The sequence below is a fragment of the Mercenaria mercenaria genome, chromosome 6 (assembly GCF_021730395.1).
Source record: "Mercenaria mercenaria strain notata chromosome 6, MADL_Memer_1, whole genome shotgun sequence".
In the NCBI taxonomy this organism is placed as follows: Eukaryota; Metazoa; Mollusca; class Bivalvia; order Venerida; family Veneridae; genus Mercenaria; species Mercenaria mercenaria.
Window position 1 is genome coordinate 24,720,355 of NC_069366.1, and position 72,089 is coordinate 24,792,443.

Consider the following 72,089-nt stretch of genomic DNA (forward strand, 5'->3'; position numbering starts at 1 on the left):
TTTCTATATGACTTGTCTTAAGTCAAAGTTTTCTTAAAGAACATTGTAAATACTAAAAGAAAAATTTAAAGAAAATAAAAACAATTGTTAAGAAAATTCATGTACAATTCTAGCCAACGTTCATCTCGCTGTCAAATATAGGTAAATTTTATGAAGAAATTAATCTCTTAAACACGCCGTTGAGGATGACTAAAGTTGCATACGTGAGCAGAGTTTGAGAAAAAACATGCAGTTTTACAACGTGAAAATTAAACGTTGCGAGCTAATAGTGTAAACTGTCATTGAAATGAAATATTATCTTTGTTTATAGAACGTGTTGTCACTTAACTCATTACTATATATACTGACGTAATTTCTCATTGACATGGACAATGATTTATATATATGAATATAAATAGGTAATATGTTTTTCAAGTTCAGCCCGTAGTGAGAACGCAGATCTATGGATCATAGGGTCGTAAAGCCGATCAGTGGGCGAGGCGTATGTTCTGTGTGATGATTTCCTCTGAAATTAATTTTCTCCATCTCCAAATGGCAGCTCAGAACACGGAATCCCCTAACACTGATGGGGTTAACTGCCCGTTGTACACAAATGAAATAATTTGGATAAACAAAAAGAAAAAAAAGAAATAAACAATATTTTTAAGTTGTAATTTTCCGGACATTAGCATTCAGACTGCATTTGTCTCTAACGTAACACTGCACGATTATTGTCCTCGGGCGATTTACTAGTTTATTTCAATGTCGTAAGAGTGAAACAACAAACATGTTGTCATAGGATTCAATGTTTTTTGACTAGTGTTACAGCGAAACCGTTGTGATCTTCAACACCAGTCGCCATGACAGTTTAACACCTTAGCAAAGCGGGAAGACAATTGACAGATCAGGTAAATTATTCTTTTATTTCTGCATTCGTTTTTCGTGTTAAAACAAAACATAAATAGAACAGACACTGTTTTTGTGTTTATTGTTCGATTTCATTGTTATAGCGATTGGATAAGATGTTATGAAAACTGTGTGATTTTTTTTTCTAAATCTTTGTGAGGAATATAATTATTCTAAATCCATCAGGTAATATAAATTAATCTTTTCTCTTCTAAGAAGCTGGAGCTTTAACAGTTATCTATGCTTACTAAGTTACAATAATCTGAAATTGTTCATGTTTATAACAGCGCTGTTCACATGCGCAAGATTTGGCCCGGGTACAAAAGTTGTGCCTGCGCACTAGGAAATCCCATGTGAACCAAAATGCATTTGCGTAGGGTGTATTTTTGCGCCAAGTGCAATCCCTTTTTTGCTCTTACATTTAATTTGTACATGGTGTTCTGTCATAATCTGAACCAAAGCCGCGTAAAATTGTTGATTTTTTTAATGACTGAATTAGATAGGTAAAAAATAAAATTTAAACTTTTGCGACCATACAAGCTTATCGTGTTGGTTGTTTTAGTTTCATTTACTGAAAAGGAAATGTTATGTAATATTTCTGAAGTCTAGTTTCATTGAAATCAATATTATGTTTAATTGAAGAAAGATATTTAATTGATCCATCACTGCTGGTGAGAGTTAATTTATTTGCACCTAGAACCCATTTACTGCGACTAAGTTTTGATGTATTCCTAACATGCATGTCTATGCGTGTAGGCAAAACATTGAGCGATGGCCATGGGTTGGAATAAATCATCACGGTAATACAAATATGATTAATTTTGTTCTGACGAGGAAATTTCAATTCGAAAACAAGAAAAAGAAAAAGAAACAGGAGAGAGAAAGAGAGAGAGAGAGAACACTGCAGAAATATTTCACTGATAATTCATTGAGAATCGTACCTTTCTAAAAATATTTTACACAAAAATGTAAATATTTCTTATTGAAAATGTACATTCACTTGACATGTCCCTCATGACAACCGCATGGTCTTTGTCGTTTTGATGGCGCGTAAACAGATAATAATTGTATATAACTCGGTCATGACAGCTGTATGTCTTTTTTTCGACACTAGTGACACTAAATGTGTTAACACGGCGTTAATGTCCGTAAGTATTGAACTGGCAATCATGATAATTCTTTTCCTACAGGCAGAATTTCTTTAAACTTTGTTTACTGACTGAGAATCAAGTTTAAAACGGAAAAATGTATAAATAGTTATAGGTACCCAGGCTTGATCTTGAATTATCTGCCCTTGAAAGTAGGTTTCTTTTCAATATTTTCCGACTTTCAAGGGCAGACAATTCATGAATAAGGCTGTGTTCCTATGGTTTGTTTTATTTCATATTTCTGTTTTTGATTTGATTCTCTGTCAGTAAAAAAGTTAAAAAGAAGAAATTCTTTCTGTAAGAAATTTTTGCCTCTTTGAACATGAATAATGAACATGACAAAATGATACCGCAAAGTCCTAGTCTTTCCCATGGACCGAAATTCTTTAAACTTTGTATACTGACTCCAAATGAAGTCTGAAAGAGAAATGAAATTAAAATACATAGTTTTCTTGCCTTGATCTTGAATTATCTGCCCTTGAAAATTGGATTTTTAGTATTTTCTGATTTTCAAGGGCAGATAATTCAAGATCAAGCGTGGGTATCTGTGATTTTTAAAACATATTTCCGTTTAAACTTCATTCTCAGTCAGTACACAAAGTTTAAAGAAATTCTGCGCAACTGTGGCACTAATCTAACGAAACCAATACAAAATATACGTTTCTTAATTGACACCGAGTCGTGTTTGCAGTTAGCTGTCCAGACACAAAGTTCAGCTGCCAACCTCGATGACGTGGGTTGGAGACATATGTCTGGTAATATCCCATCTTTTTAAAATTTATCTGTCAACTTAGCAGCGGGATTATTGTCATACTTAACGTGACATGCTTTTTATGGTTCATTTATTGACAGAAATACGTTGGTTTTCAATATTCTTCTAAACCGGTGTAGAATATGTCGATAACGTTTTAAAGAGCTTTCTGGGAAATCCAACACCGGACAAGTGTTCGTTCATATGTAATTTTTGTTATATAATGGTAGATATACTCGGATTTTTATGTATTTATATTTATACGTGTTGACGGAACATTCTAGATAATATTAATATGTTCGCTCATTTATATCAAGTTATAGGCGTTGTTTTATGCTGATTAACAAAACATAAAGGGAATGGATAAATGAGCCGCGCCATAAGAAAACCAACACAGTGGCTTTGCGACCAGCATGGATCCAGACCAGGATCCATGCTGTTCGCTTTCAAAGCCTATTGCAATTAGAGGAACCGTTAGCGAAAAGCATGGATCCTGACCAGACTGCGCGGATGCGCAGGCTGGTCTGGATCCATGCTGGTCGCAAATGCACTATGCTGGTTTTCTCATGGCGCGGCTCATTAATGATTATCTCTTTATTATGCTGCTTGATAGTTTCAAATGATTTCTGATTTATAATTTTATATTTTGCAGTTGTTTTAGAAAATGTATGCTACAACAGACGACAAAACATCTATTAATGTTGATAAATCATTGTGGTTTTATGAATAATTATGTTTTTTTGTGTGAAAGCTATTATACAATTAATTGATCAAAATTGCTTAGGCCTAAAAAAAATCTTTGTTTCCGGTAACATGCTCAAAAAAATTAGGGTAGGTAGGTCGGAATTTTTTTTTTGGTTTTTTTTTTATTAAGGGAGACCTTTTGGAAATTATTTTTGTGTCAAAAAATGAATGTAAATAAGAGGGTAATGCCTTCAGAGCATCAGTAAGTTGATTTCTAACATCACTGGACATGTTTAAAGCATAAATAGTGCAGTTTTGCAACTTTTTATTAAAAAGTTGAAAAAAATATTCTCCAAGGCCATAAAAACATTTAGGGTCGGGCCAAAAAATTAGGGTAGGTCGGGATACCGGAAACTAACAATGTTTTTACGCCTTATTGTTATATCAGTCTTTCAAAGTTAATTATCGTTTTATGTGTCTAAGTTGAGCATAACATTATATAATGTGTAACCATTAAAAAAAAACTGAATTAAATATATTTAAAATTTTGAAATGCTTTGCTGTCAAAGACAGTACGATTCGGACCTTAATTATACCTCATAAGCTGTATGCGATTTCATGAATGTCATTTGCACAAATTCAGTTTCTAACTTATCTTGCAGGTCTTATGCTTAATGTTTTATGCTCTTGGCTTCTTATCAATAACTGGAGAGCACATTGGCCTACTGTAGACTGACACATACACTTGTTAAACTTGATCATCACCAGATGACCCCTAGGATTTTAGGAGTAAATAGGTCAAAGGTCACGGCCACATCATTTGGTTTTTGATAATAAAATATCTGACTTTGCAATGAGTTTGGCTTCTCAGGGGTGATGTTAACAGAGGTTTTACAGCTGTCACTGAAGTGGATAAAATAGGTTATTCATAAATTCCATATGTAACTGTATTACTTTAAATTCCATCAGACTGGCAAGATTATTTGACATTTAGCAATAGATTGTCACAATTTTAAAGATTACAATCTCGAATATCACCGGTCTCGTTGTTACGATAAATACATAATGCTAACTTCATTTTATTTCATTGTAATACGATATTAAGGTTTTTCTATGTAATATCAAAAGACCGACTAACCTTATATGAACAAACTTGAGAGCAGTTCACCATTTTTATCGCCAATAACTTTTTTCCTGCGGTATAATTATACTTTTTGAACACAGACAAAAATCACGGGAGAAGGTAATATTATTTTATATCATTAAATGCTCGTCATTATTTAAGAATAAAAACGTGCTTGCTATTAAATAATTATGTGTTGTTTTTTTTAAAGGAAATTCTGACAAACACTGTCTACAATAGGCACTGTGACATGCTGGTCCGAACGTTAAGTATGGTCGTTTCGTAATTGAAAAAAAAAATACACACACATCTACATTTCAAGAAATCATAATAAAAAAAAAAAGAATTATTTCTATGTCTATTTTAGGTCACCGAAAGACATAGAAGCTATCATTAATAATTTATTATATATTCACCTAACAATATAAATGATATAAATATATCATAGAGACGGTGAAACATAAATGGAGAGAGCGAGAGAGCTCGAGCAGTTTTCCGTACTAGCGCATAATAATAAGATAAATTGGTTGAAATATTTTTTTGTTCGTTGTACTGTCTTTATATTTTTTGACGTATCAGTGTGCGTGTAGTTGCTGGTTTTAAGATTCGGTACAAAGTTATCAATCTCACATTGTTTGGTTGTATAAATGCGTGTAAAGGTCATGTAATTAAAAATATTTGCCTTCCTTTGAAATGTTTGAAAATAATGTGATCAGATAATCATGTTTTGCTGACACTTGCTTTACCAGCATAAGTACAGGTGGATAGACCATTATCCCGCGTCAACCTTTCTTACTAAAACGTCTTTTCTGAAATATGTTGGTGAAAGTTTATGAAACTTGGCCTGGATATTCACTTGATGTCCTCAACCAAAGTAATTAAAAATGCATTTCATGCAGAAAACTGGTTGCCATGGCAACAAAAGGGATTTTTTATCTGCAAACCCGCAAGGCTAGAGATAAGATATTTGGTATGTAGCACTGTCTAGTGGTCCTCTACACAGTTTACTCAAATCAAGTCCCAACGGTTAAAGGTGGCAGCGCCACGGGGTTCGCTTATTTTACAAATCCTTTATAGAAGAAAACCTTTAAAAATCTACTTGTCTGAAACCAAAAAGGCCAGAGCTTAAATATTTGATATGTAGAATTGTGTAGTGGTTTCAATCAAATGCATTCAAATTATGCCCTGGGGTCAAAACTGGTCCCGCCCAGTGGTTCTTTTTTATATAAGCTTACGCAAGAAAAACCTTCTTGTCTAAAACAGTTACGCCCTGAGCTAAGATAATTGGCATGTAGCATGGTGTGGTAGTCCTCTGCCGAGCTTGTTCAAAACATGCCCATGTGGTCAGAGTTGCCCCTGCCCGGGGATCACTTGTTTATATATAAAACCTTTTACACTGCCCATAATCTGAAGCACTCGCACTAGATATTGTGCTTGTAAAAATGAGTAGTATATCTTGTTATAACCATGCCTCTGGGATTGAAGTTGTTCCCGACCAGGATTCACTTGTTTTACATAGACTCGTATAGGAAAAGGTTGACAATCTTCGCGGCCAGTAGTTAAAACATTTGATGCGAGGGAATCGTCTAGTGATCCTGTAGCAATTTCATTCAGATCTAGCGTCTGGGGTTAAAACTGGCCCTTGGGGGTCACTTGTTTTACAAAGTCTCATATAGAAAAATCTTTCTGTCTAAAACATCAATGCTTAGAGCTTAAATAGTTTGCATATAGCATATTATTAAGGTCCTCCATGTAGCCATTTGAGTCAGATGAGCAATATAGGGCCACAATAGCTCTCTTTCTTAAAAAGACCACAACTCATTTTCCAAAAAAAAATATTTCACACGAAAGATTATGTTCATGATTTGCCTTTTTGTTTTCGTTAGAAAACTTTAGAAAATTATTTGTATTATAAAGGCTACTATTTTAATTAGGTTGGCCGTGATGATTGGTGTCAGCCAGGATGGTCCCAGATGTAAGGCATCTAAAGTTTTTGGTCAGTCTGCGTCAGCATTTAAGATATTAAAAATAGGTTTCATCATTCAATAAATACAAATGCGTACTTTTAATTTTCTGACCGGTTTTTTATGGCAGAAGAAATATGAAATCTGCTGCATATAAATGCATCTATTAATGCATATATAAAAAGCAAACAACCAAACAAGAAGACATATTGTTAGTTAATTTCTTTTTGTCAATTTTATAGCCATGATAATGGTTTTCTAAGATGGATAAAAATATCATGTAGGATAATTGTTGGTATGAATTCAGACTTGTCTTGTATCTATGATAACCCATACTAGTCAGTGGCTATTGGAATTTCACCCTGATATATATTTCAGACTTTTTTTTATAAAGGTAGCTTTTACTTGAAGTGTTTGACATGGACTTTGAACAACATCTGTTGCGTGGTGAAAAATGATTGGAAAATAACATTATCAAGCGTTTTCATTCATCATCGTTTATATAAGGCTATACAGGACAATTTAAAGGTCCATTACTAAGGGAAAGTGAGTTGGCATTTTTTTTCATAGCCAGTGCATATACTTCTGCAAGACACTAAATAATGAAGATTGGCAGGTCAAAATTTATAGAAGGTCTTTGGAACTCAAAGAAATGTATGTGTATTATGTTGAAATTTCAATGAATCGGCAGAATGACCCCAAGGTCTTTTTAACTTTCTTCATACTTCATAGAAAAATAATTGTACATATACTGCAATTTATTTCGAATTTCTACATACCAACTTTCATTTTCCAATAAAATGAAATAGTTTCTGTGCTTTTTAAAAGAAATTAAAATGTTCACTTTCCTTAGTATTGGACCTTTAAGGAACACAGTTATCAATAAGCAAATTCATTTCTTTTTCATTATTGCAGGTAACATGCTGCTACAGTTATATGCTTGGGGACTGGTGGCTTCATTCGCTCATTCACAAGGTTAGTTTAAATCATTTATTTTGTTGCTCATATATATGATAATGATCAGTTTGTGTTTTATACGCCTGGAGTGACTTATCATGTGATGGCGCTGGACATTGTTCGTCTGTCTTATACGCCTATATGATCAGGAATCTTTATCATGACGTAATCACAACAATGTATCACTATACAAAGGCTTGTGACCAGTAAATAATTTAAATTTTAGATTTTCATCCAATCTATATTATAGTTCGTGTTTGAATTTTTGTTATATTATGACCTCTTAATATATCAGTTAAAGTCCCATTGTTTAAATGAGCCGCACCATGAGAAAACCAACATAGTGGCTTTGCGCATAGTGGCATCCGCGCAGTCTGGTCAGGATCCGTGCTGTTCGCTGACGGTTTCTCTAATTGCAATAGGCTTTGAAAGCGAACAGCATGGAGTCTGGCCAGATTGCACGGATGCACAGGCTGGTCTGGATCCATGCTGGTCGCAAACCCACTATGTTGATTTTCTCATGGCATGGCTCAAACAGCGTTTTGACGTTAACTGATCAGCTCCGTTATCTGACATGACGTCTGTTTAATTATGTCCATCAGACGCAATATACTGGCGGAACTTGGCAAAAGACAACATAAACCGATACCTGAACCGCAAACCTAATACAGAGAAGGCCAGAAACATTGTGTTAATGATAGGAGATGGTATGGGAATTAGCACTATCTCTGCGGCAAGACTGCTCAAAGGTCAAATGCAAGGGAAGCCAGGAGAAGAAACGGAACTCAATTTCGAACAATTCCCTAACACCGCTTTGTCGAAGGTAATTTGCAGTGCTTACGTCATAGAGGATATTTGTTTGTTAAAGACTAGTACTTAACTGTTGTGCATCTTCTCGTATCAGAGAAATCTGAACCCTTACCCTGCTAATTTTCTATAATGAACTTGTCCATCTTCCAATTTGGACAGTACCATTAAAATGCATGAATATACAGGCTGATCTACACTGGTCGCAAAGGCGAAAATGAAATTAAAACAAAAAATACTTAAACAGAATGCGCTTTTAAAAGAATGACTAAGTTTCATTCAAAGATATATAGGATACACGTACAAAACAATGATGCGACCAGCTTTTTAAAAATAATGTAGCAGGAGTGGTAACTGTAATGCTGCAAGCTAAGCTGAAAATATATGAGCCGTGCCATGAGAAAACCAACATAGTGGGTATGCGACCAGCATGGATCCAGCGCGGATGCGCAGGCTGGTCTGGATCCATGCTGGTCGCAAACCCACTATGTTGGTTTTCTCATGGCACGGCTCATATACAAGTCGCAGTAGTCCCTTTTACAACAAATGATAAAGTCCTTTTTAAAAGTGGCATCTGACTTTTGTTTATTACTTCCATTACCTTTGCATATTCTGAGTTTGATAGACATATCACCAAAGATTTCTCATGACTTTTAAATGTCCAGATTTTGCATTACACGGTATAACCTTATCAAATATAATAGGGTTATTATAACAATAGCTCGATCTGGGATGCTGCATTCGGCTCGAGTGGATTTTTGCCAGATCGGATCTCATGAGGCGCGAAAGCGCCAAGTGTAATCCGACCTTGCAAAATCCTCGAGAAGTTTTTAAGTGCGCTTTCTTAAGAACTGTGTCAGATCATGCATATTAACAGCATACAATATGGAAGGTACAATACGGAATTTAAAACGTACAATACGGATTTTTTTTCTGTTCACTTTTAATAGTGAAATACAAGCCGATATTTTTACAGAATTTATATAGGTATATAATAAATAGCTTGATCTCTACACTTTGAGTCTTTAAACCTGTATGTGTCATTTCTAAATATTTCTTGATCTGAATACTGTTGAGTGTCTATATTTTTGTTTAATACAAGGTTTACACGACCGACTACCAAGTTCCAGACTCGGCTGCCACAATGACGGCTATGGTGACAGGCGTGAAGTCAAAGAGTCGCACAATCGGTGTTGATAGTTCAGCCGTCTATGACGAGTGCCATGATTTGACCAATCATACATTATCAACTATTCTGCATTGGTCGCAAGAAGCTGGTTTGTATCCTGTTAACTAATAGGTGCTTAAACCTTACCCTGCTATATTTCTGTAATGAACTTGTCCATCTTTCGATTTGGACTGTACCTTAACTGTTAAAAGGGGTGCTTACCAAAAAGATACTGATTAAATGGCGAACAGTGCAGACCATGATCAGACTGCACGGATTTGCAGGCTGATCATGATCTACATTGGTCGCAAATACAGAATCAGTCGTGTCCAGCATGATAAGGGTTAATCAGAAATGGATGAAATATATGTATTTATACTAAATATATAAAGTGATTTTCTACTCGAGTCAGGTTAGGTATCGACTGGAAGTTTTTTTTGTAACCTGCTAGTGTTATAAATGGGATAAACATATTTCATCTAAAAATATTTCAGAGAATAACTGATGTTTTTTTTTTTTGTTTTGTTAAGAGCATGTCTTACCTGTTAAATTCATAAAATATTCTAGAATAGGTTTAGAAAAAGTTCTCATACGTCGGGAGTCGGACGCCCTACCCGTGCATCACTGATTTGTTACAGGAATACAACAGCATGCTACCGATCATTTTGATTGTTAAATAGATTCCTGGCCTAATATCTCAAACCACAAAATGTACAGAATTGTTGCCTAATCGCCATTGTTTCTGGCAAAAATATACAAACACTGGGAAGTTAAAACAGTAAAGTTATTTGTTCTTATTTGTTCTCTCCCTATGTTTGAAATGAAAATTGGAACGTTAATTCATTCACAGGATATGTGTATTTCAACTTGTTTTAGAAAATAAATGTACATCTTCATTTCATTTTAAAATTTCAGGAAAATCAACTGGTTTTGTCACCACATCACGTGTGACGCACGCGACACCCGCCGCGTTGTACGCCGCGACCACTAATCGTGACTGGGAAAATGACCACGAAATTCCAAATTCACCTGAAGGGCACTGTACTGATATAGCCAGCCAACTTATTTACAACGCTAGTGATATACAGGTCTTACATTTTGTAATATTATACAGTTATTGTTTTTATGATATATTGTTATATATCTCAAATTGTAATAAAATTCTCAGAATTTGTGATATATGAAAGCAGTTCACAAAATGTGTTTCACGACATGAGTTATGAGCTTTGTATTATTTTCGCTCGTCTTTTTATTTTTTTTTCTTTGTGTTAGTCTGGAATTATTTCTCTCTATTTGCATTGAAGTGGAATCTAATCTATCTGCCGAAATATAACTCAGCTTTTGTGGTGGAATACTTTTTAACTAATTGTTGTTTTTTTTTTATAACGGATGTGCCCGTCTAGTTCTGTTGAAAGTTGTTTCATGTCAGAGTCTTAAAAATAATATTAGTTGAAGAAAAACAGTATTAATACCTGTTGAAAGGGATCGGCAACACATGCCTAAGCTAACCACGCGGCAACATTTAAAGAATGTCCATGTATATGCTCTGTTTTGATAATTTATTAATTAACTTCAATTGAAGGTTATGATGGGAGGAGGAGCTCGTAATTTCATTCCAAACAGCATTCCAGATCCTACCACAGGCAAGATCGATTTTAAGGGCCAAAGATATGACCGTCAGAATCTTATAAAGGTACTGTATACCTTTCTTACAAGGAAACCCTATGCATAACAATGTAAGTGTTAACGTTCAATGTCAGGGCCAATGGAGCATGATATCATATTTCCCAACTGGTACTTATTAGATGCACATTCTGGTTTTATCGTTTGCAACCTAAAAAAATCGTTATATGACAGTCCGGTGAACATGTATGAAATCGATATAATTACTTCTGTAGCCTAAATATGGAATGCTTCCAATTTAGGACTCCAACCATTTACTTGTCAATTATTATAATACCGAAAAGACGTTTTTTCCTGTTTTAGGCCTGGAAAGAAGATAAAGAAAAGAGAAACCTTACGTACAAGGTTGTTCATAATACAGAACATCTCCAAGGAGTTGACCCTGAGAACACCGATTACCTCTTCGGTAAAAAGTCACAGACAATTTAGTGTTCAACAGTTCAGTCACATATAAGAAAATGTTGTTAAAAATGTCTACTTAAGACATATAAACATATTTTTATTACAAAACAAACATAATTATGTTTGCACTCAGAAATATAATAACGTTGGGGTGCGAAATTTTACATGCAATTGTTGATACAGTTTATAAGTTGGATATTACGAATTTACGTCTCTTGTCATATTCATGTATATAGTATCCACTTGTTCAGAAATGAGAACACTTGAATTCCACAGCCTGAAATTGTCGTGAAAATGACTTAGTTTGATGAACTTTTGTGAAACCATGCTTGTGATACATTAAGACAAAATACAGTCGTAGAATACAATACTTAAAAGTGGATAATTTATTACATTAGTTTTGATATTTTAGGATTGTTTCACAAAAGTCATATGTCGTACGAATTGGACCGAGATACAAGTATGGCAGGAGAGCCAAGTTTGGCAGAAATGACCCGCAAAGCTATACAAATTCTTGATAAGAATGAAAATGGCTTCTTTCTTATGGTAGAAGGTAAGACTTAAAATGCATGTATCAGTATAAACAATTGAATTAGTAGCTTTCTTAAATAACACTGGCTTAAGTACAATAGGACAGTTCTATTGATAGAATATAATAGGGTTATTAACAGTACCTTGATTTGCAATGTTGTAATTGACTCAGGTGGATTTTGCCAGGCCAATATTGTAAACGTTTTGAAATATTCTGAAAAGATAAAGGTTGGATTGGTTGTTACTAGTAATACACAGGGAAAATGTTTTGTAAACGTAATGATATCAGACAATAAATACTGTCTCACTCACAAGGTGCAAGGATCGACCATGGTCACCACGCCATCAAAGCAAAACGAGCTCTTACAGAGACCATATCGTTCGAGAGAGCTGTGCAAACTGTTTTAGACATGACAAATGAAACGGAAACATTGGTAATTGTCACGGCTGACCATTCTCACACTATGACAATCGCCGGATATTCGGAGAGAGGAAATGACATTTTAGGTATTTTAAACATTGTTTTTCTTATTTCCCAATGTCATGCCACCAGAGTTCTTTATTATACACCAGTTAAAAGTAACTGTAGCAAGAACGTGTTATGATCTCTGAGATTTAAAAAAAAAAACGGACACTAAGTAGAAAAATGTTACCAGCAGCTCCCTTGCTTGACGCTCAGCATTAAAAGGGAAACTGGCTTTTCTTCTCTCATGCCCTCATGGCGATGGATTCCATCAAGAATGACGTGTCGAGAGTGATAATACAAGTTGTAGAACTTACTTTACAATCGACCTAAAATAAATTATGTATAAACGAAGTAGAAAAAAGTTCCTTCTGTAAACACGTTTTCACACTAGTTAAAGGTAAAACCTTTCTAACAAAACAAGGGCAAAGATCCCATGAAAAAAGCACACTTCCAAATGACACATTCAACTCTCGTTGTCGCCATATACACATGTATGGATGTGCACATCATAATATATATATATATATATATATATATAAAGTATTTCAGATGTTTCTTTTGATAGACGAAAGCATACATGCATTATATTTCAGAACTTTTGATTACCGTTTGTTTTACACTGGTAGTGTTAATAAATGCGATTTTTGACAGAATTAAGGCGCATACTTCATACACTGACAGTAACAGCATGATTTCTGAAGAGGATTGCTTGTAACTTAATTTATGTTTTCTGTTATATTTAGATGTTGTTAAAGCCTCAAATGGATCCGTTGAACTTGCTGAGGACGACATGCCGTACACAACTCTTTCATATGCCAATGGTCCAAACAACAATTTCTATTCCAGACGGCGCAACCTTTCCTATTTTGATACAAGTAAGTTTCTACAAAGCAAAGAGAGAGATATCTCGATGATATTGCTGTTTATTCCATTTTTCCTCAGTTGCTGAACTGACACATACCGGTATTTATTGGTGCGGAGTATTGATTAAACAGTGAAAACCACGAGAAAACCATGCATGATATGTCCGAATCACTTATTGAAAACACTGTATATGTAAACGGTTAACATCCACAAAACAATTTAGTGTATAAAGACACGTTTGTCATAATAAGGGTTCGGTTGGACACCCCACCCCACTCCCCCGAGAAAATTGGCTTGATTCGCGCATGGCTTTTCCGTCCGTCCGTCCGTCATTCCATCATTCGGTCCGTCCGTCCGCAATTTCTTGTCCGGTTCATAACTTTGTCATTCATCAAGGGATTTTAATATTACTTGGTATAAATGTTCCTCATGATAAGACGATGTGTCTTGTGCAAAACCTGGACCCCTAGCTCAAAGGTCAATGTCACAATTGGAGGGCAAAGGTCAAAAGTGCTTATTTTCCTGTCCGGTCTATTGTAGCGTGTACCGAGCTTGAACTTATATGATTATAAAATAATAGAAGTTGTAACTTAATAATATAGGCCTATATAATTTTCCTATGGGCTTCTTTGCCTCCTTGATTGGTAACCAATGATTCGTAAATGATTAGAAGTTTAAACAATAATCAGATAAAATAAATGTAAAATATGGTGTTATAACTCTGAGCTATATCTAAAGGAGTTCTGTCTTTATTCCTTAATTAGTCCTACATTTATCTAAATTCTAATTTATATTATTTTCTTACGCCAATGTTATAGATTCTAACTCAACAAATCCATTAAAGGAGTTGTAACTCTTAATAGCTCTGCCTCTTAACTCGATGATGGCTGTTCATGTTCAACTGTGACTCGGTTTTTCATCTACTTAATACTAGTCTATCCTCTCTTGGTAGTTAGACTCCCTTAGAAAGAACGTCTAGTTAGTAGTAGGTTCAATTTAAAAGTCACAGTATATATTAGCAGTCGATGTTAACTCTTTGAGACCTTTCAGCAATCTGAAATTCCCCCGTCATTTCAGTATATTTATACCTACTGAATATGGCGCCCTCTACTGGTTACAAGTGGCTCCCTCTATCAAGTGTCTTTGACCTCTAAACCTTTATTTCCATTGGCTAATAAAACCATTCTTACTGACGTCTATATGTCAAACGTTCTGCCTACGTTTACATCATTATATATTATCAATGAGCGTCTATCAGTGCAATGCCTGGTTCGATAAATGACGTTTGATTACTGAAGGGAGGTAACCGGACAATTTTGCTACATCATAACTCTGCAATCTATAAATGGATTTTAATATTACTTGGCACACATGTACCCCATAATAAGACGATGTGTCACGCAAAACTTTTCAGATCCCTAGTTAAAAGTTCAAGGTCGCATTTTGCAGTCAAATGTTAACATTGCATGAACAGTAGAGATTATAATAAGGTGCTCTCCAGTATGGCAATACTTCATTCACTTGTTAGTGTTAGATCTATTATTACACTATGTAAAAAGGCACATGTAATTCGTGTTTTCAACGTTTCAACGTTATTTTAATGTATTTTTATAATTTCTTGTCCATTTTGCAGCCGACAAAGATTTCAAACAGGACGTTGTTGTTGAACTTCCTTGGGAAACACACAGTGGCGAAGACGTTGCCGTGTATTCGCGTGGACCAATGGCACACCTTCTGACCGGTGTAAAAGAACAAAACGTCATTGCTTACGTCATGGCGCATGCGGCATGTGTCGGTGACATAGGCATCCCTTGTGAAACCGGACGCGAACGTCCATTTAGTCATTATAACAACTGTGATATAAATCTAGATGCTAGTAACCAAAATTCAAATGTTGCTTCTTTACATGTCCCTAAAAATATTTTAATAGCTTTTGCTGTTCTTGGTTATCACATACTTCATATTTTTGTTATACCAGTATAATTGTTGTTGTATTCTCATAATTATATTTACTTTTTTTCTATTTTTTCGCGGAAAATTTCCAAATAAATACATCAAAATGAGTGCTTCGTCTTCTCTGATTTACTAACCAGGATACAAAAAATAACTTGTATCAACTGCTTGGTTAAATTGCCTTCCTAATACTCTCCAAATAGCAAATAATTGTTTCAAATGACCATAAAACTAAACTAGTAGATCTAGTTATAAAATGTGATTTGTATTATATAAAATAAAGTGACACATCAAAGGTTGAGTTAAAAAAATATGCACATTCTGAGTTTGGCACATTATTTGGACGCTACACAAGGTGCCTTGGTGACCCAGGAGACTTTGCATTACTTGCCCCTCACCGCTTTGGGTTCAAAACCTTGCTTTGAGTGGCGAGGAAGTCATTCATCTGGCTTACAGGAAGTTGATGGTTCTACTCAGTTGTTCACATTTGATGAAATTATGCCTGGGAGGCACCTTGGGTCCTCCTCCACCACAAAAAGCGGGAAAGTCGCCGTATGACATATAATTGTGCCGGTGTGACGTTAAATCCAACAAAATATAAAGGCATATACAAAATGAAAGATAATAAGACCTGTTGAAACCACTAATTAATGTAAAATAAAAACATTTAGATCGATGGATTGCAAAGTTAGAACGAAACTCATATTTATCAGAGACTATTGTACGAATGCAAATCAAGTCCACTCAGCTACGAATAAAAGTCTCGATATGTATAACATATTAAATAGCTAAAGCGGACCATGTTTTTATACTTTAGAATTCTTATATTTCCTATTTAAATAAATGTTGGATATTGTCAGAGGCATTTACATTCATGCTATTTGACATTCCAATTCAACTAGGTTATAAAACAACAGTAACTGTTGATATTAGCTTTAAGTGTTCGTCAGAATTACGAATAGCACTTTGTTAAGAAAGTAAAGATGTTTGTTTGTATATAAGTTTATTCATAGTCGCCTCCGGTAACCCATATGGCCGACTCCTCCAGAAGACTGTATGTAATCTTAGTGGAAGGATAGTGCAGATACAGAACACGCTACAATTCCAGAAGCTTTCCTGGTTCTTTAGCGTGCCAGATGTAAAACACCCATACCCGGGACTCTTATCCCACTGTTGTAATGTTTAGTTTAAACATTTTTGAAATTATAGTAAACAAGTTTTGCCAACATTAAAGTTGTAATGTCATCAGTGAGCCAAAGACGGCGAAACACGACAATGCGAAGTGAAATCGTGAGTTGTAATGTGATGCGACAGCAATTCGAAGGCATAATGTCGCGACACCATATTGTATTGTCGCGTGTCAATAGGTCGCTATGTCTTTTCTATGTCGCGGACAATGCGATACGATATATTGCATACATGTGACTTCGCATTTTACAAAATTGTAACCTATATATCTTACAATTACGTACACTTAGATTTTTAAGTGTTGTCACACTATACCTGTAAAAGCTGGTTAAGGAGAGAATGCTACTGTACAACATGAAACATTTAACCAAACTTATGTTGTTTAGTACTTTTTTATCCGTGTGGCAGGCAAATACGAGATAAGCGTTACTTCGATATTTAACTATGACGACTGCATGTTTACCTAAGGTCAATCCTATCAGGTTTATAGATAACAGGTTTAGGTCATACATTGAACGATATTTTGAGTTTAAATGGCGATCTTTATTGTGAAATCTAAAACAGACTGGTATTGGCAGAAATTCATTGTTGTTGGAATATTGTTGTTGGCTTTAAATGGAGGAAGTGACGGGTGTAAGTAACGTATATCCTCTATTAATAATCCGATATAATTAGAATTGTTTCTAATGAAAAATACACCTGACAGGAAAACAAGTATGTGTCGGCTTAATAAATAAACTTTGATTTTTGTATTAACGGTAACCTACGTCACAGGCACCTTCGAATCATTTGGACCTGCTTCAAGGTATGTCCATAGTATGGAACACAGTAGTGGAATGACTATAGATTCTACGTGATATTATTAGTTACACTGCTTGTTGGTGACAGGATACGGGATATACGCTGTCGAGGAAATCCATATCAGGCGAGAGCGAAGCTCGAGCCTGATATGGATTTTCGAGACAGCGTATATCCCGTATCCTGTCACCAACAAGCTGTGTAACGATTTTATCTTGCCGACTACCCTTTACTTATATGCTATAATCTAATGTTTTGTAAATTAACAAAGCGGCAGCCATTTTTCTAAATCAAAATTCATATCTGAAATGTACTAGCAGGATATGGAATATATCCTGTCTCCACGTGACGTCTATTGACCAATAGAAATGCAAGAAACTTGTAGGAGGCAAGATAAAAAAGGTTATTATATGTCCTAAAATAAACCAAATTTAATTGGCCAAAACCGCTTATCATCTTTCAAAATATAATTTTTATGTTTAATGGTTAGTGGTAAACTAGTCCAAATAATTCTATTTAAGAGCTGAATATACGGTTATACTTTTTGAATGGTCGATATCCCCCTCCGGATACCTCTAAGGTAGACAACGTGAATTATCATAATTTATTACATGAGTACCTATAAATAGTAACAAATTTGTGCTGAAAATTCTCCCATTATTGCATTGCGTCATGCATTATCACATTTTATTACATGAGTACCTATAAATAGTAACAAATTTGTGTTGAAAATTCTCCCATTATCGCATTGCGTCATGCATTATCACATTATCATAATAAGCCCGGGGCCATTATCGATAATGGCCCTGGCGTTAGCACGGGAAATTAACGTCTGTAAACAGAAATGACGTCATGGCGTTTCGTGGAGGTAAAACAGCGAATATTTCCGTTTTATTTTATCATCTTGAGCGTAACATCGTGTATTCTTCGTGAAATATCGTATTTTATCCCTAAATTATGCAATAAGCAAGAAAGTACAACTATCCAGGTATTTGATTTTATACAGTAAATAGGCTCTTATACAAATAATATAGAAACTGAAAAGCTGAAATTTATTGTGCCAGAAGATGCAAGTATCTACCCATAAAAATGACACAAAAAAAACAAACATTTCTTACTATATTATAGGTAAACATGTAATAAACAGGTAAATACATGGGAGAGCGGTGCCTTTGAGTGATAATGGCCCTGGAAGAAGATAATAGCCCTCGGGCTAAAGCCCTCGGGCTATTATCACCTTGCCAGGGCCATTATCACTCAAAGGCACCGCTCTCCCATTTATTAACCTATACATCATAATAAGCCCCGGGGCCATTATCGATAATGGCCCTGGCGTTAGCGCGGGAAATTAACGTCCGTAAACAGAAATGACGTCATGGAGGTAAAACAGCGAATATTTCCGTTATAGTTTTATCATCTTGAGCGTAACATCGTGTATTCTTCGTGAAATAATGTATTTTTATCCCTAAATTTTGCAATAAGCAAGAATGTACAATTTATCCAGGTATTTGATTTTATACAGTAAATAGACTCTTATACAAATAATATAGAAACTGAAAAGCTGAAATTTATTGTGCAAGAAAATGCAAGTACCCATAAAAATGACACAAAAACCCATTTCTTACTATATTATAGGTAAACATGTAATAAACAGGTAAATACGTGGGAGAGCGGTGCCTTTGAGTGATAATGGCCCTGGAAGAAGATAATAGCCCTCGGGCTAAAGCCCTCGGGCTATTATCACCTTGCCAGGGCCATTATCACTCAAAGGCACTGCTCTCCTATTTATTAACCTATACTTAAGGAAGTAGCTCTGCAAGGTATATTAAACCTTTTTTTCACAATACCACCGTATTTTGTATATCAGTATTTATAGGGGATTTACTGTACATGCAACTGAAAAAACACTTTTAAAACAGTAAGGAAGTGTAAAGGCCGCCAAGTTTCTACGTGAAGTGCAAACAAACAAACAAAAAATCCTAATGCCAGTGCGAGAACGCGGTGAATGACGTCACCGTCACGGCTTCCCATAAATTTTGCAAAGTATGATATTCGCTGTAAAAGGTACTAAATGTAAACTTCACTGTTTTAGAGCGAAGTTTCACTTTCTTTTGAGTGTTGATTATTTCTTCGTAAGTAGATATATAAAAGATAAATCCCCATGCTAGGCAGTACCTTAATTCATATTATTTCTGTGTTTGTATTGTAATTACTGGTGAATGTCACGGCAAATCTTGGTTGTTTTTCGCACGTGCATCCGTTTGTAAGGAATAGACCATACCCTTAGAAAAAATTGCGTAGGACAGTCGGACGGTTCATAGACCATAACCTTTCAGCCTGGTAACTATAGAACCATTTAACCAATAGTCTTCAAACTTCATAGGATAATTGGTCTCATTGAGTAGAGAACCCATATTGTTTTAGCGGTCACTGGGTCGAAGTCACAGGGGCCTAGTAAAGGAAATTGGTTTCCGCCCAATAACTAGAACGCTTTGGGCTAGAGTCCTAGAGTCTTAAAATTTTATATGGAGGTTGGACACCAGTAGTTCAAAACCCAAAACGCCAAGAATTGTTCAATACCCTTGCCTCTAAAGTTAAGACTGGCGTTCCCATGGGAACAGCAGTAGAAAATCGCAGTCATGTTTTGCATAGAATCTTATGTAATGACCCCTACCCCCCACTTGTCCAGTTATGTAGACTATGCCAAAACCAGCCAAGCCTTTCCTTTTTAAAAGGAAACTTTATTCTGTATTTCCCATGTTAAACATAGGATAAAGCCCGAAACACGTGGAAATGTTCCGAATGTGAACCGGGTGAAGTAGGCGCTCTATGTACAAAGTTTGGTTATGCGTCTGTAAAATATATATTTGCACTCAGGCCAATACAATATTCAGTGAATCATTTTTAATTTAAACTAAAATAAAAAAGGCATAGAATAAAAAGATTATTTAACATTGTTCAAAAGAAAGTTCGGTATAGATTAACATCTGCACCAAGATAAAGAAAAAAACGTACTTGAATAATTTCTGTTATTCTTATTACAACGTTCTGCATCAACGATTTTACATAACTTATTATCATACTGGAAACCAGTCACAAAATGATAACTGCTTCAAACTGAAAAGCTTGAACTTTGAAAATTTCAAACCTAACAGAATCTCTTTACGCCAATAGCCAAAGGAATTCTGTGTCTTTGCATGTGAATGTTGGGCAATGAGGACTTAATGTAAAAAGTTAATGTTCCAATTCCAAAGTTAAGAGAAATTAGAATTTACGTAATCCTGGAAATGACTATTGTAATTCTTTTAAATGTCATTATTGTCAAATTTTGGTTCTTTTTGGAAGGAAGAATGTGTCCAACTTTCAGTCAAAAATACTGCTATAACAGACGCCTGGTATGAGAAAATTACAATCATTTCCATGACTGTACAAAGCTTGTTTTAAACCCAAAAGTGGTGGAGTTTTCACATGTCGAGGATTAATCTTGATGCAGTCTAAAACATGCATTCAGAATTCACGAATTATCATTAATAATTTTAATAGATCTAAAGAACATAAACTTCCTAAACGAATCCATAATTCCTGATAATTCCAGCACCACTCCTTTAATTTTTAACGGGCACTGGTGATTTTTCATGCCGGGCGCTCTGCTTTTTAGGTAGCACCTAATTTCATATTAACATTTTTACATACGCATCTACACGTATAAATATTACGTAAATATCATAAATATGTTCAATAGCCTGAATATGATTGACAACACTGAACTAAACAGAAAAAATAGTGCAACAACACACATTGAATTACGTCACGCACCCGATATGAAATTCAGGCGTCAGTGTATGGAAAACTATTGACGTTTCCGGTACCAGTGTAACTTAACGGGGAATAGAAACGAGTATGTAATAAATCCCCGTATTGTACAGAACAACGTTAAGGTTTAGGACTATACGGTATATCACCAAAACACAGAAATTTTTGATAAACGAACAACATCGTTACCAATATTTTACCTGACCATTACATCTTCTGCCGTACTGTCTCGTACTTAAAATATTCTGAAAAAGTTGTCCCCCTTTGAAAATGAATGCCATTTGTAAAGATATAAAAATAAACAATTGCTAAAAACTGTGTAACACCTAGTTATGTGAAATTTCAGAACTCGCATGATATTACCAGGCACGTGTCCAGGTGGGGGGCCAGGGGGCCCGGGCCCCCCCCCAGCTGGCTGCCTAGTTACGATTTTTATTACTATGGGCCCCTCAATTAACAAATTTATACACCAGCGCAACTGGCTTGATTTGACAGCAATACACAGGCTAAAGAGCCATAAAACCGTGTCCGGTAGTGGAAATTAGCCCCAGGCATGTCACAGGTAAAAGTTTATCTGTGCATGCTTCATTGATTGCTTCATCGGTACATGTACTTGATTGGGTAGTGGAGAAACTATTATGTTTTTTACTCTTTGGAAGTGTTATAAAATGATCAGAACATTGTTGGTTTTGTTAAGTAAATCTTAAAATGAATCTGAAAATTGAAACATTATGATGGTTGAATTTTGTTTCTACATTAAGGCACATTCCCCAAATTTATTAAATTGATAGATATTTATCCTATCTTTTTATTTTACACCAATTATGAATTTGAAACTACTGTATCAATTTTACTCTTTTGGGTCTAATAACCTTACTTAAAAACTCTCATAGTTTTAAAAGAAGTTTCTCAGTAAATCTCACAAAACGCATCTAAAACTCGTTACTTATGAGGGGGTTTATACATAAAAATATCATTTAATATGTGCTGTGATGTTATAGTTTGTACAGTCAAAGAAGTATAAAATACACATCTATTTATTTTTATAGATCTTTGGTACAGTTAAGAGTTCATTGTCATTTGAAATCTATGATGTAAATAGTAATTGTCATAATACTTCGTTTGTTTTGTTGGAAATCTAAAAACATTTGGCCATTTTGCAAATAGGATACCCTTAATAATTAGACTAGCCACTAGTTTCTATGATTTTTTTCTCTTTTTTATGTTCATAGAGACAAAAGCCAGTCTATTCTAGAGATTTTCTAAGAGGACTGATGTTAAAATTGTAATATTGGACATAGTATATAGACTGGCTCTGTTCACTACATGAAATCATAAAAATGTGGAAAAAAATATCATAGTCTAGGAGCTAGTCTTCTTAATAATCATCTTAAAACTTCAACATTTTTTTCAACTGGGTATCATACAGAAAAATAAGTCCATACACTGTGACTGTACAGTCATACATATATTGAAAAAGGCTTGATGAAATGATTAAAAAGTAGACTTTTCCTTAAATATATGATACATTCATGCATCCTTAAAGGTGTTTCAGGTAGCAGGAAAATGCATCTATTCATGTGCCATATTAAAAAAATTTCGCAATCGGGAGGGGATACCCCTCCCGAACCCACCCCAGGTTGGGCCCCCCCAGCAAACAAATCCTGCACACGGGCCTGATTACAAATGCATCAAAACAAACATGTGTAACAGTTCTTTGAAAATGGTGAGTTTTTAAAGGCGTTTAACTGTCCGGAAGGTGGGCCACTTTAGGCAGTCCTTTTCCGGAATTCAATGTTTATATCAGTATACTGACACTTGTTTTGTAGTTTTTGTAATGATAGCGTGTATATTACTCTACAAAACAAGTATCAGTATACTGATATAAGCATTGAATTCCGGAAAAGGAAGGCTGTGACTAAATACAGAGTTGGTGCGCCCGTGATATATTACAGACTCCGGTATATACCGGATTAACTAAATCAGAACAAAAATACCTTAAATGTATATATTTTGTAACCATGGTGATTCTAACCCTAACCTTTAGTCAGTATATTATGTACATTAGACACTAAATGCGTGCGGACATGCAAAAAAATGAGTATTTTTGCCGTGCGTTCCATTTGATAATAATTCCGCGCATGCGCAAAACGGCTGCACCAACTCTGCAATGAGAAACATTCGAAAAGGAATGCCTAAAGGGGCCCCACTTCCGGACAGTCGAACGCCTTTAAAAACTCACCATTTTCAAGGACATGTTACACATGTTCGTTTTGATGAATTTGCAATATCGTGCGAGTGTTGAAATTTCACATAACTAGGTGGAACACAGTTTTCAGCAATTGTTTATTTTTATTTCTTTACAAATGACATTCATTTTCAAAGGGGGACAACTTCTTCAGAATATTTTAAGTCACGGGAAAGTACGGAAGAACATGTAATGGTCAGGTAAAATATTGGTAACGATGTTCTTCGTTTATAAAATATTTCTGTGTTTTGGTGATAATCCTAAACCTTAAACAACCTAAACATATCCAATGGCTCGAGAGGCAATAATTGTATAGTATTTGGCTGATACGCCTAGTGATCTTTGAGATCACTTTGTCCCAATGTTTATTTTGTTCTTGTTTATTTATCTGTATCAAGTTAAACTTTAGGAATTTACTACAAGTTTGATTATTATCTTTCAATGCTGTAAATTCTCGTTGTGTTACAAGGTACAGTGACTTAAAAATGTCATATCTTCAGCACTAATAAACCGCGGTCGGTCACTACGCTTCCGATGACCATTCAGATATCATTTAGAAAACTAAATTATGTAATTACAACTTTGTATTTTTTCATAATGAAGCTTAACGTTATTACAAATTTTATTATTATTATAATTCAGTATTGTTATTATTATCATTATTAATATTTTTTATTATTAGATTCTATAATTATTAATATTATCATTATTATTATTCATTGCACAAAATAGTACCATTGTATATTGAGTTAGAAAGTTGATCATAAATGTTCAATATCATAATTAAGAAATCTCTCCTATTTCTTGCTGGTCTGTTTAAGTAATTACCCTACAATTAACATTACTATTACATAATCACTTATAAGCTGTAGGTAAGGGATGCACTTGTATATTTGAGTGTTGGGTGGAGTGCATTTGTATAGCTTTGAATCTAGGCCTTTAACATATAAATTTGCTAATTCCAACTGAACACGGCTATCATTTATTTTAGTGAATATCTAATAAGAATGCATACATCCCCATTTAACCTCGTGAATATTAAAAGCGAATTATTTAAAACAATCACAGGGTATCCTATACATAAATTAAATAAGGGCAAAGCTGTCGAGCTGGAGACATGTAAATTAAAATTAACCAAGGTTTCGTAGCAAGTGTAAACATAACGCATTAACAATTCGATTACTAGGTCATACGTATTTACACGTTTTTGAAAATAAAATTTCACTACTTGCAAAATGATCTCTCTACTTTTTGATTATGTTTTGTTTTAGCTTGAGCTCTCATTTTTGGTTGCGGGTTTATCCCGCTACCAAAGTTACAAGTGTATTTCTGACAATCATATAGCATCTTTATTTGATTCCAAATCACATCCAAAGGATGTTCATGTGCTACACAAAATAGTCCCATTCATGAACAATGCGGATGAATTATCAATGATCAAGCAGTTCTTATTCAACTGTATTCATTCACACTGACCATTAAGATTATACAAGATCTATCAATGATAAGGTATTCCTGCCCATGGTTACATCACTGACTTTTAGCTGGCATTTTAGATAAGTTCATGTAAGGTCAGGCAGAGTTAAACTTAGATATGAGGCACATTTGTATTTGTTTCTCATACATGTATATTTATAGATTGGCATTTAAATAGAAAATAAATCTACCAAAACCCGCAACCACCAGACATCATTGATTCTTATACAAAACACACTAAAATATGGAACCCTGAGTTAAGGTTCAAAAATGCAATCTTTAATGTTTACAATATTAAGTTTACAAAAACGAACTGTAGTACAAATTCATGAAAATTTGTTTACAGATAGCATGCAGTACTACTGCGACGAGGAATTTAGTTTTATTACAAAGGGTGTACACCAGATCCAGCTTAAACTTGACGACAACTTTATACGCCAAAAAGGCTCCTTCTTTTTCGGCAGAGGGGAAGACTGCGAAACCAGATTTGAAGCTTGGTACACCGTCTATCCTAAATTCATGTTCTATTTTGAGCATATAGACCTCGACTGTGATGACGGCCATCTCGAGTTTTTCATCGGCAAGAGTGGTAAAACAAGAGTGTCAGGTAAGTTAAATTTAACTGTTTTTATTAGAATAATTTTATTAAGATCATGGTTTATGGTTTATTTATCCAGTGACATTCTAAATTTTCTTTTTAGCTCACCTAAGCACGAAATGTTCACGGGTAACTTTTAAGGGCGACCGATATTCTTCAGTCGTCCGTTTTTCCATACGTCGTCCACATTTCCATAAAACAAAACTTTTACCAAATTTCGATTGCCGAATTCTTTCAAGTTATTTTTATTTACAACCATGTTGCGGGCGATTTTCCACTATATTGCTATATGGACAATTTAACTGTTGTGCGACGCGGATTTTCTGATAAGCAGCTGTATAATGAAAACTTTGAGAAACTGATGGCTTGATTTTAAAAATTATTTCATACAAATGTTCGTTTATTGAACCTCTACAAAGTGTTCAAGCTAGCTATGAAACTTTCAGCTGAATGATCCAGGACTATTCATTATCCATGACTTATTTTGCTACTTACTTACTTGTTTCATTTTAGGCCTACCTGCACTATGACTATTTGAGCCGCACCATAAAAAAACAGCGCATTTGTGACCAGCATGGATCCAGACTAGACTGCGCGTCCGCGCAGTCTGGTCAGGATCACGGTTTCTCTAATTACAATAGGGTTTGAAAGCGAACAGCATGGATCCTGACCAGGCTGCGCGGAGGTACAGGCTGGTCTGGATCCATGCTAGTCGCAAATGCATTATGTTGGTTTTCTCATGGTGCACCTCATTTATTTTCAGATTTTATAACGGGTGCTATGTATGATTAGCTCACATTGGAATGATATTTGATTTCTAATTTCATCTTTTTAATTTTCAAAATAGTTCCTAAGTTTTTAAACATTACTACAGTGTTAAAATATACCCTACTTTCTGCGACAAAAGTAAAAATGTTTTCAAAAACTGTTTCAGGATTGTTGGGTAATATTTGTGGAAACAACAAACCACATGGTGTATTTACAGTGGACAAAAGGTATTTCCGAATAAAATACGTTCCTAATAGAAGCCGGTACATCAGTGACATATTTTCTATCATAATTACTGCGTATGGTGACGGCAAGTACTTATTTCATTTTAGGATGTACAGTAGTAGATTTCTAAATGAATTTGCTGTATGTTCTGTAAAATTAGCAAACTTTTGAGAGCTGTATCCCAGAGAGGTCCATTTAAAAGGAAAACTAGCATTATGTTCTATAAATAACCTATAAATCACAAAAAAAAAACCACCAAGTATGGGTCATGTATCTTCTGAGAGGGATTTTTGTCCGTCGGACAGGTTAACACCAAAATGTTAAGTATATGTCCACAATGAAATAAAACTGGCTTACATAAAACATGAAAAAAGCCACTTTAATTTGGAAAAAAATGAGGATTTTTTCTGTCCGATGTGCTGCATGATTACATTTTTATACCTTTACACTGCTGAGAGTTTGAATTTTCACATCGATCTTAACTTATATTTATTTGACTCGATGTCTTTAAAATCAGTCGAACAAACATTTTACGTTTATTTGCTTTAGGAGAAACATACCTCGGACCCTCTGAGTAAACCCGACCCATCTAACCTGATTTCGCCTTTGGCCCATATTAATTTTGGTATCTAATGTGAAACATTATCCATACATATATCCCTACAAAACATTAACTGATTACCTGTATTTTCGTTGACTATGTACATATTTGGTTTATGCATTGTTCTATTTGTTTTGGCGACCCATATGAGTGCCATTTTTTAACAAAGATATGGTATAAAAATGCAATGCAATGCAACATTTTTAAAATGATTAAATTTAAAGCTTTTCCCCACAAGGGAAAACGTATGAGTAATCCTAATTGATTCAAAGCAATATAGTTATATACAACTGCGTCAGACAGATTCATTTTCTTTCTTCTTTTAAAGGTATGTAGAAAAATCGTCCGGTTTCTTGTAATAAAAATGTATGGTCCTTGCTGAACTCCCTACAAACGCATGATTTGCAGTCAGTATGATTGTGAATTGCTTAATATAATTGTTTGCTTTATGTAAAGCATTCTTTTCAGGTTATTGTCCAACCTATGCGCACAAGTGTGAGAACTCAAGATGTATAGATGAAGATCTCGCATGCAATGGCTTTAACTCGTGCGGCGATGATTCCGGTTGTAACATTAGCACAGCTGCAATTGTTGGTATAGTTGTGGGAAGTCTCGCTGGGCTAGGTTTAGTTATCGGCATAATATTTTGTTGTATCTATTGCATAAGGAAGAGCGGAGCCAAACCAGGGACTGTACAGGTAATATATTCAAGGCTAAATAATTTACCAAATATACCAGATATTTTACAAATTTTAATACGTTTAAGGCAAATACAACAAGTGCAATTTTAAAATGACGTACTAGTACATGTATACACAGACTGAAGCGTGCAGTCAGATCAAAATGTGCATCATATTATGTTTAGTCTTGTTATTTTTTCTTGTCCTTTGGGATCGTGGGGTTCATTCATTTTACTTTATTAGAATTCCACTTAAGCTGGTGCTAAGGGTTTGGGGGCGTGGGGTTCATTCATTTTACTTTATTAGAATTCCGCTAAAGCTGGTGCTAAGGGGTTGGGGGCGTGGGGTGTTGCACATTTCATTACCTCTCATGAAGAGAATCATACCGAGTCTGCTATCTTATTGCGTGGTTGTGCTCTAAATGCTTCTAAAGAATTTCACAGATTTCATTGTGCAATGTACAGATACCGTTTTATTTTGACACAACAATTACATTGCTATTCAAAATATACATTACCATACAAATAAAATACGGTTGTAAACAGTCTGATGAAGGGTATTGCATGTTTCATTACCTATCATGGACAGTATGCATTTATTAAATACTAGCAGTTTCGGAAAGATCTGGACAGACAGAACAAAACCTAACATTTTCACTCCATAACAAGACTACTGGTTATACATCCCAAACCCAACCTGGTGTATTGACATTTCATTTTCGCCTAATCTATCTATATAGTGGTAGGGTTTTTAAGTTTTTGTGCTTCATAAACCAACCAATTGAAAGTGGTTTCAGTAAAACCGCTATATTTAGGAGTGGTAGCCATTTTGAACTTTCTAAATAAATGATAACGGAGGGCCTATAGTACACTTTTAATACACTAATTACAAAATAAAAAGTTCAAACCAGAAAATACTTGCATTTATTTTTTGACGAATGTCAATGTTTTTTTTTTTCACCTGTAAATGCAAGCTTTTTTGTGTGCCTGTCTTTTGAATATTGATCAGATACTGTATGCAAGTGCTTTCTTTTCCGATAGTTCATGAAAGTCAGATACTGTACATAAATAATATATATCTTGTTCACACACTGTAATTTAAACAACTGTAGCACTTGAAATTTACGAATTCACCATTCTGTGATTGTTTTGTTACTTTTACAGAGCACAGCCTCACACACAGTGACATACACTGCCCGCGACCAGACTAGATATAGTCAACCAATATATGGAGTCAGTCAAGGAACAGCTTACAACGCCAGCTTGTCCCCTGGCGTTGTTTCCATGCCAACAAACGTGGCGACTACTGTTTCGAGCCAACAAAGCTACAGCCACCCGATGTATGGGGTCAACCAGGGGTTACAATATCCCAGAAATTCCGACAGTCCACCACCTTATTCGTCCGTGTCATCAGGTACAGAAAACAGCAAACAACAAACAAGAAGTATAACTCCTCCTCCACAATACAGCGAAATCGTCGAGAACTCCGTGCAAGACATTAATCATTCCTAGCATAGTGATTGGTTACTGGGAGAATGACACTGTACAGACAACAACAAACTGCACCTATCTAACAAAGTCCAACGCAGTAGGAGTACTAGATCTGATTTGTATTACTACATCTGTCTTTTTAACCCTGCTGAATTTCTATAACGAACTTGTTCATCTTTCAAATTGGACAGTACCATTAACTGTTAAACGGGGTGCCAACCAGAAATACTGACTGAATAGCCAACTGTGCAGATCTTGATCAGACTGCACGGAAGGGAAGGCTAATCATGATCTACACTGGTCGCAAAGGCAGAATCAATCATGTTAAGCATAAGAAGGGTTAATTTCAAATCAAATTCGGTTTGTAAGAGTAGATGTTAATATACTCGCTTTGTAATCGAGCAGAAATAAATTTTTAAACTTCGTAAATAAAACCACTGCAGATGTACCGGAGGACAAAGTAGTTTGCTGATCATTTAAGTGCTGTGATATTCATAAAAGATTATTAATAACAGGCTTTGAGTTTTGAATGCATTGTTTTTATCATTCTTCAGTTATAGCAATGTCTCCGCCAATGTGTAGTAACCCATTTGTTTCGAAAAGTTACTTCTCAACGTGTAAGTGGTTCTTTTGTAAAGCGTGCTTACTGCCTTTCTATACCTATCACATTCATTTTCAGGTGGTTTGACGATTGTCTTTATTAACATTTTGTGACTTCAAAGAAATTTCCATTCTTGTATACTATAAATCAATGTTTCAATTTAGGTTATGTTTAACTCGTATTGATACAAAAAGTAACTGAGTTCCCGGAAAGATTGCACACTATATTTTGAAATCCTATGTTCCAAATTATTATTTCAGCATTTTTTGTTCCCTTTCTACTGGACAATTTACTGACTGTGTTTTCTAACAGCTTGAGCCTACTGGCTAGCGTCCTACAACCTGACACTTTTGCACTATTTTCACGATAACTTGGGAAATAAATATATCTAATGCAGGGTTCAAATTTAGACAAGCATACAAGCTAAATGCTAGTGGAATTTTGAAATATCTAGTGGTTTTGAAATGTACTAGCTAATTTCAGCTAGTTAATAATATAACAAGCAAATGTCTTCAAAGTTTTAATAAAGTTTAATTGTTTTGAAGGTACACATTTTTTTTCATGAAAGGAATGTTATCATTAATGTTTATATGTTATTGTTCGACAAAAATGGCACAAGCTATTTTAAGCTAATAGAAAATATTTTTGTTTGTGACTGGCTACTAACAGAGATCAATCAGTAAGTTTTTGCCAGTAAAATATTAATAGAGTAATTAAATATTATTAACTTTATCCGGTAGCGTTTCATTTTAGCTAGTGATCAAAAAGGGCACTAGCTACTTTCAGCTAGTACAACTACTGTTAAATTTGACCCCTGTAATGGTTGAAATTTCACGTGAACAAAGCTAGGTTCTCCTCCGAACTAAAGAGCTAATTTGTTTACTTCTAAAATTAGGTCAAGTACTTTTCAAGGCCCTATCATGTTGTTTTAAGGTCTAACACTACCATGTTTCCGGACCATATATGGACAGCGAGTTGTCACTGAATTAAACTTTATTTTCAACAAAGGGAAAGTAGTCGCATAGCATTGTACGAATTACCTATCTTGAATCGATGATATGATTGTATCTCTCCAAAATTTCACTTTTCGAAGTGGATATTTTTACATGAAAATGTACTCAAAAATCATACACTAAATTATCAAAGCTGTATTTCTCCGGTTTAAGTGTTTACTCAAAGAAGTATTAAATACACAGAATGGCAACTGGCTGTAATCTCGCGTGAGCTCGTGTCAGAGCGTGATTCGGCGTTATCTTACTAAAAACAAACATCGGCGAGCATGGAGTTACAATTTGTACCTTTAAAACTACATTTAAAATACATGTTAGCTTCTAAAACAAAATTAATTTAATTTGAAATGGTCTTAGACACGAAGTATACGTTTTTTGCCATCGAAAGAAGCGTGGTCATACGGTGATAATTATTTTACCGATGAATAATTGCTTTCGCATACAAAATGGCGCGTGGAGAAAGCGCCACTTCCGGTAAACGAGATCTCGTTTTTTTGTCACGGGAGGTTGGCGAGATTTGCTCTATATGCCTTTCAAGATGCCAATCTATTTGTTTTTATAGCTCTTTGGTTTACTAAACGTTTCTTCTGCTTACGTCAAATTTGCACGGGGCCTTTAGATTTAACGGAAATACTGCGCATGCGCAATACGCCACTTCTGACTTCCCCCGACATGTAAATATGTTTCGTGAGTGTAAACGAAATGAAATATAGCATTTATTGAAAAATACTTAAATTTAACCGTTGTAACTTCGCTGTGTTGTTGAAAATCAAGCCTCCATTTGATCGTAAACATATGAACAAGGTTAAAGACCGAAATAAAGCATTTACGGGACTGTCCGGTTTGGTGGCCGTCCGGATTTGGTGGTCGCTAGCCAGTATGTATCTCATATTTGATATATACCAAGGCGGTATGAAGATCAAAGTTCAATGAAATTTGCATTTTTGTGTTTCTTTGTTAAAATCTAGACCACTTACAAATCAAGAACAGGAATACAAAAATTGGTTTCGAAGTTTATCGCGATCAAACTTAATATAAAAGTAGCTGGAATAGACAAAATGTGCCAAAGTCTAGAACACCGTTGTATAAATAAGGAATAACTTAAGTTAGAAATGAGATTTACTGACCAAACTTGGTACATTTATAGCTTGCATAGAGACAAAGTCGGGGTTAGCTTACTGTCACCAGTTCCTTTTGCACATCCCCTTAAGGTACGCATGATAAATTGCAACCAAACATGACATTAAGGTAACTTGCACGGAGACCAGTTCATTTGTATTTTAGCTGTTTGGGTCAAGGTCACATAATTAAGAATAGGAACATTTGATTCGGTGTATTATTTTCTGCCGGCTATGAGAGATATACCAAATGTGCTACAGAAAATATAAGTCCGATGGTGTCTTTGGTTAATTAGGAATCGTTAATTTATTATGATAAAGTACTTCAATATTGCAATTAAATAACTGCAGATAGAAATTTAAATGTGGCTGTACTGTCTGTTATAAACTTTATACATGCAATGGATGCCAGTATTTTATGTTGTTCGACAACTGGCATTACATTTGATCTCTTTGCTGTTGATTATTGATGTCATTTGCAGATCATAGATAACTTTTCATGTCATCATGCCAGATAACTTAATGCTTTAATTTCTGAAATATACATTTTGAAATACGTTACTATGCCGCCTAAAGGTTGATTACATTATATTCTTATTTCTCTAATATTTTAGAATATATAGTCTCTCATATTTCTTATAGAACTGTATTACAAAATGTGAATGTGCGAATGTAGGAGGTCGTTTATTGCTAAGTGCGTGATAGATATGAGCATTAAGGGCCTCTGAGGCTGAGCGGTTAAGATCGCCAGTGTATTATTAAATACTGACACCGTTGAAAATAGACTCCATGGATCCTTTTTCAACGTTGAGAATTGACATCGTCAACATTTCTACATTAAATTTTGATCAAAAGGTCCTTTTCCAACGTTGAGAATTGACCACGCCAACATTTCAACATTAGATTTTGATCAAAAGGTCCTTTTTCAACGTTAAGAATTGATCCCCGCCAACATTTCAACATTAAATTTTGATCAATGGAGTCAATTTTCAACGGGGTCAATATTTAATGTTACACCGGCTTCGAATCACTTGCTCCAGCTTATACGCGAATTCAAAATTCACTTTCGACGTCATGTTAGAAAGCCATTCATTTAGTTTACGGAAGGTCAGTGGTTCTACCCAGGTGTATGCCCTTACCAGAAACAATGTCCGGAGGGGCATCTGCGATCTTCGTCCACCAATAAAATCTGCAAAGGTCAGCATATGACCTACACGGCATCGGTGAGACTCGTAATCCAACCAAAAGGAAAAATGTAATATTATTCATATATGGGTAAAAGTAGGCATGTAGCCTTTTTTCTACTTATTTTGCATTGATAAGTTCGTTTCTAAAAAATATTGCTCATTGTATCGAGTAGCTTCTATGTTATTTTTTTATATAAAATTGTTCAACTATCTAGAGCTCACAGCCACTAGGTAAATAATACTATCTCAAATCTTAGAGAAACATTTGAAATTTGAGTTACGAGACAAACTGACTAAATATGGGAGTCATTAAAAGTGGTATAAGTAACATTATATGACACCCCGAAAGTACGCATGTTAGTAAAATTTTGATAAGAAATCACCTCATCACATCATCAAATGAGCCCCACCATGAGAAAACCAAGATAGTGCATTTGCGACCAGCATGGATCAAGATCAGCCTGCGCATCCGCACAGTCTGGTCAGGATCCATGCTGTTCGCTAACAGTTCTGTCATTGCAATAGGCTTTAAAAGTAAACAGCATGGATCCTGACCAGACTGCGCGGAAGGGCAGGCTGGTCTGGATCCATGTTGGTCGCAAATGCACTATGTTGGTTTCTCATGGTGCGGCTCAAATATATATTACAATAGCTTTATGATGCCTGTACTGAGTAAATATTTGGTATTTTTTATATTTGATTAAAATAAAGTTTGTTTGACAGTATTTTATGAAGTTATATTACTATAATAAAATACTTTTTATTGTAGTGTTTCTCATCTTGAATGTTTCTAGTTTCCGAAATTCAACATCCATTTAGTATGGCTGTTTCTAGTGTATATAATCGCAATAGATTTTAACACAGTCCATCGTACATTACCACATTGTATAACATTTGCGTTTAGCAGTATTAGATTGAATAAATTCCATGTCATGCTCGTCAGACACAATGTACTAGTAGTTGAAGGCTTAGAATAACCTATATATAGGTGTGGCTCGCACTTGAAAATACTACATCCCTGCTCTCAACTGACATTTTGATAGTTCTTCAGTCCTCAGACTTATAACAGATTCAACATCCGCTTCTATAGTTATACATAATCTTGTAAATTAATTTGTATAGCAACCGAAGCAGATGCGCGACTAGAAATTGCTATATTTTAGCTTACTAAGAGATTCTAATATTCTTTCTAATTTCATTTTCCCTCGGTGTATTAAATTTTGTTGCTAAGGTTAATGTGGCTATCGCATTTCATCAGACTATTTTCCGGCCGACCCGTCGGACCGGTGCTACGATATGAGTTTGGTTTAAAAACAACAGAAAGTGCTGAAGCTTCCGACTACCATGGATTTTGCACCGGAAAGCTGTGAACCAGTCAATATTACTGCAATATTTTAACCCAAAGTTTTACTAAATGAAAGTTGTTTCCCTTTTGCGTAACTGATTAATGGTATACCAGTAAGTGTGCTACACATATGTTTCAGTCTCAGGTATGTTGAGCATTAGATTTTTTTTTGTTTCTTTGCTTTGGGTTTAACGCCGTTTTCCAACAGTATTTCAGTCATGTAACGGCTGCATGTAACCTAACCAGTGTTCCTGCAGTACAAACCTGTTCTCCGCAAGTAACTGCCAACTCCCCAATATGAATTATCAGAGGTGGAGGACGAAAGATTTCAGGCAGAATGTCTTTTATTAAATCGTCACGGGGAACATACACCCCGCCCGAAGATCGAACTCGCGACCCCACGATTTATAAATCGGCACTCTCCCTGTTGAGCTAATTGGGTGTGCTTACACCTTAAAAGAAAATCGCAAGTGCCCATTTTATGTAAAATACATTCCACGAGCGAAATAATGTCCATTTGGTCCCCATTGACGCGCAAATGCGCTAAAAATAGAAAAAATAGGATCTACTTATTAGGGACTTTTTTTTACACCATTGAAGCACATTTTTGACCGAATTTCTGCTGTTTAAGATAAAAAGACTCTCCGTAGTTGTAATTGAAAGTACAAAAAGTATGTCAGAGCATCAAACAAAATCGCCGGCCGTTAAAATATGTAATATGACATACCATATTTCATCAATATCTCTTATCTCACCAACCCAATTGAAGTTTGACAAAAAAGTCACATGACATGATATAAATAGTCGGTATGATTTAAAAACCCCAACTAAAATATAAAAATATAAAAAAGTATTTGTTACAAGCACGTATTTATTACTCATAGCACTTTTACTGGTTATAAAGATAAGACCTGCTCTTAAATACTCGTGATTTGTTTGTTTACACGGGACCATAAATCTATATCCTTTTAAATAACGAATACGTACGAAAGACATGTTAATATTACCATATGCCGGGTGGGGGAAAATGGAGATTTCAGTTACAAAAATATTTCTTCTAGGGATAATCTATCTCCCGATGATGTACGCGATTCAAGAATGTAAGTATTATGTTATTATCATGCACTTTTTTATAGAAACTTACATGATTGTTTACTTGATAGTATTTATTTATTCGCAAGTAAACGGGCCAAGCACAGTGCCAAACTTGTTCTAAAACAAAATGGATCTGAAGCTGCAAACCGTTAGTCTGCTTCCGGCAAGTGATTCTACCACTGCGACCTGTGAATGCACGTCGGTGCAGTCTGATCATGGTCTGCATTGTTCGCCATTATTCAGTATCTTTTGGTAAGCACCCCTTTTAACTGTTAATGGTACTGTCCAAACTGAAAGATGGACAGGTTCATTATAGAAATATAGCACGGTAAGGGTTAAAGAAGATCTGTCTTACAACCGTTATAGAGCCAAAGAACACATACAGTTTCAGTTATTTTATTTGGAGTGCGGAGCAAGGCAAAGTTCCGATTAGACGCTACGACAAAATCAAATATGTATTATCTTGTTAGCTATCCATCTATTTTTTTCCCCTTTCGTCGTCACAAGATTCTTTATTCGAAATTACGACATTACTAGAAAGAAACTTGTGTCACCATTACCAGAAAATTACTTGATTAATACAAAGATGACTGTGAGAAATATTAATAAAACAACACGTTGCAGTGTATCGGAGACAGCGAAACCTGTCACCAGTTCATGCACCCTATTTTATATTTCTTTATCAGGATCATTGTTTTGTAGATAAAGAAAATGTACAAACACAGTCACCTTATTTACTAAAGCAGAACATGGACACGAATATTCATTAATTATCCCCCGCCGATGAAATCGGGAGGTGGGTATTGAAATGGCGTTGTGTCCGTCCGCCCGCAGCCATTTCTCAGTAACTAGCAGGTAGAATTTCATGAAACTTTAAATTAACATGAACCAACATACTGCGATGATGCCCGTCAAGTTTTTTTGGATTGGTCAATTTCCCTTAGAGTTATTGCCCTTTATTTACTGAAAAATGCCCAAAAATGTCCGTCCGCAGCCATTTCTCAGTAACTAGCTAGTAGAATTTCATGAAATTTGAAATAAAGATGAACCAACATACTGCGATGATGCCCGTCAATTTTGTTTTGGATTGGTCAATTTCCCTTAGAGTTATTGCCCTTTATTTAATGAAAAATGTCCAAAAATGTCCGTCCGCAGCCATTTCTCAGTAACTATCACGTAGAATTTCATAAAACTTCAAATAAACATACATCAACATACTGTAATGATGCCCGTTAAGTTTTTTTGGATCGGTCAATTTCCCTTAGGGTTATTGCCCTTGATTTAATGAAAACTCCACTTCTGCAGCCATTTCTCAGTAACAGGCTTGTAGAATTTCATGAAACTTGAAATAAATATGAACCATCATATTTCGATGATGTCTGTCTTTTTTTTCAATTAGTCAATTTTCCATAGAATTATTGCCCTTTAATTGTTTAAAAATCTACAGATTTGTACTTAACAAACCAACCAATTGGTAGAATTTCATTAAACTTCTTTCATTCTTTTCCATGAACATTTATTATAAACATGTGAAGTTTTGTACCCACGCCTGGTCACATTGCCTTGGTCGCACCCCCTTCCCCCCACCCCCGCAATAAAGTAAAAAATCATTCCTTTTAATTATTTTTTTCAAACCTTCCATGAAAATTTATTAGCATGCAAAGTTGTACCGTTCCCCCACCGCACTCTCCACTCAGTCTTGCCCACAACCCCGATAATGCATCCCCATTCCCCACCCATTTTTTTTCATTTTATATACTCCATAAATATCTATAATCAACATGTAAAATTTTGTACCCTCACCCGTTGGCCCCAGCTGCCCCCCCCCCCCCCCCCACACACACACACTAAAAAAAGCATTCATTTTCTGTTAAAATGATTTTGACTAATGAAATTATTTGCTTCTTAGTAACACCCTTAAATTTTTGCCAGATATTTTTTTTGCCATTCCTCACCTCAAGCCCTTTCGGCGGGGGATACCAATTCATCGAATTTGCTTGTATTGACGTAAACGTGACACTTGCCGTCTAATTGGAAACTTTGGCTTAAAGATTAGGAATAACAATAGTAGCTTATTAGATGCATGTTTTTTATAGGAATCTTATCCTGAAAATGAACATCTGTTTATTTGTAAAAATTTAGAACACTTGTGAATCAAACCCGGTTACGGATAAGTTGAATGAATCCCTGTTAAGCATAAGGTGAACGACGGCATGTTATGGTTAAGTTGAAGAATAAGGTAAATGAACCCTTGTTACCATTGAGGTGAATAAAGTCCTGTTACGATTAAGGTGAATTAAGCCCTGACACAGATAAGGTGAATGGAGTCCTGTTACGATTTCTAAAAAAGGTGAATTAAGCCCTTTAACAGATAAAGTGAATGATGTTCTGTTACAATTAAGGTGAATTACGTCCTTTTACGAGTAAGGTGCATTAAGCCCTGACACAGATAAGGTGAATGTAGCCCTGTTACGATTAAGAGGAATTAAGCCTTGACACAGATAAGCTGAATGAAGTCCTGTTACGATCAAGGCGAATTTTAAGGTGAATGAAGCCATATTACAATTTAGGTAGATGTAACCATATCATGGTTATAGTGAATGAAAAACCTTCTACGGTTCAGTTAACTCTTAGCCTGCTAAATTTCTATAATGAATTTGTACATGTTTCAAACTGGACAGTACCATTAACTGTTAAAAGGGGTGTTTATCAAAACGATACTGACTGAATAGCGAACACTGCAGACCATGATCAGACTGCACGGTAGTGCAGGCTGATCTTGGTCTGCACTGGTCGCAAAGGCAAAATAGCTTGCCGCCAGCAGGCTAAAGGCTAAATGAAACTCTGTTACGGTTTAAGTGAATCAATCCCTGTTAGGATAAGATAAATGAAATAGACATTTCTCCAAACATTTTATAAACGACCACTTCTCATAATAAAGTTTAGTTAGATATTAATAACATGATTTCAGAAAGTATAACCATTTCGAGTTTGATCAAGTGAGACAAACGTTTATTTCTTTTTACGCAGATGAAATGCATGACCACTGCGGAGAAAAAGTTAGTATGAATCTCAAATCTGCGCATCAGCTTGAGCTGGAACTCACCGACAACTATATTTATAGTCCTAAAACGTCCTGGTTCTTCAAATCAGAGATGCCTTCATGTGAGATTACAGTGGCGGCATGGCAAGCAACATATACAAAACTAATGTTCTATTTTGATGAATTTGACCTTGATTGTGACGAAGGCCATCTTGAATTTTTCGATGGAGAAAATGAGAATTATCGGGTGCCGGGTAAGTTTTTTTTTTAATAATCTCAACCAGTTTGTTTTTTACAGGTCTTCAAACCGCACGGACATCACGTGCCCGTAAATGTGTACACAGTAAGTTGACGCAAAAAGTGCGACTATAAGACAAAGATAACATCAGTTGAAGCCTATACTGCTGAATGATATATTGTACCTTTTTGTAGTCAACATTTTTTAAAACTGATATTACCTTATACAAGAACACGAATCAATACGTTTTTGACGTAACGCTTTATCTTAGGCCTAAAAAAATTTCTTTGTTTCCGGTAACATGCTCAAAAAAATTAGGGTAGGTAGGTCGAAATTTTTTTTTTTTGGATTTTTTTTTATTAAGGGAGACTTTTCGGAAATTATTTTTGTGTCAAAAAATGAATACAAATAGAAGTGTTATGCCTTTATAGCATCAGTAAGTTGATTTCTAACACTGACCATGTTTAAAGCATAAAAAGTGCAGTTTTGCAACTTTTTGTCAAAAAGTTGAAAAAAAAAATTCTCCAAGGCCATAAAACATTTAGGGTCGGGCCAAAAATTTAGGGTAGGTCGGGATACCGGAAACAAACAATTTTTTACGCCTTATGTCCAATGATGTATATTTGTATTTCAGGTCTGGCGAACAATATTTGTGGGGACAGAAAACCTTCGGGTATTTTCAGTGTTAGCTCTCGATATCTTCTAATAAAATACGTTCCCGGAAAGACCCAATACATCCGTGATATATTTTCTATCATAGTCACAGCGTATCGTGACGGTAGGTACCGCGGTAATTTGTTAAAAATATTCCTTTTCTATCCTGTTTCGTTTGTTTGTTTTTGGTTTAACGCCGTTTTTCAACAGCACTTCAATTATGTAACCGCGAGCACTTAATCTAACCGGTGTTCCTGGATTCTGTATCAGTACAAATCTGTTCTCTGCAAGTAACTGCCAACTTCCCACATGAAACAGAGGTGGAGAACGAATGATGTTAGACACAATGTATTTTATCAAATCGTCACGGAGAACATGCGCCCGCCCAAAGATCGAACTCGCGACCCCGTGATTTGTAAATCGGCGCTCTCCATATTGAGCTAATTGGGCGTGTTTATATCCTGTTTTGTTGTGTTATATAAATGAAAGTGGCTTTGTGGCTTTAACTTTTCTTATTTATCTGTTGATTGTTATTCAGTTATTGTTTAACACGGACTACATCATTTGTAATAATAATTGAAGGGGTTTTGAGATGGATTCATCCAGCTTGTATCGATTGGCCTGTTCATTTCATCATCTGTACCCTTTGTTATGTCAGTGGATGGGGTCTCTGTCTCCCGGGTTGTATCATTTCGTTATTAGCAAAAGTATCGAGTCGATGGATAGTTCGTCCGCAATGTTTCATTTTGTCTGATCAGTGGAAGTGCTCCCCCTTGTAATTGTATCTCTTTCCTTATCAAAGGAAGGGTCTCTGTAATTGGTTCATCTGATTACATCTTTTGTTATATCAATGCAAGGGTCTCTGTGATTAGTTCAGCTGATTGGATCTTTTGTTATATCAATGTAAGGGGCTCTGTAGTTGATTCATCCGGACTCTTTCCATTTGTTATCAGCGTTAAATTGTATGTAATTGCCTCATTACTTTCATCTATGGAAGCTTCTCTGTGACAGATTCATTTGGACAGTTTTGTTATGTCGACTGACGTGTCTCTGTGATAAGTTATTTATTTAATTTTCAGTAGGAAGGACCTTGTAACTGGTTCATCCTGTCTGTCTGTATTTTTGTTATATCGGTGAAAGTTTTCTTGTCAAGCGCCTGCATTGTACGTCCAACGTAATTGTTTTGTCATTGAAGATTCGTTTGCATTTTGTTATCATGAAATGTTTGCCAAGAGCTATTCCATTGTAATATTTATTGAATGACGCTTTCTAAAACCACCATTGTAAACTTTTGTTTTATTAATCATTGAGAAAGTTTTCTACTGATTTTTTTTATGCTTTGATGAGGATTTTGTTATATGTATGGAAAGGTATCTATCATTGGCTGACCAAGACTGTATCTGGAAGGTCTGCTGTTAGATCATCCGAACTGAATTATTATACGTATAGCAGAGACCTTGTGATTATTTATTCGGACTATATTTTTTGTCGCATTGTTGGAAGGTGTTTGTGACTTGTTCATTCGAACGGTGCATGTATCTTTTCTATATCGGGTTCATCAGGAATGTATCATTGTATTAATACAACGGGATAGTTCTGTTCTTCTAATTGGTTTACTGACACTATACCGCTTTGTTTTATCATTAACAGGGTCTCTGTGATTAGTACATCTAGAATGTATCTTTGACTTTATCAATGGATGGGTCTCTGTGATTAATTCATCAGCACTAAATGGTGCTTAATATGGACTGAAGTGCCTCAGTGACCGGTTCATCCAGACTTTACCATTTTACCATTATATGATATTCCATGAAAAGGTCCCTGCTTCAAGACAACACAATTTTAAACTTCCGGAATAAGAATATATAATATTAAGTAATGTATGTTATAACTCTCCAAATAATGCTCACTCTACAGTCAGTTTCGTCTCAACTTTTATTTAAAGGAAAAGTATATACATGTAGCATTGACATTTCAAATGTTAGAGATATCCAATGCCAATCTTTGACTTAAATAATTTCATCTGTAGATATTTAATTCAGATGATGAAAATCTTTTTCAAATGTATTCATCTCTACTAAATATATTAACTAATTGTGTATGTAGAACTAAAATCGTAATTAAATGTCATGCAGCGTTGAGGTAGGTGCGATCTTAAAGTTGTGTGTTTGGGGGTGGGGGTGAGGGGTGTGTGTGAAGGGGCAATGAGGGACCGGCCAGCTAAACCTACCCATATTTTTCCTGAAAATTTAATGGAATCATAAAAATTCCAAGCAGTTAACAGCATGGTATAATAGGGTTATTATAATAGTAGCTCGATCTGGGATGATGTATTCGGCTCGGGTGTATTTTGCCAGATCGGATCTCACAAGGCGCGCATGCACCGAGTGTGATCCGTCCTTGCAAAACTCACGAGAGCCGAATACAAAATACGAGATCTAGCTACTGTTGTAATGACCCTTTTATTATTTACCTCCACCTTTTTGTTTGTTGTTTTGTTATCAATCGAAATTTTAAATGTTTGTCGATTTTAAATAGACATTACCAACTTTTAGTAACATCGATCTATTGGAAAATCGATAAATTTGCCTATATAAACAAAGAAAGAAAAACATACTTAAACTTAAATAGAAAAAGTTCTATATGGAAATCAAAAATTCGATACCCCACAAATTAAAGTTTAATTTATTCCGAATATTATGAATATTTTTTCAAAAAAATATTTTAATATTTGGTTGGTCCTTTTTGACTTTAAATAGACCCACCTCAGTTCATATAGACTCTGTAGGAAACGGGTAAAAAAAACTGACTTTTTCAAATATAACAGATAAAATGAGATATTTTCCGCAAAAAATCAAAAATTCGATACCCCTAAAAATGTAGAAAAATTATTCAATTTTCGTTATGTGTAATTTGTTTTAAATTTTATAATGATTTGTTTGGTCCTTTTTGCATTATAGTGAGTACGGTGAACATTTCTTAAAAAAGTCCGGCTTTTTCCGCCGTTATCCGTAAGTACTCGGAAACTGTTACGGAAAATATTGTCGTCTGCTAGTCTGACTTTGTCGGTACAAATTGTTATAGCTCAGAGCCTATAAATTGTTGTCAACTTCACATTGACAAAAAAAAGAAAAATAATATTAATAATAATTGTTGAACTCAGATACGCCGAAACCTAGATCCGCTGTCGTTTAAAATAACGCATTGGAGAATTTAGTGTTCAATTTGCATTAAATATACAAATGCTTTTAATTTTCTTCGCAAAATATACTTAAAGCAACTATTTCTCATGTGTTTCCGTAAAATATAGTCTGTCAGTAATTAAGTTTCAAAGCATTCTTAAGAAATATAACGATGATTAATTTATTAATTTTCAGGTCCGGGTCAGTTCTCCGACGCAGTCATCGTTTTTTTTTTCTATATATTATTCTGTATTCTTAAAATAATGCATGTTTTTGGTACATTCTTTAATCAAACGTTTTAAAAAATGCGATATCTATTATTTGATTTAATTGTAACAAATATCTTGAAATTACCCTTTTACTTTCATTGTGTATTACAATATTGCCTATGGGTAAACAATATCTGGTCAGTGTTGTTTCAAGGCGGGTCATAAAAGATATGTTACCCAACTTACTATAAGTGATGGGTATTTTTATGGTTTTTGCGTTGTAATATATGTCTTTCACTTTCTTCTGTCTTTATATAGTCTTTTCCCTTTCTTTCACGAAATTTGTTTTTACGATTTTTACCCTTATTTCATGAATCGTTTGACAGTAGGAAGAATCAGTACAAATTTAAAATTCACATCGTTAACAGAGTTGTTCCGTAAATATTTACTGAGTAAAGATCCTGGCCCAAATTTCACGAATAATCTATCTAAGTTATTATTTAGTTAAGTCTACTTTTCTAAAATTGAGATATTGATGAAGCTATTGTTATTTAATGTTGTTTTTTTTCCTGTAACAATATATTTATAGTTAAAGTATACTATGGTAGTAGTATTTGCAGTACTTATTCAAGTCACGTAAATATGATATTTCTATTAAGGCACGATATAAGAAACTTAATCCTTACCATGCTAAATTACAATAATGAACTTGTCTTTCTTTCAATTTGGACAGTACTTTTAATTATGAAAAGGGTGCATACCAAAACGTTACTGGCTGAATGGCAGACAGTGACGTTCATGATCAGTCTGCAAGGATGTGCAGGCTGATCATATCTACACTGATTGCACAGGAAGAACCAATCGTGTCCAGCATGGAAAGGGTTAAGCATTTCCTTTTATAAGTATAAGTCTTATTTCTATACTTTTTTTCTTTAAAGCGACCGGCCTCCAGATCGTTCGATAACAAAAATACTTTTTAGATATCTTGAAAAAAAAATGCTATATTTCTTATGAAGGCTTCAAACTTAATTACTGACAAACTTTATGTTATGGGAAATACATGAGAATTTGCTGCTTTTACTACCTTTTACGGTGAAAATCGAAAAACGTTAGTGGTTTAGAATTTTGAAAATATTTTAGAATCAAAAGCTCTTATTCTAATGTTCATAATATGTGAAAGAAAGCGCGTATAGAGGATGTATATACGCTTTCTAAATATTTTAGATAACATATTCATATTCTTGAGTATTTATTTTATTTACAGACAGTTTCTTGTGCGTAAATATTTCTTTTCTGTACATAGATATACGTTAGCATGATGTTTCATGTATTAAAAAGAAAGTAAATCTATGTGTTCGATGTATAAAATGTAACGATTTCTATATATCTTAAATAACATATATTCTTAAATGTTACTTTTATTTGACAATTAATAAAGTATTATATAAATTTTCGACTTGTTCCGATTTTCACTTTAATAATTATCAAAACCTCATTCAATTCAAATATATCGTTTAGCAAACCGCCCGCTTGTAAATGCACCAGATAATGACCAAAAGATGTTAATTATCGATTTTTCCCCTGTGTTACTACAACAACAACAATTCGTACGGAAATCAACGAATCCGTCCGGTAGCGATGATATTGGATTATTGGTTTTATTGATTTTTATGATAGGTAGATCTGTCTCGCTTTATCGGTTTCGATATGTTACTAAAAGTTGGTAATGAATGAGTGAAGCTTTTGTGTGCGCTATTCATTCTAACTGTGTCAGGTCATGCATCTAAATGAAACTAGTCCAGCAACATACAATACAAAAGGTACAATATGGATTTTTATTCTGCCTGGTCACATTTACTTGTGAAATTGACAGAATTTATATTGGCTATATAATACATACATATATCTGTGTATTTTTCCCCCTGAATCCGCGTCGATTTTGCGCACTCTTTTTGGACCTGCCAGATACATAAATCACGACTCCCTATTGTGCAACAAAGGCTGAAGAAGGCAGGTACAAATTGTATTCAGCTATTAAACTATCAAAGAGATCTGCAGAAGCATTCAATACAGTGCTTAGTGTTACTATTGTTTTCGTCTGCTTTTTCGTTTTTGGCAGTCTTGAACCATACATACTAGTAACTACCAACTAGTAACAAACATTATCGGTAATTTGAAAATAAATTGTATATTTCCAGATATATGTCCAAGTTATTCACACAAATGTGACAATTCACGCTGCATCAGTAAAGATATTGCCTGCAATGGGTACGATTCCTGCGGTGACGGATCTGGTTGTGATGATGATGATGATGATGACGCTGCTGATGACAGTGATGAAGCTAAGGAGGATGACGTCACTGGTATCATAATCGGTGCCATTGTTGGCAGTTTGGCCGTGATAGTATTTATTATATGTGTTGTCCTCTGTGTTTGTTGTAACAGAAAGACCGGAAAATCTCCTAGAGCGGATCAGGTATTTAAACTCTAATTGGGTAAATTTCTTCTTTTTTCAAAGGGTCAGTCCGATTGATAAGATTTTCTTGTGTAAATTTCAATGTTAGTTTTTATATTTCCAGAAAAAATAAAATGAACCGGCTCCTTTTGCTTTCACAATATAGGGACCCATAATTTGGAATCTCATAGTTAAGCAAATGGTCTTAGATGTAGTCATTTAACCTAAGAAGTACATGAAACATGCATGATGTTAGGCACGTTTAGCAAAGCTATTGCGGCTGGTTTGATATAGTGTCTTGCGGTCAGTGGTCCTTCCGCTTTTGGTTCGAGACAACTATCATATGGATCAGATTCTATAATGGGAGGAAGTCATCCATCTGGCTCGGGAGTTTGGTGGCTCTCTGAAGTGCATTTTCAAGTCTGAACAAATACTTTTCCGCAACAAAAAAGGATACCATACGCCTGTAGTTATCGTTGTAACTTATGAGTATGTTGGATGTTGGTAACAGTTATGTGTGGTTCTCCAAACTGACACTTTTTAATTTTCTTTTTATATACAGTTTGCTAGAGACTTTACTAGACCTTGTTTTGTTAGAACATTAATATCTTTACTCTTGTGCTATTTTTAGTATCAACAGAGCCCTGTTCCTATGACGGTATCATATACTGCTTCCGGACAACGTATAGGATATAGTCAACCAGTCTATGGTGTCAATCACGGAAGTTCGCATCCAGCCAGCCAAGTATATCCTATCGCACCCGTAGGTGTTCCACCAACGGCACCAGTGCCAGTGGGGCACCAGGTAAACTACCAAGCAATTGCAACAGTATCACCTCACGGCGGAGAATTACCTCTTTCACCGCCGCCTTATTCGGAACTCTTCGGGCAACCTGACCACACAGAGCCGCCTCGGTATCACAAAGAAGATCACGTGTATGCAGATATTGATGACGCAAGTGCTTTACATGCATACGAAAATTCTAAGCAAGCCTCTTAAAGACTCTGAATATAATGGATATAAACGCTTTGACACTATAATCATAGTTCTAAATGCTTCTGCTGCATAGCATGTCGTAGAATGTCTTACTTATAATTTTAATCATCATATCATTGTAAACTGTGTCCGCTTATCCCGTTCTGAATTTTACAAGAGTGCTGGATAAATATGGCAACGAGAGTATATCATCAAAGAACAGAGTTTGACTCATTGGAAAACCTCTGCACAAATCGTCACAATTTGCCCTATATAAAGCGCGGGTGAAGTGGTTTAGTGGTAACACTATCTGACTACGAAACCAGGAGTTGTAAGTTCGAGTCACTGCCCCTCCGTCTGTGTGCGGATGCTTCACACCTTCAAAGGAGGTTCCTAGAATTGGAGTTTCTTTATCTGGCACTATTTCCCCGCTATCATTTACTAGCGTCACCCATGTGGGTTGCCGATTGCGACAATAAATAAGCTCCACACAGACGCACACACACGCACACGCACATACACGCTCGGACGCACGCATATCGGGAATATCAAACCTAGTTAAACTTTTCCACATTCTTTAACCTTTAAAAGACGGAATATTAGTGCTCAAAGCTGTTTTCATTTGTTTCTAGACCCATGAGACCGGCCAGATGAATGCAATGGTATGATAAGATTTGGTCATGCCCTGTTTACACGATAACCGCAAACGCTTAATTAGCATTAAAATGTTGTGGTTTTTTTTTTTTTTGTGTGTGTGTGTGTGTTTTTGGCGGAAGAGTTTTATGTGGAATTAGGCACATTTTTTGCTGCAATGAAATGCCATGAAAATTACGTAATCTGCATATCAGTCAATTTGTACGACTAAGCCGTAAAAATATGTTTCTTTCCGGTATCCCGACCTAACCTACCCTAAATGTTTTTATGGCCTTGGAGAATTTTTTTTTCAACTTTTAATAAAATGTTGCAAAATGCACTTTTTATGCTTTAAACATGGTCAGTATTGTTAGAAATCAACTTACTGATGCTCTAAAGGCATAACCCCCTTATTTGTTTTGATTTTTTGACACAAAAATAATTTCCGAAAAGTCTCATTTAGGAAATAATATTAATACTATTAAACTTTATACTTTTTGTGCTTGCTTCTTTATTTTATCCTACTTTAAGAATACAAAAGTGCTTTCACATGTTTTTATGCCCCCATGCATATAGCGACTGAACTGTCCGTCCGTCCAACATTTTTCTTTTTCGCCTAAAGCTCACATAAATGACCCAATTCAACAAACCTTGTGGCAAGACCTACAAACTGACCTATATTTAAATGACCTTGACCCTCATATGACCTTCACCTACAAACTTAAAACCTTAACAAACAGCATTCAATTTTGGTTCTACAGCCATATAAATTGACCTACTAGTATATTTTGCTTTTTTAAAACGCAGCTCCTTGTTTAAGGCATATCTTCTTGGGCTAAACATTGATTCAAGAGAAAAATTGTGATTTAACTTTGTTTTCTGTTAGTCGTGTTTTTCTCAAAGATGAACAAAATGCTACTTTAAATATGCTGTGGCAATTAGAAAAACACTGCGTGTTTTGACATTGTTTTCTTTCTCTGTGTGAATGTCTCTTTTTGTATATCATAGCACCGTTACATATCTTTGTTTTGATGCATTACAATAATGCACCAGTAGGCCTACTGAAATTTCGCATAACTAGATGGAATGAAGTTTTCAACAATTGGTCGTAACGGCAGTGCGATAGAAGATACTTTGAAAACGTTGTAAATGCTATGACGTCATTGTAGACGTTATGACGTCGTTTAAACTAGGGCCGGGACGATTTCAAAGTTTTGAATCTGGTTAATCATTTGTATGAAATCAAATCGAATCGGTTAATCGGCCGCCATATTGAAAATGCTCTTTGCCTTCCTGATGACCGTAACAAGGTACTTCCTGCAGCTGACTTCGTTAGGAGCTTACGGACTTTATCGTTTGCAAGCAGTAAGTCATATTTTGGTGTATTTGATTTTAAATATATCACGACAGGCGAATCCGAGACTATTGATTATGTTGATTGATGTGTTTTAGCGGAAATATACTGCGGATCTATGTGCTGGTCAAAGAAATATATAAAGATAAAGTACGATTCGTGATGTTTATTGTTTAAAAGCGATTAGCGGTTTTGCAAAATTGAAACCGGTTTCACCTAGTAATCGAATCTGATCCGATTAACCGAGTAATCGTCCCAGTCCTAGTTTAAACGTTTTCCCGAACTTTTTTAGCTCATTAAAACTTTGAACTCTGCTGATTTTATTTTTGCTGCGAAATGCATGTTTGTATGAGAACATGCAACAAAACTATAATAAATCGAAATGGTATCAGATATTCTGAATCACCCTGTAGATTGTTGATAAAGACAGTGTTTGTTTACCAAATATTTCTGTGTTTTGATGATATAATGATAGCGCTGGCTCGCCTCTACGAGACAGTTTTACGATAGGATTTTACTATGAAAACTACCTAAAACGCCGAACTTCTCCAATTCCTGGCTCTAAGCTTTTTCCTTCAATTACTAAGAACAAGCCAGCAACCTAAAACAAAATGTCGGTTCGTTTATGAAAAGTGACAATTCGACAAAAAGTAATTGTGCCCTACTAGGCCGTGGCCATCTTAAATGAACAAAAAAGAGCTAAATGTTTATATTCATTTTTAGGCAGAATGATTCAGATTGCTTCTTTAAGGGTAATAATGAGTAATGACAAAATTTGCATCGGGAATATGTCGACGCTTCTCTAATATTGATGCTATAAACGTTCATAGACCCTTTTCGATGGCATATCACTTTGGGCTTCATCCCTGCCCTCTCATAACAAGAGTTAAGCGAGCCACTTTTATAGCTTTTTAAAAGCTGTACTTGTAATAGCTATAGGCACATCGTCATACATAGTCTATTGTTTGATATGTCACAGCCCGCATTTTACTCTTCCGCAGTTTATCCTTATATGGTGGAAACACTAAAGCTAAGACTTCAGTCAGTTTCACATGTATATCGTTACTTTCATGGCATTCATGTACGTTTCTGAATGTTCATATTGTACCTTTGTTTTGAGCACTGTTAGGACTTTTAAGTATTAGCAGTACCGTCTAATTTGTTTCAATGTACAGATTGCATGTTTGATTTGAATTTAACATTCAGTGTGCCTCCAAGACAAAATCTTGTTGAAAGGATGAAACAAATAGGTAGTTTTTTTTTATGGAATATCAGTCAAATTTCTAACTACACCTTTCAAATCGAAAAATTTAAATGAGCCGTGCCATTGGGAAACCAACATAGTGCATTTGCGACCAGCATGGATCCAGACCAGCCTGCGCATCCGCGCAGTCTGGTCAGGATCCATGTTGTCCACTAACGGTTTCTCTAATTGCAATAGGCTTAGAAAGCGAACAGCATGGATCCTGACCAGACTGCGCGGATGCGCAGGCTTGTCTGGATCCATGCTGGTCGCAAACCCATTATGTTGGTTTTCTCATGGCACGACTCAAATGACTCTTAGTTCCTCTTTACCTATTTTACCCAATACAAGCGGTTGTTAAACTTTCATTTCCTGTCGAAAATTTTGTTGACGCCCATATTGTGAAAAAAAAGAAAACACGTAAACTTTCTCCACGCTTTTCGAGTTTTCTTTTAGAGCACTACAAATTATATTGGTCCCGAAAGCCCTAGCAGGAACATATTCAGTTAAGCGATTAAAATGCCTTAAGCAGCAACCTATCTTATAATGCGTTTATGAAACGCCGCACATTCCGTAAAAATTAGACTTTTCCGTGTTCCTTTCAAAACATGATCATGTAAAGCATATTCTACGCACCAAACTGTGTTCATTTCTTGGATCTGAGGGGTTTGTTTACATTTCTACTGACTGCCTACTTGAAAAAAAAGTCTGCAAATGAGCTACCCCAGTTTTTGAACATATGTCCTTATATGAACCTCATTTTTTCTCATTGTTTCGGAATAATGTATTTTAAAGTGGAATTATGCGCATTTTTCAAGTAAATATCCAGCTGAAATAGACGTGTGTGTAAAAAGGGTGGGGGGAATTTTAGCTTTTAACCCAATATACCAAACATCAGGGCCCGCTCTGCCATAAGCCATTATAGCCAATGGCTAATAAAATGCCACTTTGACTACAAAATTTTCTGATTTCTTAATTTCTAAAGCATCAACTTCAAATACTTATGCGGCATTATCGTTAATTTAACACATTCAAATGCACATGCAACAACCGAAAATTGCTTTCATAAAACATTCACCAAAAACACACTACGTGCAGTAAGATGCGCATAATGCCCGGCTTTAATATTCCCAAAGAACTATAAAATACTATTTTATAGTTCTTTGATATTCCGTACACGGGTCACAGAACTAGTAGCATCACGAGAATCACGGGCTAACGACAGATCAATTTTACGAATGCGGGAAACACGAGAAAAGCGCAGTCGTGTATTAGGAGAAAAGCGTGAGTAAAAAATGGCGATGAGGACCTTCAAAGTATTTAACAATCATAAACGTTTTGTAATAGTTATAGTATGTGTGAGAGTGTGTTACCAGGATATATCAGAGCTAGGGGTACATCGAGGGTATTTTTCTCTGCACATATCGTCGAGGCCGGTAGGCCGAGACAGATATGTGAAGAGAAAAATAACGAGATGTACCCCTAGCTCTGATATATCCTGGTAACACACGAGCACTACATATTATAACTGTTTTATCGCATAGTTTATCATTAAAATTTATATATTATTTTCATTTAAATTTGTTTATTATTATGTTTACTATTTTAATTCCCTTTCTGCGCCTCGCTGACTGAAACACTAAAACTTCTGTTTTAGAAAATGTGTTCCCCAGATAAAAGTACCCAACAAATTTCTGCATTGGTTTTAAATCTTTACATTTCATTGGCCAGACATATTGTAAAACTTGTTGTTTTGTTGGTAAAAAAATCAAAGAAAAAGAAACATTTGAGAAATCTCAGAATTTCATATATTTCATGTATTTCTGAATTTGGCAATAACTATCAAGTTTTTGAAATATTCTAGTTTATTTATTCTTTTACTTTATAAATGTAGGTGTTTGTGACAATTCTTTCTCTGTGAACTGTAAATTGGAGCTAAAATCATCTTTTCTTTGATAGGAAAAAAATTATACTCCCTTGATAGGACCTCAATAGAGAAAAAGTGTTCCGATATATATCGGAACAGTTTTACTGTGCTGATATATATCGGAACACTTTTTTTCTTATGAAACTCCATAGAGATTTCCGTGTTGATATATATCGCAACAGTTTTGTAAGATATCAGCACAGTTTTGTAGTAATAATGTGTGTTACTGTGTATAACATGCTGCAAAGATCAAAGGAAAATTGCCTCACTATGCGATAAAAGTAAGATATAAGCCTCAAAATATCCGATATGTAAAATACTACACTGTCCAGATGGTGTGCTTCGGATAGTGTAATATTTTATAATTGAGCCTCACCATGAGAAAACCAACATAGTGCATTTGCGACCAGCATGGATCTAGACCAGCCTGCGCATCCGCGCAGTCTGGTCAAGATCCATGCTGTTCGCTTTCAAAGCCTACTGCAATTAGAGAAACCGTTAGCGAACTGCATGGATCCTGACCAGATTGCACGGATGCGCAGGCTGGTCTGGATCCATGCTGGTCGCAAATGCACTATGTTGGTTTTCTCATGGCGCGACTCAATTATATTGAATCACTTTCGTCTTATAAAGTTGTATCCTTTATATAAACTTACCAATCTGGTTTAAAGACACTTGCTGCAGTTTCTTGTATGACGGATGGGGCAAAAATTTCCCAGTAATAGAATTTGTTCAAACTTTGTATATGAACACAGTTTCATGTTAGAAACAGAAAAATGCAAAAATACAATCGTAGGTCACCGTGCTTGTTTAGGAGTTATCTGCCCTTAAAATGGATATTTCTTCAAATTTGCATATTCAAGGGCAGATAACTCCTGAACAAGCACGGTGACCTTCGTTTGTTTTCATCATGACACTGTATTCATATACAAAGTTTGAACATATGATATTATTTTGGATTTTTTTTTACCCAGAACTGCCACAACCATCGTTAAATCATTCGCGATCTTACTATCATGGTAGGTAGAGATTGCTATATCGACTTTGAGGGTCGGTAGACTGTTTTCTACCAGTTAAGATCAATGTGATTGACTTAATTACGGCTTGTCATACATAATAAATGAATTAGATCTACTCCTTCTAAACAAGATAGGAATCTGCACTAAAATTTAGGATTATTTTGTACAATTGGAATTGGGCGGTGTCTTCGCGCTGTTGCATAAAAGTTGAAACGTGAAATGTATTAAAATATCAAATGTGATGTAATTATTGCATTTGTAATTCAGATTTAGAATATATTTCAATCTGCAACTGTCTAAAGTGTTTAAGCATGACACATTGCAATTTATGAATGACGAATACATGCATCTTAGTTTATAATAAGGTCAAGTAACAGTGAACGCGGTGAAAAATTTAAACAGTAACATACATGCATTATTTAAAAAAGTAATGTTAATTTGCAAATGAAACATATTTTTATACATATGAAATAACTCTTGGTTTGAAGTTTTTTTGTAGTTGTAAGGTGGGATGATTTCCCACTGACGGACAATTTAACACGGAAAACCTTTGAAACATACGTTTTTGTTGTAAGGCTACTGTCATAAAACTGTGTTGATCACAAACGGACACGGAAAATTGAGAGAAAACATGTTCTAAATACATACTCATATACAATTATGATGCGGGACAGAAAGAGGATGAAATGTTAAGGAAGTTATACATGTAGATGTAACGGTTGCAGACGAAAATGATTCTTGTAGGATTAGTTTTATTGACAGTGAACAATTTGTTTTGTTCTGCAGATATACAAAGATGTAAGTTTTATTGTGGATTTTCGCTTGTTTTCTAAAAATACCGATATATATTCCTCTTTTTATCGGGGAAGTTCATTTTTTAAAAGTATTCTGCGGAAACAGCCTTTCGTATAAAAGTTAGGTAGATGTTCAAAAGCGGCAAAATGCTTAAGACTTTTGAAAAAGTATTTTATTTTGTAAATAGAAATAATTTCTTATCTGTAAATGCCGTCAGTACCTTGCTCGTTTCTAAAGAAACCCTAAAAAAAATATTTATAAAGTCTTGTACACAATGTGACTAGGTTTTAGTTTATTTTAGTCTAGTGTAACTATTCTTCCCTTTTTATAAAGAGTGATGTTTTAAGTCAGTGTTTTATATAGAGAATTGGAATATTGTTAATATGTACATATGTATGTTGTCTCATATATAGCTCTATGTAATTGTTGCTTGTATTATTGTGACGTGAATTAATATATGCTGTACATGTGATGAGACATAAATAAATAAATAAATTTGAAATAATTAACTAAATATAACATTAATTTTGTATAAGGATTTTTTTACATATATTTATCACATGTTTGACGTCGCGGGAAAGAAACTGTCAAAATTACATGATTTGATATTAAACTATTACACCTCTAGAGCTACATGTTAATTTGTGTTATATAGTTGTTAACAGCTTATGGTTATACATAAAAAACTTGTTATATGATTACATAAAAATGAAAAACAAGGGTTTCAAAGAAAACATGTGATGTGACGTTGACAGACTAGGTTCTTGCAGACTGATATTAATTATGGTGCTGAGACCTTTAAAGTTCTTAACGCAAACCTGTTTTTGAAATTTGATAACAGGATAATTTTGTGGACCTAGGTTTTTAGAGAGATCTGAGTTGAAATCAGAGGTTCTAAAGTTTTCTGTTGAGAACAAAGGTTTTAGAAATTATTGTGCAAACGGCTTGCCATAATTGTATCAACCTACCTGCAGTTCAAGTACAGAACAGAACAAACATTTAAATTACGACTCGTACAATGTACAACGTCACACACTAAAACATACAATAATACAGAAATATAATAGTCACGTGGTGCTAACCAAAATACATCACATTTCGATTTGCATGCTACAAATAGAATACCGACTCATTAACGTTATTACCATAAAAAAAGCAAAAAAGAGTAAGAGGATGACCAAAATTTAAAGAATATTTATTTTTGATTGAGCGTCCACTGTTTCACACTCTGTTGCTCCTACGTAGGAGTTAGTATCTCCTACGTACGAGATATTAAGTCAGATACTAAGTTGTACGCAAGACAATGCTGGCACCAGGACACTGCCAGGAATGTGGAGTTAGTATTTCCTATTTAGGACATACTATCTGTAACGTAGGACTTAGTATCTCCTACGTAGAACTTAGTACCTCCTACGTAAGACTTAGTATCTACTACATAGGAGTCTTACATAGGAGATACATGTACTAAGTCGTACGTAAGACAAATTTAAATCTCTCTGCTAGCACCAGGCCCCATGTTCACAAAGCATTTTCCGGTCTCAGCTGAGTTTGAGTTTGAAATTTTAATATCAATTTTACTAAAACTTCTAGGTTAAATTCCAACTGAAACTGACCATCAGTACTGAATAGGTATTTGAAAATAGATATCAACTTAAAATTTAGTTTTAAACATTCTATTTAGATATAAATGACAAAGAAAGTTTCATTATCAAACTCAGCTGAGACTGAAAATGTTTTGTGAACACGGGGCCAGGACGCTGCCATACTTTCCTTAGTTTATTCTATTATTAGAACATATAATACAAGTATTGCGCCGCGACAGTGATTAGATCAATCTATACCTAAAGTCTTGGGATGTTTATTTGCATAGCAACGGACGTCTTGGTTGTAAATCAATACCAGTTTTGGTGCCGTATGTCAATAAATAATGTACGATCCAGAAGACCAGACATATGAAGTTTTAGGTGGAAATAAGTTTAAGATTCATTGATGGGGTTTAAAGACTACTTACGGAAACGGACACATGGACGAACATGCAGGTTTATAGGGAGAATATTTAATTAAAGAACACAAATGTAAAATAAAACTTTTTTGATAGCTGCAGAATATCAAAGGTCATGATTTATTGCGGATATCTAGACTTTAATGTTTTTTTTTTATTTTTTTTTTATTTGAGCAATTAACTATGCAGATGAGTGGCAAATTGGTTAATGCATTTGAATACCTGCTCTATAATAGGCTGATAGGACTTTATTTTGAAATCATGACAACACGCAGAGTAGCAGTATTAAATAAGAATATTATTTTCCTTTAATATACGTGTGTATAGCATTAGAACGTTCATAATTGTAATTAAGAAAAATATTCATCTTTCTTAAAATCGTATAAAATTAAAGCACACTGATAAAGAGGGTCAGTATATACTAGGTGGTAATGAAGCACATTTTTATGCCCCCGAATGCGGGCATATTAAAATCGCATTGTCCGTCCGTGTGTGCGTGCGTCCGTGTAAATTCTTGTCCGGGCTGTAACTTCAACATTCATTGGGGGGGGGGGGGGGGGGGGTGAAAATGATTTGACCCAAATGTTAACCATACTGAGAAGCTGTGTCGCGCTTATGACCCGGTCTCCCAGGTCAAGGTCACAAATTTATGTGTGATTTTGAAACAAGTTTGCACAAATGTTCATCTAATCCCAATGGTGTGTCCTGTCAACGACCCGGATGTCTTGGGTCAAGATCAAGGTCACAATTTGACACATCGGTTTTCTGCATGCAGTCTTATTTTTGTTATTGTTGTTTATGCATGTATATGGATTTAGAAGTCATTTTGTGCAAATAACTATTTTAGCCTGAGCATATGCTCTGTGCATGATCCGGGTCTCTCGGGTCAAGGTCAGTGTCATTATTTAAATTGCAGACAACTGTAGCATTCTTGGGCACGCTTCGGGGGACTAATAGTGACAGTTCTTGTTTGTCTTTTTTCTTATATATAGACAATATGGAAGATGAGTGTGGTACCACGATCAACATGATTCTGGACAGTGTGTATCAAATACGGCTCCAGTTGGATGATAATTACCTCGATACTCTACAATCAGCCGGGTCAGCCACGTGTCAGACCAACGTAGAACCATGGTACACGTGGCCAAATCTTATGTTCTACTTTGAAGACCTTGATCTGGACTGTAGATTAGGCTATTTACAGTTTTTTCAAAGTACAACAAATGCAACAAGAGTGAAAGGTTAGTGGTTTTGTACATTTATCAGTTTGGAGTTTCGTTATTATTCTAATACTAATTTGTATTGTCTCCGTCAGTCAGCGCATGCGTACGAACGTTTAATACGTAACTGAAATTTCTTTCTTTCGTTAATTATAGATTAGTGACATTTTGACTTAAAACAGGAGGGAGAAATGGTTGCAACATTAAGCCAGTTTTGTGATAATGTCATTTCGACCGATGATCGTGTCCGTTTCTGTAGTTTCTTTTTTTTTTTAAAAAAAAAAAAAGAAATGGCAGTATGTCACTAAATTCAATGTCAAGGTCGCGCTTGACGATCGAAATCATGTAATTCGCTATAAACTCAACTTGCTGTTTCTGTATATCAACAGGTCTTGAAGATGATATATGCGGTGATCAGAAGCCTGAGGGTGTATTTACGCTGGGGCAAGAGAGAAATTTACGGATAGGGTATGTGGCCAGGAGAAGTCAATACGTGGAGGGCGTTTTCTCAATCATCATCACAGCGTATGCAGATGGTATGTCTAAAATTTTGGTTGTTAAAGGGGTAGTTGTGTGTTTTTCAGAATCACATGAGTGTTTCTTGATACAATACTTTTATAAACTCATTAAACGTTTTTAAATAGAAACGGCAGACATGTTTAACGTTCATTCTCAACAAACCTCCGTTACGTCAATGTCAGATGACCCTTTTAACGCAACGATACGCACGCCGGGATAATCAATGCACAGCTTTCCCAATGCCTACATTACTAGTGGAGCACAGTGTGCGTGCTGTGGTGCTACTTTTTAAAACGTGACATAACCCTGAATTCGTCGTTTTGCAATACTGGGCTGATTAAAATTGAAAACTTCACTGAAAATATAAGATATGGATTATGGTGTTGTAGCCTCGTTTCACCTTCACACTGCTAAATTTCTAAAATAGACTGGTCCATCATTCAATTTGGGCAGTATCAATTATTATTTAAAGGGATGTTCACGGAAAATCTACTGACTGAATAGTGAACAGTGCAGACCATGATCAGCCGGCTGAGTCTGCACTGGTCGCAAAGCCAAAACCACTTGCCGTCAGCAGGCAAAGGGTTAAAATGAGCAGAGGCAGTGATACCGTAATTTCTCAATTTACATGAAAAGGGTGTCACAGAATTCGTATTTTTTTAATTTGATAATTCAGACGTCAAAATTTCAAACATCATTTTCTTTATCATCAAAATAATTATTGTTTCTACTTTGCTGCGGTCCGTTATTGCAAAATTTAATTTCAATAGAAAGATAATAAATGATTTATAACCTATACTTCTAATAAATGAAGTTATTGCTTTCTTTTTGTTGCGATTCATTTCTGTAAATCTTAATTTCATTAGAATGTCAATAAATGATCTATAACCTGTGCATATTTTTCCTTCGGGGAAAAAAGGCTACAAGTGCGCATATTTACACCATAACGTGACGTCTTATTTTGACGTTATAATGATTGAGCGATATCAATAATATTATCGATAGGTAAGAAAAATGATGTAATATGGTTACCAGCGTAAGGCAGGTGTTTTCATAACCCTCGGGACAGCGTGAATAAAAGAACCTCTTTAGTGCGCGGATTTCCATGTCACGCTGTCCATCGGGTTTTGAAAACCCCTGTTTTACACAGGCATGCAATATCATTAAAATCGCATACATAGTTTTCCCCAGGCCACCGCGCCAACATGAGACAAATTGTCCGGAAAGGGACGCTTTTGTTAATTTTAATGTTGACCAAAATTCAAATATACTTCAATAAGTTTCTTTAAAAAGTAACGATGGCGGGTGCTCTGTTTAGAAATACTTGTACAAAATTGACAGGATGATAGTTTCTTAATGTTTTTTAAACGGTTACATGCAGGTGAACAGTTAAGCTGTCTGTTTTAGTAATTCCATATTCAGTTAGTAATTATTTTTAAAGTTTGGTGGTAATAAGTATGCTTTTGTGTTATCGCATTTATTTCTTCACATCAGTAGCTGCTAAATTATGATATTCGTGGATAATGTACATAAATGTCGGCCAATAACTTCATATTTTCGTACATTTTCAATAAGACGGACAATTACTAAATTACTGTTCATTCGGCTTGTGTTTCTTGTCAGACTACTATCTACCTTTGACTTTTATGTGAGTGGCACTTACACACTAACAAGGCAACCATTACTTAAAATGTAAACCCCCTAAGAAAAATGAGTTCTAATATTACCAAACATGTTTGTTTTTAATTATGAATATTATCACTGACGTAACGCTGGTACTGATGAGATAGGAGCAAAAAAAAAAAAAATTATTCCGGTCAGACTCCAGGAAATATTCAGTTGCTATTAGTGCATATATTATAGTGTTAAAATTTGAAACTGCTCGATCATCCATTGTTATTTTCTGGTAAACAATTTCGATTAAAAAAGCACTTCGGCTTCTTGCAGGCTTCTCACTGAAGTAGGTATTATTTCTATTTCATGTGGCAACATGAGGGTAGAAGCTGAAATATGGCAGCGCGACAACTCTGAACATATAGGGAAAGTTATAATTCTATGGAAGGCCGGTGCGCCATATTAATTGCCAAATGCTAAATGCCATTACTTAATGCTTCTGCTACTTACAAACTCTTTATGACATACAGTTAATGCTAATTTCCAAAATGCTAGGTGCCAAGTAGCTAATGCTTAATATTGCACAACGTGATAAATGCTAATTTCCAAATGCTAGGTGTCAAGTAGCTAATGCTTAATATTGCCAACGTGATAAATGCTAATTTCCAAATGCTAGGTGTCAAGTAGCTAATGCTTAATATTGCCAACGTGATAAATGCTAATCATCAAATTCTTTAACTTCATGAGTTATTGACTTGTTATACTAATGAAGTAACTTTTAATCATTTCAAAACCCATATTAAAATGTTCTACCAGTTTGAATTGAAACAATACCGTGCTCTACAGGTTATTAAACTGATTCTTCCTTATTGCTAAACTTTTCGGGACAGCTTCAAGTTCGACAACTTTCGCTGCACGGATATGGAAATGCGCCGTGAGAGTTATCATTCTTTCCTATTGATACTTACTCGTCGTATAGATGTGAGAATTATCGTTCTTCCGTATTTTTGTGTATGACCGACAGCTCTCGCTGTATAGATAGGTTATGGTTCTTTCTCAGAGCCGTGTCCCGTCCGACAGCTCTTGCTTTATAGATAGGTTATGATTCTTTCTCAGAGCCTTGTCCCGTCCGACAGCTCTTGCTTTATAGATAGGTTATGATTCTTTCTCAGAGCCGTGTCCCGTCCGACAGCTCTTGCTTTATAGATAGGTTATGATTCTTTCTCAGAGCCGTGTCCCGTCCGACAGCTCTTGCTTTAAAGATAGGTTATGATTCTTTCTCAGAGCCGTGTCCCGTCCGACAGCTCATGCTGTATAGATAGGTTATGATTCTTTCTCAGAACCTTGTCCCGTCCGACAGCTCTTGCTTTATAGATAGATTATGATTCTTTCTCAGAGCCGTGTCCCGTCCGACAGCTCTCGCTGTATAGATAGGTTATGATTCTCCCGTCCGACAGCTTTCTCTGTATAGATAGGGAAATGCGTTGTGTGAGTTATGATTCTTATCCTTTACCTTTTTCAGAGCCATGTCCTGTCCACAGCTTTAAGTGCGACAACTCTCGCTGTATTGATAGAGAGGTTCGATGTGAGGGTTATGATTCCTGCGGCGACGGTTCAGGTTGTAGATTCGATCTGTCGTCTGCCGCTATCGCTGCAATTATTATCAGCAGCTTGGTTGGGTTGTTTGTTTAGATCTCAACAGTCATTTGTGTCGTCTGCTGCATGAGGAAGAATCGGAAGTCTCAGGAAACCGTTCAGGTTTGCTTACTTTTCAATATTTTAGTTAGATATATAAGCCATAAGTCGTTCAAAATCAGCCAGCTTTCGAAGCCACAGACCATGTTTCAGTGATACAATGTTTTCTAAAGTAAACAATGCTCTTTAGTAGATCCATATATGGTCAGGTTTTTCTTAAGAAGTTGTGTTATTTCTTACTACGTAATGCTTTTAAACGTAGAACAGTATTTCAATATAATGAGGGCAACAGAAAACCGTATCATCTAATGTTTTGTGGAAAAAATAAAATCCGTTTTATAAAATCTGAAAGAGGACGCCTTGGACGCATAACCCACAAGCAAACAAAGCAATAGCAGACTCGGTTTGAGAGAGTTTGTTTACGAGATGTAATGAAATGGGCAACACCCCCAGGCCCCATAGTTATGTTTTCTTACACAGATTATAAAGCAGTACAATTGTTTGATATATTAACATATTTACCGCATTCATTTTCAGAATCGGACACAACCCAGAGTAGTTTATACAGCAACTACTACTAGTACTGGAATAATTAGTCCTCCAGCTTACGACTCGGGACAAAGTGATCAAATAAGAATGAACGGTGAAAATCCTTTCCACCCTGAGCCGTATCATTCCGCATCGCCTTCGTCACTTCCGCCATTAAACGTTGCAGCGGGACAAGACCCCGCATATCCCCCTAATTGGACAATGCCGTCTTATCAACAGAATGTTTTTAGAAATCCCCCTCCATATGAAGAAATGCAAACAAACATGCCGGAAAATAATGATTCGACGGAGCGAGAACATGAAAATACAGATAACGATATACTGGAAAACATAACAAATATTGCATCTAGTGGAGAAACAGATAATAAAACGGTAGAAGAGCCAACAGATAATATATCAGTAATGGAACCACCAGGCGGTCAAGTTAGAGAGATAACAACAAATAGTGAAGAAACTGAAGAGTCGCCCGGGAACAGTGAACATGAGGACAATACTCTTCACGAAACAAGTCACGTAGCGGATGAGCTTGCATCAGATGAAGAAGACAATAAAGATAAAAATGATATAATTGGCTCAGGAAATTCGTTATGGGAAGGGCATGATAAAGACACCAAAGTTGAAGGTGATAACTATAATTCTAAATGTTCGAAATTAGAAATGAAAAACAACGATAAGACAGATACATTTGAAGATGCCGAAACAGAATCTACGATGAACATAGCGACTGAACGCAACAGCACACCGTGACCATGGTGACAGAGTTACACTCTATTGGTCACTTTTTAGACCTAGAATGTGAAAGTTAGCGCAATGTAAATATAGACATAAGAGACTTGTTATGTCACCTACCTGGTGCAGCAAACACTCAGTAAATTGAATACACGGTATGCATTTTGACTGCTTTGCCATGTAACTAGTGGCAGATAGAGTAAACATCACATTAAACATTCCTAGTAAATGAGGGTTGTCACATAAATTTCTGCACTTCTCATACAGAATTACATACAAACTTGTTGATTGTGGAGAAACACTCCGTTAACTGCACTTCAGTGACAAATGGTAATGTCTTGTATAAGCAAAAAGCTTAAGCATTTTTTTTATATTCCAGACTTTATTTTTACATTTATCTAGTTTTAGATATGTAAAATGGACCGATCTTTGATGTAAAATAATCCCAGTGAAAAAAAATATTTTTAAAATGTAACTTCTTAATAATTATGTGACCGTGTCGATAGTTCCCATTTTTGCAACGTATCTTGTTCCATTACAATAATATTTTTACACGAATCACAAGCGGCAAATTTTATTGAAATAAAACAAAAATATAACCCAAACACACAGCATTCACAACACGCACGTGCATGCAATCACGAAGGTTACGAGTAAATATACAAACAGAATCTATAAGAGGAAATATATAAAGAATAAACATCTTATTTTGGACTTGTGATGCTCTTCGTATCAGCGGCCGTTCAAAGTTACATTTTTTTTCTGTCGTATCTGTAAGGAGAATAACAACTGTTACAGCCTCCTCATAAGTGCTACTGGTTATGGTAAATATTGCAGGGCTTACTGTATCTGTAAAACTTGTTCAATTTGTAGGATGGTTGTATCGCTTTAGATACAGACAGACTTAGTTTGTTACGTTTACGCAACATTTCAATAAGACTAGCTTGCTTTTTACGTTTCAGATCACATGGCAAATTCCATGTACCCATCCGGCATCTGTTCATTATTTTAGCCTTCTGGCATCTGTTCATTTTTTAAGGCACGAGCGGGCACCTTGTGAATATAAAAATAGGTAGAACAACTGACCTTCAGCAAATCAGCTGAAGTCCTACCACACTTTACGATACTAGTAGGGATCGAATCCAAAGAGGCGAAGAGAAAGTTAGCGAATTTAACCATTATTAACAGTTGCTATTCAACGTAGTCTGACCGTTAACGAAACGGGGTGTTATAAGTTAAAGAAGGCGTAATGAGCGGGAATTTCAAAAACAAGTTGCATCCTTGATAGCATGATTATAAAAATAGCAAAAGCTGATGTACAATTATTAAATTGGTCAAATTCACACTTTTTACGCAAATCGCGTCGAAAAATCACGTTTTAGCCTTGCTCTAAATAGTTGTGACGTTGTCGTTTTTACGGCGATTAATTTAGTTCCGCGGCATTCATTTGATATATCAGGTCATTTAAAACCTGTACGGTGATGTAATTTTCAAATATGTACTCCGACTATTCTCCGAAGGAATGCTTACTTTATGCAAAAATCATGCCAAAATCTTTGTACGAAATGATTGTTTTCGAGCGAAATGATTAAGTAGTGTGTAAAAACTGTTCCACAGATTTTTAAAAAACACTATAATTATCATATCAATTTATTTTACTGCAAAATGAGCGAAAAAATACGGGAGTCTCTGAATTTGTTTTCGCTGTATTGTGTTAAATTTTCCCCTACACCGCTTTTCATGCGCAGATTTTGTGCATCAAAATTTCACAAAGAACTGTTTGTACTTTAGAGAAAAATAAGTAAAATCACAAAAAGTTTACAACAACATAAATTTCCATTTAAGTGTATTCTAATTCATTTTAGCCATTTTCCGATTTTTATTATCACACTTGTATACCTGAATGTATGTTACACACAAGAAAGCGTAATGAAAAAATGATACTTCTTAGCTCGTTCTCCCCTCCATAGATTTTATTTTTTAATTTTCTGAAAATGGTCCTGCTATGTTTTTTAATAAAATAAGATTACAAAATTCCTTGACTACCGGGTTCATTTTCACGCTACGGTGTTGGAGATAGAATTCTGTCTCATTAAATTCGTTTATTTGAGGCACCCTAGAAAAAATGATACTGACACTTAAATTTTTTAGTTTCATAATTGTTTACCAATAGTTTGATGATTCTTTCATAAAAAGTAATGGTATAATGAATTCCCTGCAAACGTTTTGGATAAAGGCCGCCACTTTGAAATTTGTCTCTACTTGACCTTGAGGAAATACCATAAATTATACAAAATTTATAAAAAACGGCACGGTAAAAGTTTTTAAAAATTTGCAACAAAGTGCCAAGCACGGTCTTTTTCTCGCATTCAAATTGTCCCTTTATATGATTTATTTGCAGCCTTTATTTAACGGCTTGTTGCATTATTCAACAATTATTCGTATTTGGTTTAAGCCCGTTTCAACAGTTTCGTAAATAGTTAAATACAATTTTCCCCGGAATCCGGAGATGTTAGTTCGAGCCCGACTAGCTACAGCGATTCATGAAGCGGGTAAGTTGTCAGTTTCTTACGGAGAGTGCCTACTGAATAGAAACTATAAAGGTTGTGTAAGCACACCTCCGTGACATTGGACGGTTGTGAAATGCATAAGTGCAATAATTTATTTATTTCATGTCCTTACACTTTTAACATCTGGCGTTAACTTCATGTCGCTTTGACTGTGCGAATTTCAACCAACTTAAAAGTCAGAATTAGCCGGGAATAATCATTGCTGGTTTTTGGGTTATACGCCCGTTTTCGTCAACATTATATATTTTTGCTATACTCTTTTTTTCCACTGTAACTTACAACTGTCCCATTGAAAAATAGTAGTCAGGGGTAAATTGACTGTACCGGACACACGAGGGATGGGAGTAAATTTTGATCGGGTGAATTAGACAAGAAACTTTTTTCTAAGGGTCAGTTGTTTTTGAAGTTTCAAAACTGGAATTATTTTAAAATCTGAATGTATTTGTTAACCATGGTTTAAAATGTTAAAGCTAACATTGTGGAAATACGGTGTATGCCGATGTTGAAAAAACTAAAGTTGTAGCCTGCCCCAATTGATTTTGTTGTTGTTGTTTTTTTGTTCTGTGTTAAAAAGATATGCTTGTGTTATTGTATGTATGAAACAAAGAGCAATCAAGTATGATTAAAAAAAATGAAGTTAGCAGTTAATTCTTAAAACGCGAAAAACGCGGAAGTTCATTGTTATCACTACCTCGCCCCCCTCCCCCCACCGTTTATTCATATTAAATTTCTACCGTATTTTGGTTTTTATAGTGCTGTTCTAAGACAGACTCTGAGCGGTCATGTTTCGGAGATCCCGGGTTCCAAATTCTTGCGTAAAAGTTTGGAAACGACACCGATCTTTTATATTTTACACTTTAGTTCATTCATATCACCCGGTTTTGTTTCAAGCCAATGTTGAAAATGACAGCGATTTGGCAGCTATATCCAGTCATAATATTCACGTTATTCAAATTTGAAAAAACATACACATACTGATAAATACGGTGGAAGTCCTTTTACAATGATTAAATTAAATCCCCTTGTTATGGTGAACGTGTGTACAAAGTTATTTAAAAAGGCTTTTCTATGTATATTAAAGGTGCCAGACTACACAAAAAGAAATAACAAAACATCTTAGACCTTTTTTTTACGTGTGATCCTTCGAATTAGAAATGTAAATCTTGCACCCGACACATATGTTTTATTATTCCTCGCCCAGCGACCTTCAAAATGCTTATAACTGAAAAAGTATTTTAGCTACAATCATCAAACATCATATAATCATTAATTAGCACATGAGCTTTGCTCACATTTAACATTATCTCCCTTGACCCAGTAAAAGCAGAGTTGATTTTGATGATAAACATGCTTTTTAGCTCACCTGAGCAATGCTCAGGTGAGTTTTTCTGATCGCTCGATGTCCGGCGTCTGTCGTCCATCGTCTGTCGTCTGTCGTCCGTCAACATTTAGCTTGTGTATGCGATAGAGGCTGTATTTTTCAATTAATCTTCATGAATATTGGTCAGAATGATAACCTTGATGAAATCTAGGCCGAGTTCGAAAATGGGTCATCTCGGGTCAAAAACTAGGTCACTAGGTCAAATCAAAGAAAAACCTTGTGTATGCGATAGAGGCTGTATTTTTCATTTAACCTTCATGAATATTGGTCAGAATGATAACCTTGATGAAATCTAGGCCGAGTTCGAAAATGGGTCATCTCGGGTCAAAAACTAGGTCACTAGGTCAAATCAAAGAAAAACCTTGTGTATGCGATAGAGGCGGTATTTTTCAATTAATCTTCTTGAATATTGGTCAGAATGATAACCTTGATGACATCTAAGCCGAGTTTGAAAATGGGTCATCTCGGGTCAAAAACTAGGTCACTAGGTCAAATCAAAGAAAAACTTTGTGTATGCGATAGAGGCTGTATTTTTCAATTCTTCTTCATGAATATTGATCAGAATGAAAGCCTTGATCAAATCTAGGCCGAGTTCAAAAATGGGTCATCTCGGATCAAAAACTAGGTCACTAGGTCAAATCAAAGAAAAACCTTGTGTATGCGATAGAGGCTGTATTTTTTCATTGATCTTCATGAATTTTGGTCAGAATGATTGCCTTGATGAAATCTAGGCCGAGTTCGAAAATGGGTCATCTCGGGTCAAAAACTAGGTCACTAGGTCAAATCAAAGAAAAACCTTGTGTATGCGATAGAGGCTGTATTTTTCAATTGATCTTCATGAATTTTGGTCAGAATGATTTCCTTGATGAAATCTAGGCCGAGTTCAAAAATGGGTCATCTCGGGTCAAAAACTAGGTCACTAGGTCAAATCAAAGAAAAACCTTGTGTATGCGATAGAGGCGGTATTTTTCAATTGATCTTCATGAATATTGGTCAGAATGATTACCTTGATAAAATTTAGACCAAGTTCGAAAATGGGTCATCTGGGGTCAAAAACTAGGTCACTAGGTCAAATCAAAGAAAAACCTTGTGTATGCAATAGAGGCTGTATTTTTCAACTGATCTTCATGAAATTTAGCCAGAATGATGACCTTGATAAAATCTAGGCCGAGTTCAAAAATGGGTCATCTGGGATCAAAAACTAGGTCACTAAGTCAAATCGAAGAAAAACATTGTGTATGCAATAGAGGATGTATTTTTCAATTGATCTTCATGAAATTTGGTCAGAGTGATTGCCTTGATGAAATCTAGGTCGATTTTGAATATGGGTTATCTGAGGTCAAAAACTAGGTCACTAGGTCAAATTAAAGAAAAATCTTGTGTATGCGATAGAGACTGTTTTTTTTTCAATTGATTTTTATGAAATTTGGTCAGGTTGATTGCCTTAATGAAATCTAGGTCGAATTTGAATATGGGTCATCTGAGGTCAAAAACTAGGTCACTTGGTCAAATCAAAGAAAAAACTTCTGTATGTGATAGAGGCTGTATTTTTCAGTTGATCTTCATGAATTTTGGTCAGAATGATTGCCTTGATAAAATCTAGGTCGAGTTTGAACATGGGTCATCTAGGGTCAAAAACTAGGTCATATCTAAGAAAATGCTTGTTTTATCGCAAGAGACCATTTTTTTGGTCCAATCTTAATGAAAATTGGTCAGAATATTTGTTTCCATGAAATCACTAGGTCAAACATGTTTTACACTGTTATGGAGTGTTTCTTAGGTGAGCGACCTAGGGCCATCTTGGCCCTCTTGTTTATATATCTAGGTAACATACTGGATGGATATTCGTAACTGTTTTTAAGGATCTCTTGTAACTGAAGAGTTATTGCCCTTTAATTGTTTTAATCTCCATAAATTCCCATAAAACAAAGTTATCCATTGATGGATTTTCACGGAACTTTTCACTATTGTAGATCATTATAGGGCAGTGATGCGTGCACATCGTTCGGCAGGATCTCATCAGTAACTGCTTGCAGCAGTAATTGAGTTATTGACTTATATTTTTCAAAATTTACATAAATTATCATATTACAAAGTTACCCACCAGCTATTGCCCTTTGTTTTACAATCCATAGATACCTATAGTACGAAGAAGGCAAATGTTACAACTTCATTATACTGCACAATGTGGTGGTCCATGTGCAGCTTTTTTCAGAATCTCATCAGTAATTGCCCCTTCTTATAGCAACTTTGGAATGACCATATTATGCTCCAGAAGCTGTAGAAGTTGATACAGACGACAAACAGTTAAAACACTACATGCTTTTTAGGTCTTGAAAAAGAGTGGGTGGAAAAAACACACGAACCATTGGAGCAGGCTGAGGGCGTTTAGGAAAGTCTCTTTATAATGGTTATCTGCATTGGCAGCTTATGTAAAGAAGTTGTTTAAATTTAGCTCTAGTGGTTCCTAAAAGGGAGCCGAGTGCCCTCATTTGAACAAAATTGAAAGGACCTTACAATGATGCTACAGAACAAGCTTGGTGGAGATCCATCAAACCATTTAACGACATTTCTATTTTTAGTTCTTGCGTCCCCTGAAAGGGGCCATGTGCTCCCATTCGAACGAATTTGGGAGTTGACCTCGCAATGATGCTCAAACCAAGTTTTATGAAGATCCACCTTGACCTAGCTGTTCAAGAGAAGAGTTTTTTAAAACATATTTTGTAGTTTTAGGTTTTGCAACTCCTCAAAAGGGTCAAGCGCCCCCAATTTAACAAAATCGGGAGGGGACCTTAAAATGCCGGTACAGACCAAGTGGTTCATGAGAAGAATTCAATTAAAGTTTTTTTTCTGTTTTTAACTCTGATGGTCCTTTAAGGTCCCAACATTGCCAGGTTGATTCTGCCAAAGTTTGGTAAAATTCGGACCAGTAGTTTCAGAGGTCTTCTGAAGAAAAGTGTGGACAGACGGACGGCGGACATTGAGCGATCTAGCGATCACAATAGCTCAGCCCAAACACTTCCTGCTCAGGTGAGCTAAGAGGTTATAGCAGACAAGAACAAGGAAATATTGGTAAAACCGATGGATGCTTCCCAAAATATGATTATTGCCGATTAAAAGCATAAAGCAGAATTGATGGACTAGACACATAACTCGTCTCAGTAGTGAAGCTCCTAAAGATGTGTCTTAGAAATCCAGCAAGTAGTTGTTGAGAAAAAGCGAGCACAATTTATGCGGATCTCCTCTTTGGAGTGAAGCTTCCTGTGAAGTTTCATTGTACATCAGCACAGGGTTGCTGAAGAATACTCCGAACAAGGATGGCACTATAGTCTACTAATGTTAGATAATCAAAGGGCAATGACTCAGAGAAAATTCATCCAACCAGAACATGAAGATAATACACGAGTGAAGCTTCCTACGACGTTTCCCTGAATTTCAGCGAGCAGTTACTGAAGTATACTCCGGACAAGAAAAGGTGCTATAGTATATTGATGTTGACTAATCAAAGGACAGTAACTCGGTGAAAAAAATAGACAGGAATATGGAGAAAAAAATGCGTATCTCTACTTGAGAATAAAGCTTCCTAAAAATTTTCGTTGAATTCCAGCTAATGGTTGCTGAGAAAATACTCCAGGCAAAGATGGCACTTAAGTTTACTTGTATCAAATAATCAAAGGGCAATAACTCGGAGAAAAATCACCCAGCCAGAACATGAAGGTAATATGAGCATCTCCCCTTGGGAGTGAAATTTCCTATTAGGTTTCAATGAACACCAGCATGTGGTTGCTGAGGCGTACTTCAGAGAAGAAATGGTGCTATAATATCCTAATGTTGAATACTCAAGGGGGAATCAATTAAGCACAGTGAAAAAATCATCTGACCGGAACATGAAGACTTCATGCACATCTCCTCTTGGGAGTGAAACTTTCTATAATATTTTGCTTAATTCCAACTTGTGGTTGCCGTGAAAAATTTAAGACAATTGTGGCATGGATGGACAAATGGGAAGACTACATGCTTCCCAATTATGAAATCATACAAGAGCTGTCACAGGAAACAGCGCGCTCGACTATTCCGATGTGGGCACATCAGAGGAGGCTGGAGCTGTCACTTGAGTGTTTTAGGACTTTTATGTGGATGAATAAATTGGACAATAGCTTAAGTCTGTGTCAAAAGTATTCAGTAATAACAGAGAGAGAGAGAGAGAGAGAGAGAGAGAGAGAGAGAGAGAGAGAGAGAGAGAGAGAGAGAGAGAGATGAAATGTATCAAAACATTAAATAAGAATGAAAGGGACATAATTCATGTAAAATTTCTGAAATAGTAATGTACCTTTTGTCGTATCATGTGACTAATATTGTGGAATAACTGCTGAGATAGATAAAAAGTGCATCGCAACTTGGACCTGAAATTCTAAGTAACAAGTAATAAGAGGTCCAAATGGACCTAAGTCGCTCAACTGAAGAGGACCTTAACCATCTGACCCTTAAAGGGGTCAAACACCCCAATATGAACCAATTTATGAGAGGACCTTATATTGATGCTACAGTTCATGAGTATTTTGTTTTAATGTATTTTTCACTTTTAGCCCTAGCAACCCCTAAAAGGAACCACTGCCCCAACTTGAACAAATTTGAGAGAGGACCTTACAATGATCCTACATACCAAGTCTGATGAAAATACATCTAGCCAATCATTAGGAGACGTTGTACAGGTATTTCTAGTTTTAGCTCCAGCAGCCCCTAAATGGGGCCAAGTGTCCACAATTGAGAACATTTGGTAAAGGGCCATATAATAATACTGCAAATCATGTCTGATGAAGATCCATCAAGCGGTTCATGAGAAGAAGTCTTTTGAAGGCATTTCTATTTTTGGTTCTAGTGGTCCCTAACAGCCGACTGGCCCTATTTGTATAAATTTGGCAGAGGACCTTAGAATTATGCTACAGACCAAGTTTGACGAAGTTTCACCAAGCGGTTATAGTGCGATCAATTCGTAACAGAAAATGCCAAAATACTTCAGAAAATGGGAAAAGCACCAAAATTGGCACAGCTATTTATTAAAGCATTAAAAGCATTTTTTTCATGGGACCCATTTGATATCTGTCAAGATGGCCGATATGGCGGCCATTTTCCAAAATGACCGCCAAAACTCAATATTTACCTTAGAAGATTCTAATGAAAGGTCATTATATTTACATTCACCCCCAAAATGCACTAAATATAAATGTATATAATAAAATAAATCCTAAATTTGCATCAAATGCAAAAATAACATTTCAAATGATGTTAGTTTCTTTCTGTTTCCATGGTAACGGCAAAAATCTAACCTTTAAAACTTAGTTTAATATTATCATTGTGTAGTTTTCATATTTTAAAGAATATTTTGTTTTTATATATGTAATTTATATTATTTCACTTGAATTCCCTCCACAGCAGCATATTGAAACATTGTTGTTCTTCCCTTACCAGTATTTATCCAGATGGGGCTTATGGGTTGCCCCTGTATGCATGTCAATACGTCAGCAATGCAGAGTGGGATACTGCAATAACTTTGAAACTACAGCAGAATTTTTCATGATACTTGCTACATGGATAGATGGCAATGCAGAGAATGCCAATGTCATTTAAATTTGTTCCTATGGCAACAAATGTTGTTGCTATGGCAACAAATAGTGCACGAATATGACACAAAGTGTCATCCTGCATTACTTCAAAACAAGGAGAGAGTGTTTCTTGAGAAATTTTACTTAGACAGAGGGACAAATTGAGAACATGCTTGTTATCTTATTTTCTCCTCTTGTACATCATTTTGTCCGTCTGTATGTCGGTCCATCATTTGCAAATGGCGGATTCTTCAATAACTTCAAAATTGCAAATTCTAAAGACTTCTTTATGAAACCTTGTTTATAGATGGTAAGTAATATGGAGAATGTGAAGGTCAATTAACTTAGTTGCTATATAAAATTGTAGTTTCTTTGACACCAAGTACGACAACTACCCCTTTCAGTTTGGGACTTCGAAATGCAAGAATAGATTATAGCGACGGGCTAGTAGGATCAAATGAAACAATGTTCCTTATTATGCACCCGCAGTCACAATGTCTGCGTAATAAATTGCTGACTGTGTAACAAAAAATAGTAAGGCTGAAAATATAAAAGTTGCTTTCATGGACAACACTTAGTAACTATTCTGTGAAATATATTACTCTGAACAGTGAGCTGGAATCTGAAATAAGGTACATGTCAGATACTCTTGTCAGTACACACAAGCACGAGATTGTCGACAACTTTAGTTAACTTGCATAAGGCAGTGCAGAGCATTTCAGCACGTTTGAGAAATTACGTCTTCCTCGACAGACTTTATCGAGGTTGCAAATGCACTTGAGGAGCTATTGGTACGAGACTCGGGTAGTTGAGACAAAAACTATTGGAAAGGTTCCAATATATCAAAAATCT

At 35.5% G+C, this 72,089-nt stretch overlaps 4 protein-coding genes across 7 annotated transcripts; all 4 read left to right on the plus strand.

Moving 5' to 3' along the window:
- The first annotated feature begins 387 nt into the window (after positions 1-387).
- LOC123549379 (alkaline phosphatase-like) lies at positions 388-15,497 on the plus strand. Of its 3 annotated transcripts, none has more exons than XM_045337413.2 (11): positions 388-887; positions 7,471-7,530; positions 8,115-8,335; positions 9,422-9,596; positions 10,403-10,575; positions 11,070-11,180; positions 11,474-11,576; positions 11,985-12,125; positions 12,419-12,610; positions 13,313-13,444; positions 15,067-15,497. In XM_045337413.2, the coding sequence occupies exons 2-11, from the start codon at positions 7,476-7,478 to the stop codon at positions 15,414-15,416; spliced, it is 1,653 nt and encodes a 550-aa protein (XP_045193348.2). In that variant the 5' UTR covers positions 388-887; positions 7,471-7,475; the 3' UTR covers positions 15,417-15,497. The 3 variants fall into 3 exon arrangements, with proteins under 3 accessions (XP_045193348.2, XP_045193349.2, XP_053401414.1); XM_045337414.2 differs by lacking the exon at positions 388-887 and adding an exon at positions 924-1,071; XM_053545439.1 differs by lacking the exon at positions 388-887 and adding an exon at positions 6,521-6,587.
- A 1,571-nt stretch (positions 15,498-17,068) lies between these two features.
- On the plus strand, positions 17,069-29,801 carry LOC123549381 (uncharacterized). The gene is made up of 5 exons (XM_045337417.2): positions 17,069-17,207; positions 25,256-25,516; positions 26,442-26,585; positions 27,570-27,799; positions 28,945-29,801. Exons 1-5 carry the CDS (start codon positions 17,108-17,110, stop codon positions 29,290-29,292), a joined length of 1,083 nt encoding a protein of 360 aa, XP_045193352.2. The 5' UTR covers positions 17,069-17,107; the 3' UTR covers positions 29,293-29,801.
- A 5,658-nt stretch (positions 29,802-35,459) lies between these two features.
- On the plus strand, positions 35,460-47,515 carry LOC123549378 (uncharacterized). The gene is made up of 5 exons (XM_045337410.2): positions 35,460-35,632; positions 38,658-38,924; positions 39,543-39,686; positions 45,152-45,429; positions 46,040-47,515. The coding sequence occupies exons 1-5, from the start codon at positions 35,527-35,529 to the stop codon at positions 46,406-46,408; spliced, it is 1,164 nt and encodes a 387-aa protein (XP_045193345.2). The 5' UTR covers positions 35,460-35,526; the 3' UTR covers positions 46,409-47,515.
- A 4,518-nt stretch (positions 47,516-52,033) lies between these two features.
- LOC123549377 (uncharacterized) lies at positions 52,034-64,838 on the plus strand. Of its 2 annotated transcripts, none has more exons than XM_053545441.1 (5): positions 52,034-53,358; positions 56,350-56,598; positions 56,967-57,113; positions 60,233-60,468; positions 60,943-64,838. In XM_053545441.1, exons 4-5 carry the CDS (start codon positions 60,433-60,435, stop codon positions 61,699-61,701), a joined length of 795 nt encoding a protein of 264 aa, XP_053401416.1. In that variant the 5' UTR covers positions 52,034-53,358; positions 56,350-56,598; positions 56,967-57,113; positions 60,233-60,432; the 3' UTR covers positions 61,702-64,838. The 2 variants fall into 2 exon arrangements, with proteins under 2 accessions (XP_053401416.1, XP_045193344.2); XM_045337409.2 differs by having other exon boundaries at positions 52,037-53,358.
- The last annotated feature ends 7,251 nt before the right edge of the window (positions 64,839-72,089 follow it).

Coding starts and splice junctions, on each gene's coding strand:
- LOC123549379 (XM_053545439.1), top strand. CDS start 6,536: ATGATTGGTGTCAGCCAGGATGGTCCCAGATGTAAGGCATCTAAAGTT. Junction 7,531..8,114: donor TTCATTCGCTCATTCACAAG/GTTAGTTTAAAT, acceptor TATGTCCATCAG/ACGCAATATACTGGCGGAAC. Junction 12,611..13,312: donor GAGAGGAAATGACATTTTAG/GTATTTTAAACA, acceptor TGTTATATTTAG/ATGTTGTTAAAGCCTCAAAT.
- LOC123549381 (XM_045337417.2), top strand. CDS start 17,108: ATGGCGATCTTTATTGTGAAATCTAAAACAGACTGGTATTGGCAGAAA. Junction 17,208..25,255: donor AAATGGAGGAAGTGACGGGT/GTAAGTAACGTA, acceptor ATTTGTTTACAG/ATAGCATGCAGTACTACTGC. Junction 27,800..28,944: donor CCAAACCAGGGACTGTACAG/GTAATATATTCA, acceptor TTACTTTTACAG/AGCACAGCCTCACACACAGT.
- LOC123549378 (XM_045337410.2), top strand. CDS start 35,527: ATGTTAATATTACCATATGCCGGGTGGGGGAAAATGGAGATTTCAGTT. Junction 35,633..38,657: donor GATGTACGCGATTCAAGAAT/GTAAGTATTATG, acceptor CTTTTTACGCAG/ATGAAATGCATGACCACTGC. Junction 39,687..45,151: donor AGTCACAGCGTATCGTGACG/GTAGGTACCGCG, acceptor GTATATTTCCAG/ATATATGTCCAAGTTATTCA.
- LOC123549377 (XM_053545441.1), top strand. CDS start 60,433: ATGAGGAAGAATCGGAAGTCTCAGGAAACCGTTCAG. Junction 60,469..60,942: donor AGTCTCAGGAAACCGTTCAG/GTTTGCTTACTT, acceptor ATTCATTTTCAG/AATCGGACACAACCCAGAGT.